Source organism: Oncorhynchus nerka, linkage group LG17 (assembly GCF_034236695.1).
Source record: "Oncorhynchus nerka isolate Pitt River linkage group LG17, Oner_Uvic_2.0, whole genome shotgun sequence".
NCBI classification, from domain to species: domain Eukaryota; kingdom Metazoa; phylum Chordata; class Actinopteri; order Salmoniformes; family Salmonidae; genus Oncorhynchus; species Oncorhynchus nerka.
In genome coordinates this window covers 21,888,089-21,960,177 of record NC_088412.1, presented here as the reverse complement: position 1 = coordinate 21,960,177, position 72,089 = coordinate 21,888,089, and the positions used below count along the sequence as shown (strand labels likewise).

Genomic DNA, 72,089 nt, shown 5'->3' with positions numbered 1-72,089 from the left:
ATGCAAGGCTCTACAGAGGATGGTGCAGTCTGCCCAACGCATCACCGGGGGGCACACTGCTTGCCCTCCAGGACACCTACAGCACCCGATGTGATAGGAAGGCCAAAAATATCATCAAGGACGTCAACCATCCGAGCCACGGCCTGTTCACCCCGCTATCATCCAGAAGGTAAGGTCAGTACAGGTGCATTAAAGCTGGGAACAAGAGACTGAAAAACAGCTTCTATCTCAAGGCCATCAGACTGTTAATTAGCCATCACTAGCCGGCTACCACCTGTTACTCAACCCTGCACCTTAGAGGCTGCTGAAATATACAAAGAATCACTGGTCACTTTAATGTTTACATACTGCTTTACACATTTCATATTTATACAGTGTATTCTCATCCTAATATTTATATATTTCTTAATTCCATTATTTTACTTTTAGATGTGTGAATTGTTAGATATTACTGCAGTTGGAGCTAGGAACACAAGCATTTCGCTACACCCGGAATAACATCTGCTAAATTTGTGTGAGACCAATACAATTTCATTTGATTTTAAATGCATGTGTCTATTACACAGTTCCCCTCAAACTACACATATTTGGTTAGTAGAGACCCTGTTGAGTGTTTTCCACCCCACTTTAGCTGAGACAGGTAGAAAAGTTCTATACAAGCCAATAAGTATTCCATGTACCATGTATTTTATGGCAATGAATGGAGTGGGTGGTGGCGTAAGGAGTCACCAGTACTCTGTATTAAACCTGTTGCCCAGCAAACGTGTATTTCTTTAAATATAGCCTACACAATAGCTTTCAACATACCATTCGTTCTCTTGGGTACGTTTTTGTGAGGATGAGTGTGGAGAATGCATAAAACATTACATTTGCGAAACACTCGCACTCCCCCTACTGTATTACCTAATGCTACACCTCCCCATTCACTCAACCTTCTTCCAGCCAGGATAATGCCAACAATAGACGAGACACAAAGCAACCATTTTACTTTATAACTATCAGCTAGCTATATTATAATCTTAATGTAGCTAACCAGAGATAAATGAAACTAATATTATGCTAGATATGTCAATTCTTTGTGGCTTTCTGGTTAGCTAACAGCAGTAGCTAGACCTATTGACGTCTGGGCTTGCGATCTACTGTACGTAGACAGATAAATATGCCAAAATGAACAGAGCATGTTTTAACGTATCAAGATAAAATATTGGTTAGGCAAGTTTATTTTCTCTCACTTCAGTTCAAATAATGTCCGCTATTGATTAAGAACTTTTGCGTCATTTTTTACATGGTTGTGTCATATTTTTTTGTATACTTTCCGTTGAAGCTTGCTTCGATGCATGCTTGAAAATATGTACAACATGAGAGGGAGTACACATGAGAAATGCCCTCTTGTGCTCCGTTTCGCATACTCCAATCCCTCAATTTGCGTGCCTCGAGCAGTAGTATGCATTTTGAAAAACACCCTGTATTATTGCTTTTAGACAACAGGTTACTATCATTACAAATGAAGATTTACCAAACCATACATTTTTCTACAAAACATGATGCTACAGTCACCGATTGTCAAGTGGCATTTTAGGCCTTCTCTGGCCATTAGTTATACACTGCTCAAAAAAATAAAGGGAACACTAAAATAACACATCCTAGATCTGAATGACTGAAATATTCCTATTAAATACTTTTTTCTTTACATAGTTGAATGTGCTGACAACAGAAATTATCAATGGAAATCAAATTGATCAACCCATGGGCCAGTCCATAGCATCAATGCCTTCCTCTTGCAGGAACTGCTGACACACTCCAGCCACATGAGGTCTAGCGTTGTCTTGCATTAGGAGGAACCCAGGTCCAACCGCACCAGCATACGGTCTCACAAGGGGTCTGAGGATCTCATCTCGGTACCCAATGGCAGTCAGGCTACCTCTGGCGAGCACATGGAGGGCTGTGCGGCCCCCCAAAGAAATGCTACCCCACACCATGACTGACCCACCGCCAAACCAGTCATGCTGGAGGACGTTGCAGGTAGCAGAACGTTCTCCAAGGCGTCTCCAGACTGTCACATGTGCTCAGTGTGAACCTGCTTTCATCTGTGAAGAGCACAGGGCGCCAGTGGCGAATTTGCCAATCTTGGTGTTCTCTGGCAAATGCCAAACGTCCTGCACGGTGTTGGGCTGTAAGCACAACCCCCACCTGTGGACGTCGGGCACTCATACGACCCTTATGGAGTCTGCTTCTGACCGTTTGAGCAGACACATGCACATTTGTGGCCTGCTGGAGGTCATTTTGCAGGGCTCCGGCAGTGCTCCTCCTTGCACAAAGGCGGAGGTAGCGGTCCTGCTGCTGGGTTGTTGCCCTCCTACGGCCTCCCCCACATCTCCTGATGTACTGGCCTGTCTCCTGGTAGCGCCTCCATGCTCTGGACACTACGCTGACAGACACAGCAAACCTTCTTGCCACAGCTTGCATTGATGTGCCATCCTGGATGAGCTGCACTACCTGAGCCACTTGTGTGGGTTGTAGACTCCGTCTCATGCTACCACTAGTGAAAGCACCACCAGCATTCAAAAGTGACCAAAACGTCAGCCAGGAAGCACAGGAACTGAGAAGTGGTCTGTGGTCCCCACCTGCAGAACCACTCCTTTATTGGGGGTGTCTTGCTAATTGCCTATAATTTCCACCTGTTGTCTATTCCATTTGCACAACAGCATGTGACATTGTCAATCAGTGTTGCTTCCTAAGTGGACAGTTTGATTTCACAGAACTGTGATTGACTTAGTTACATTGTGTTAAGTGTTCCCTTTATTTTTTTGAGCAGTCTATTCATATTGACTGCCATGTAAAACGAAACTAAAGCACTGGTTGATCATTCCAGAACCTTGGTTTAGGGGGAAGCAGTCTATGGTTCTGCAAACAGAGCATGTCTATGCATAGGAAAATAAAAAACATTTATATATAGGACAAAACACAGACACCACATAAAGAGACCGAAGACAACACATGATAGAAACACCACATGCAAATATGGTACAAATATTGGGCAGACAACAGCACAAAGGCAAGGTAGACACAATACATCACGCATAGCAACTGTCGAGTGTCCATGATTGAGATGTCAAGCTGCATGAGGCAAATGGGCCCACCAGATACTGACTTGTTTTCTAATCCACTTACCTTTTTAAAATTTTTTTTTTTTTTAAATAAAGGCATCTGAATGACAGATGCATATCGATATTCCCAGTCATGTGAAATCCATAGATTAAGGACTAATTCATTTATTTAAAGTTGACCGATATTATAGGAACTATAACTAAGCAAAATATTTCATTGTATGTTGCTTTTATATTTTTGTTCAGTGTAGTATACCAAACATTTAGGAACGTCTTCCTAATTTTTTAGTTGTGCACCCCACACCTTCAGAACACTCAATTATCAGGGAATGACTACAAGATGTGGAAAGCTCTCCACAGGGATGCTGGCCCATGTGGACTAACACTTCCAGTTGTCAAGTTGGCTGATGTCCTTTAGATGGTGGACCATTCTTGATACACACGTAACTTATGGAAAAACTCAGCAGCGCTGCAATTCTTGATAAACCAGTGCACCTGGAATTACCACACTCCTTTCAAAGGCAGTTATATATTGTCTTACCCATATCTCAAGACTTAAAATCATTCTTTAACTAGTCTTCTCCCCATTCATCTACACCAATTATTTAACCAGGCAAGTCATTTAAGAACAAATTCTTATTTACAATGACGGCCTACCCTGGCAAATTGTGCACAGCCCTATGGGACTCCCAATCACGGCCGGTTGTGATACAGCCTGGAATGGAACCAGGGTCTGTATTCATGCCTCTAGCACGGAGATGCAGTGCCTTAGACCGCTGCGCCACTTGGGAGCAGTGGATTGAAGTCGATTATTAAGTGACATCAATAAGGGATCATAGTTTTCACCTGGTCAGAGCCATGGAAAGAGTGGGTGTTCGTCATGTTTTGTATACTCAAGTGTATGAAATGTGTATATATTGATCCACCTGTGTTACCGGTAATCGCAACGGCAGTCCGCACACAAATGTCCGGTCCTTACAACCCTCTCCAAAGAATGTCGAACCAGTTTATATTTTCCATTTTTATTTAAGTTTACAATTCTTCCTAATTGTTTATCTTGATAAGGTCTTTGCTTTCCTTATGGAAAATGTTTGTGCCCATGGTGATCTGTACAGTTCTGGTCTGTGTTGGGGAATGAGAGGGTAGCCTTTTACAATTTGTCCAGGTAGTTATCCAATGCAGGAATTCCCTCCTTGAGCCCCTTGCGTTTACGTGTGTCAGCCACAATCTGGGAAATCTTGGTGGATGAGTCCTGGGGATCTCCCTGGAGGATCTGCCAGTGGTCAAACACACACTGGGGGAAGGCCTGGCCACCGGTGTTGGAACGCAGGTCTGCTGTGAAACCTTGAGAAGGAACACAGGTATTAGCATATATCAAATTTGTTTTATACAATACACATTTACTACAACTCAGGGAATTGTCTAGCCCTGATAAGTGCATATCAGATAAGGGAAAAGTGGACTGCACTTGGTGGGTCACTCACCGAAGGACTCGTTGACAGGCAGGTAAGCCTTGACGATGAACATGGGGGTCCCCATGACCTGGGACTCCTCGAAAACGTGACCGCGCTTCCTGTTCAGCACACCATAGATGCCTCCCACCACCTGCTCAGGACACTGCAGGGAGAGGGGGAAACAAGGTTAACGCCAACCTGTCCAAGAAAGCTATGCTGTTCAAGGATGTAGCATTTTTCTAGTCAACTTCCATTATCCTGGAGATGAGCTCATTTCTAGTCAAGTATCGTATTGTGTTTTATGGATTTAGCCATCACTTGTTCAGTGTGGTGCATGATTTCACATCAGACATAGTCCTTGTTGAAACCAAACATTTAAATGTCAATTGTAGGCATACCTGAATCTCCACCAGGTAGACAGGCTCCATGAGTCTTGGCTGAGCTGTAAGCTGGCATGCATACAGCACTCTGCGGGCTGTGGGAATGATCTGACCACCACCCCGGTGGATAGCATCTGTGTGGAGGGTCACATCGTGGACGTCAAAGCGGACAGCACGCATATTCTCCTCACACAGGGCACCCTGGAAACAAAATATTAATTTTTAAGTTATTGATACAAGCACTTCAGTTTGTGACAAATCTACATTCTCAGAAAACTACCCTTGGCGTATTCCCCAACACAGAATTGTGCCTCTTTGAATGATGGTATGCTTGTTTTAAAGTGATGAACAAAGTAGGAAAAATTACATCCATGAGTCTTGCTTACCTCCTTGACAGCCCACTGGAAGCCAGCCACCACGCTGTCCTTGATCTCGTTCAGGTACTGGACTCCCTTGGTCACGTCCATCAGCAGGTTGGGGCCGGTACCGTCGGGGCCGAAGCACCAGATCTTACGGGCCTCAGACACATCCCACTCGTACTTGTCGGCCAGGAAACGGGCACGGACCTTCAGTTCCTGTCTGGCACTGACGTCACCCTTTTCGATGTCCTCAGCCAGGCCGTCGGGGAAGGGACGGGCTTTCATGTACAGACGGTTGTGTTTGTTGGGGGACTTGGACAGGCACATCTGGTCAGACTCCTCAGATACAGTCTCCCTGTAGGAAACCACCGGGTCGGATTTCTATGTGGGAGAGTGGAGGGGGTGTTTAATTATTAAATACATCAGGATTAGGATAACACTGCCTGTAACGTAACACCATTGTAAACGCAGCAAAAAAAGAAACGTCCTCTCACTGTCAACAGCGTTTATTTTCAGCAAACGTGTAAATATTTGTATGATTATAAGATTCAACAACTGACAAATTGAACAAGTTCCACAGACATGTGACTAACAAATGGAATAATCAAGTCAAAACAGTCAGTATCTGGTGTGGCCACCAGCTGCATTAAGTACTGCAGTGCATCTCCTCATGGACTGCACCATATTTGCCAGTTCTTGCCGTGAGATGTTACCCCACATTTACATTACATTTAAGTCATTTAGCAGACGCTCTTATCCAGAGCGACTTACAAATTGGACTCTTCCACCAAGGCACCTGCAAGTTCCCGGACATTTCTGGGGGGGAATGGCCCTAGCCCCCACCCTCCGATCCAACAGGTCCCAGACGTGTTCAATGGGATTGAGATCCGGGCTCGTTGCTGGCCATGGCAGAACACTGACATTTCTGCCTTGCAGGAAATCACGCACAGAACAAGCAGTATGGCTGGCGGCATTGTCATGCTGGAGGGTCATGTCAGGATGAGCCTGCAGGAAGGGTACCACATGAGGGAGGAGGTAGTCTTCCCTGTAATGCATAGTGTTGCGATTGCCTGCAATGACAACAAGCTCAGTCCAATGATGTGACACACTGCCCCAGACCATGACGGACCCTCCACCTCCAAATCGATCCTGCTCCAGAGTACAGGCCTCTGTGTAACGCTCATTCCTTCAGAGATAAATGTGAATCCGATCATCATGCCTGGTGAGACAAAACCCCGACTCATCAGTGAAGAGCACTTTTTGCCAGACCTGTCTGGTCCAGCGACGGTGGGTTTGTGCCCATAGGCGACGTCTGGTTAGGACCTGCCTTACAAGCCCTCAGTCCAGCCTCTCAGCCTATTGCGGACAGTGGGAGCACTGATGGAGGGATTGTGCGTTCCTGGTGTAACTCGGGCAGTTGTTGTTGCCATCCTGTACCTGTCCCGCAGGTATGATGTTCAGATGTACCGATCCTGTGCAGATGTTGTTACATGTCTGCCACTGCGAGGACGATCAGCTGTCCATCCCGTCTCCCTGTAGCGCTGTCTTAGGCTCTCACAGTACAGACATTGCAATTTATTGCCCTGGCCACATCTGCAGTCCTCATGCCTTTTTGCAGCAAGGCTAAGGCATGTTCATGTAGATGAGCAGGGACCCTGGGTCAGTAGAAAGCCTCTTTAGTGTCCTAGGTCTTCCTAACTGTGACCTTAATTGCCTACCGTCTAAGCTGGTAGTGTCTTAACGACCGTTCCACAGTTGCATGTTCATTAAATGTTTATGGTTCGTTGAACAAGCATGGGAAAGCGTTTCACCCCTTTACAATGAAGATCTGTGAAGTTATTTGGATCATTAAAAATGCTTTGAACGACAGGGTCCTGAAAAGGGACATTTCTTTTTTTGCTGAGTTTAGAAGGGATCACGTGAAAGCCCTACATGTAACAAGGCATGGAGGACTAGTGTACCTTCAGTGGAATGCAGGCATGGTCCTCCTCCAGATCCTTGAGGCAGATCTCCAGATGCAGCTCACCGGCTCCAGCGATAATGTGCTCTCCAGACTCCTCGATGATACACTGCACCATGGGGTCAGACTTGGCTAGACGCTTCAGGCCCTCCACCAGCTTAGGTAAGTCAGCAGGGTTCTTGGCCTCCACAGCCACTCTCACCACAGGGCTGACGCTGAATTTCATCACCCTCATGTTGTGGGCCTGCTCGAAGGTAGTGATGGTCCCGGTCTTCACCAGGTACTGGTCTACTCCAACCAGACCAACAATGTTCCCGCATGGCACGTCCTCGATGGGCTCAATGTAACGTCCCATCATCAGAATGGTCCTAATGAGGAACAGGGGAGAGTCAGTCAACTGTTCAACACTGGGCAAGAGCTTATACAGCATTTAAAATGTGCTACTCCCATGCATGCGCCTTGTGCTTACTGGATGGTCACAGATTTACATGGTTTTCATGGATTGCGAGAGACAAATTACAAAGTATGGCCATTAGAAGTGTAGCGTTCCAGAGTACCAACCTCTGAATTGGTTTGAGGTAGAGGTCCTCTTTCTTTCCAGGGGTGAAGTTTGGTCCCATAATGCGCACCTTTTGGCCGGAAGACACGCAGCCAGAGAAGACTCGGCCAAAGGCGTAGAAGCGACCCTTGTCGGTGGTGGGCACCATCTTGGAGATGTACATCATCAAGGGAGCCTTGGGGTCGCAGTTCTTGATACCTTAGAGGAGACAGTTGGGTTAACAGACCGGTATATGGTACTATCCATGTTTCCAGATGAGTGCAGATGAAGGAAAGAAGAGCGGTTGTAGTCTTACCCATGGCAGCTTCATCGTCACCAGGTCCTTCATAGAGCAGCTCACAACGGTACTTCTGGGCGGTGACGGGGGAGGGCAGGTGGATGGTGATCATCTGGAGCAGGGCCTCTCCGGCTGGCAGCCAGCGACGCATCACAGCCTTCAGCAAGGGCTTGCCCTCCTTCTCCTTGTCCTCATTGTCCAGCTTGATGTCCAGCTTCTCTATCAACTTGGCTGTCTCCTCCTTCTTGAAGTTCATGATGGCGTCAAACACCTATGGCAGAAACAGCAGTTAAACATAAAATGGGTGGACCATACAATAAAATACAGATGGCTCATATGGGGAGAGGTAACTATAGAATTGCCTTTGCCATGCGTCAGACTGCAGTTTAACATCACTGGACAATCAGGTCAAAGTGAAGATGTAATAAGTCATCATTCATTGGCATGAAGCGCTAAAAGGCACAATACGAAATGCACTTTCCTGGGCAAATCTTATCGGTACATGGCTAGTATGTATCCCCTCACCTGACCTAATGCTAAACATTGTTAAAGTCATGTCTCCACTCACCTTGAAGATGGGGTCTAGGACGAGCTGAGAGAAGGTACGGGGGAGCTTCTTTCCATCAGGTCCGTTGGCAGACTTGCTGAACTTGCCAGTGGCTGGGTCGAAAAACCTGAAGGGGGAAAAAAATATCACCATTTAACCTCACTAGGGTAGGGGGAAGCATTCTGAATTTTGGATGAAAAGCGTGCCCAAAGTAAACTGCCTGCCAGTCAGGTCCAGAAGCTAGGATATGCATATAATTGGTAGATTTGGATAGAACACGCTTAAAGTTTCCAAAACTGTTAAAAATAATGTCTGAGAATTACATAACAGATATGGCAGGCGAAAACCTGAGAACTCCATCCAGGAAGTGCTATTATTTTGAAACGTCTCTTTTCCATTGAAAGCCTATGCACCATACAAAGACTTATGACGCAGTTCACGATCTCTATGCCTTCCACAACATGTGGCCCGTCTTTATGGATTGTTTCAGGCTTTAACTCTGAAAAATTGGGGATAAACAGCACTTTCAATGAGTGGACAATGGAAATTTCCAGACACGAGTCCAGCGCGTGACCGGGAGCGCGCCTTTCTTGTTTCTCCTTTTCTATTGACGAAGCTTTTGTCCGGTTGAAATATGATCGATTATTCATGACAAAAACAACACGAGGATTGATTAAACATCGTTTGACATGTTTCTACGAACTTTTATGGTACTTTATTGATTTTTCGTCTGTCTGTTGTGACCGCTCTTTGTTCCAATGTATTACTGAACAAAACACACCAACAAAACAGAGGTTTTTGAATATAAAGAGGGACTTTATCGAACAAAACAAACATTTGTGTAACATGGAGTCTTCGGAGTGCAACCATATGAAGATCAAAGTGATACACTAACGCTATTTCTGACTTTTGTTACTCCTCTTTTTGTCTGCTAACTGTTTGTAATGATTTGTCTGCTGGGCGCTGTTCTCAGATAATCGCATGGTTTGCTTTCGCCGTAAAGTCTTTTTGAAATCTGACACTGGTTGGATTAACAAGAAGTTCACCTTTAAACCCATGTATAACACTTGCATGTTTCATACATTTTTATAATGAGTATTTGTTTTTGAATTTGGCACACTGCAATTTCACTGAATGTTGGCCAGGTGGGGCGGTAGCGTCCCACACCCCCTAGAGAGGTTAACTACATTGCAAACTGACAAGGCTTGACATGTACCAGGCAATCTGGCAGGAGCTAGTTCAGGAAAATGTGGCAGATGATTACAAGGTTGACAGTGACTGGTCCCTCACCTTTCACCCCACAGCTTCTTCATCATGTCCTCCACCTTCTTGCAGCGCTCTGCAGGTCCTAGTTGTGCATCACCCTTGGCAGCAAACTTCATCACGTACATTTCAGCAAACTGCTTCAGGGTGAAGGCCCATCCGTGGAGTCCTGACCCAAAGCCAACAGTTCCAATGACCGGGTCAATCTGTAAGAGAATAGTTATTACTACTAGGGCAGGGTTGATACCAAGCCAAGAAACTAGAACTCCATTTCCAGAGAAACACTTTCAATATTCATGTAAACAGCAGTTTTGTCATTCGGTGCAAAACAGAACTGGAACAATGCCACAATTTCACAGGTGAATTGTCAACAATTTCTGACAAGGCATTGTACAGCCAACATAAGTAACTTACCATAATAGCGCCCATGGGACCACTCTCATCCTCTCCGTAAGTGGCAATGATCACGTTGACATTCTCCACGATGCGCTGGAAGGTCTGGAACAGATCTTCTGGCTCTAGCTGCAGCTCCAGCAGGGCCCGATCCATCTTGTTCATCATCAGCACGGGCTTGATACGCTCAGCAATGGCCTGCCTGAGCACGGTCTCTGTCTGCACACACACACCTGGGCAGGGACGGATAAGAGCAGATAGTGAGCTAAGAAAATGTTGAGAACAAATGGATTGGTTTGTTGACTGACTCCTACTCCTTTTTATAATATACCTCGTAATCATGGAACCTAGCATCAATATGACATCCTGTATGACATGTCTGAAAATAAAGAAATACTTGTTCACAAAAAGTATAGAACATGCCATCATTTTTACAGAAATGAAAGCATGATCGTGTCCGACATAACTAGGGCGCAAGTCGTCCTTACCTGACACGCAGTCCACAACAACCAGGGCTCCATCAGTGACACGGAGAGCGGCTGTGACCTCAGAGGAGAAGTCAACGTGGCCTGGAGAGTCAATCAGGTTGATGAGAAACCCAACGCCATCTTTGCACTGCTTGATGAAGGCCATGTCATTCTCAGAGAGTTCGTAGTACATGGAGATGGCACTGCAGTGGAAGAAAGTGTTAGTCCACTCAACTGCCAGCCAAAACCTCTGCTACTTCTGCCCAGTCAGAAGAAATGTTAATAGGCAATCGGCCAGGGGACACTCACGTTGACTTTATGGTAATGCAGCGCTCCTGCTCGTCCTTTCGTGTGTCGGTGAAACGGGTCTCTCCAGCACGGGATCCTGCGATGATACCAGCCTTCGACACTAGTGAGTCTGTCAGGGTGGACTTACCATGGTCGACGTGCGCAATCACAGACATGTTACGGATGTTGGACTTCTTGTCCATGATGGCACGGATTTGGTCTACGGTAAAGTTCACCTACAGAGAGGGGGGGGGGAGATTATTAATGTAGAGCTGTGATGATAAACTGAAAATTAGACGTCAACCATACCGATCACTTACCACAGGCATTTTGCTAATGTCGCTCATTGAGACAAGTAGACTATACTTGGGAAATGTGAAGTTTGAAATGAAATAAGTTTGCTAATACATTTGATGGCTACAACCTAGGGCCGGGCTATATAAAATTATTTCAAATGTACGTTTTACGCAATGTTCCAAATGCCTGTATCACAAAAGTCAAAGGTTCATTTCTCTCTCCGTTTTTATGAGTGTTTCTTTTGTCTCGTCCCCTTTAACAAGCAGTTTCAACACACTATTTACATTTGAGGTTTGATCCAACATAAAAATCAGTCATTTGGACACCAAAATAGTATTTTACTGTAATAGAGATATTAACCTTTGTAACAATACCCTTTTAATATCTCAACTCCCAAAATGTTGATCAGAGCAGACCCTACTAAGAGGAGTATCATTGGACAGGATTGTGGAAAATATATGCTCAGTTTCTGCTGCACGCAGCAGGCCTACCGTAATAGGCCTGGTAGTCGAGTAGTGCACACTGTGTTGTAGTGGGTACTGTGTTGTGAAAGAGTTATGAAAATGTAATGGCATGTAATATTTAACTGAATAACTGCCTGAACTTCGTCGGGCTAGGGGGCAGTATTTGGAAGTTTGGATGACTGAGGTGCCCAAAGTAAACTGCCTGGTACTCAGGCCCAGAAGCTAGGATATGTATATAATTGGTAGTATTGGATAGAAAACATTCTAAAGTTACCAAACTGTTAATATAATGTCTGAGTATAACAGAACTGATATGGCAGGCGAAAACCCAAGGAGAATCCATACGGAAAATATACATTTTTTGAACTCACTCATTGAAATGGCTGTCTATGGGAATATCAACGGAATACCTCCCAGATTGCAGTTCCTAGGGCTTCCAGTAGATGTCAGTCTTTAGAAAGAGTTTCCGGTTAGTTTTTTTTTAAATGAGCCAGAATTTGTAGTTTTTCCTAAGTGGCTCCCATTTTGGCTGTAGTATTGTGGCGTGCGTGGATGACAGTGCGCACTTAGTTATTTATCTCCGGTAATGAACATACTATTCTCCGTCTTAAATTTGATGGTTTATTTACATATCAGGGTACCTGTGGAACGATTTGAAATGTTGTTTGACTTGTTTGGACGAAGTCTATTGGTAACTTTCAGGATTCATTTGTATGCATTTTGAACAAGGGAAACCAGTGGATTACTGAGTCAAGCGCGCCAACTAAACTGACTTTTTTGGGATATAAAGGACTTTATCAAACAAAAGGACCGTTTGTTATGTAGCTGGGACACTTGGGATTGCAAACAGGAAGAGCTTCAAAGTTAAGGGATTTATTTTATCGTCATTTCTGACTTTCGTGACGCCTCTGCTTGTTTGGAAAATGTTTGTAATGCTATTGTATGCGGGGTGCGGTCTTAAAAAATCGCATGGTATGCCTTCGCCGTAAAGCCTTTTTGAAATCTGACAAAGCGGCTGGATTAACAAGAAGTTAAGCTTTTAAACGATGCAAGACACTTGTATTTTCATGAATGTTTAAAACCTCTTGGCTCTACCCATCCCGGAGCATGGTCATCAACTACATTAATTAGCATAACGCAACGGACAAAAAAATCTTTCCTAGAAAATATTCATGAAATACAGTGAAACACAGTTTAGCCTTTTGTTAATCACCTTGTCATCTCCGATTTTTAAATTATGCTTTACAGCCAAAGCAAGACAAGTATTTGTGGAAGTTTATCGATAGCCTAGCATAGCATTATGCCTAGCTAGCAGCAGGCAACCTGGTCACGAAAATCAGAAAAGCAATCAAATGAAATAGTTTACCTTTGAAGAGCTTCGGATGTTTTCACTCACGAGACACCTAGTTAGATAGCAAATGTTCCCTTCTTCCCAAAATATGTATTTTTGTAGCCGAAATAACTCCGTTAGTTCTTCACGTTTAGCTGAGAATTCGACCGGAAATTGCGGTCACGACATCGCCGAAAAATATTCAAAATTAGTTCCATAATATCGACAGAAACATGGCAAACGTGGTTTATAATCAACCCTCAAGGTGTTTTTCAAATATCTATTCGATAATATATCAACCGGGACAGCTGTATTTTCAGTAAGACCGGGAGGAAAAATAGCTACCCCTGTCTATTACGCAAGAATTACTCTGAGAGCCCTCAGCCGGACACCTACGCAATGTAGTCGCTTACACTCATTCTTCAACATAAAGGCGCGAAACTACGTCAAAATGCTGTAGACACCTTGGGGAATACGTAGAAAAAGGAATCTGGTTGATAGCCCATTCACTGCTCAATAGGGACGCAGAGCTTTCAAAACACTTGTCACTTCCTGATTTGATTTCTCAGGCTTTCGCCTGCAATATCAGTTCAGAAAAGCTAGTCAACACAGCTAACAATACTTCAAACAATCTGGAAAGAGTGCAAACTAGCACTTCATTTCATTTTATGTTTTTACATTTAGTTGTATATTTCCATAAAAATGATGACAGCTGATTCGTGATTTCGACTGGCTGGGAAACGCTGCCTGCCTGTCTCATCCCGACACGTTCATTACTATGGGACACCTGGAGATCAAATTTGAATACAGGTTTATACAAATTTCCGGAGTTGAAAACAATGTTAGTCTAAAAGAAATGTGAGAATGTCTAGATGCTTTTTATAGTGGAGATCATGTTTATAAATTGCCTGGCTGGGCTGATATGGAACAGTAAATAGGCCTTTTTAAAGTCATTGATTTAGCAGGTGGTAACTTGTGGAATAGACACCGGCTGCAAGGTGGTTTTAACCAATCAGCATTCAGGATTAGACCCACCCATTGTATAAACCCATTATGTAGGGAGGTCTAACAAAAGATATGAGAATGGCTGATTCTGCATGGCGGCAGGGTAGCCTAGTGGTTAGTGTTGGACTAGTAACCGGAAGGTTGCAAGTTCAAACCCCCGAGCTGACAAGGTACAAATCTGTCGTTCTGCCCCTGAACAGGCAGTTAAGCCACTGTTCCTAGGCAGTCATTGAAAATAAGAATTTGTTCTTCACCGACTTGCCTAGTTAAATAAAGGTAAAAAAATAAAATAATAATAAACTGTTGAATGCAGTACCATTAGAACAGATATGACGCACTGAAAGCTGATGCACTGGGGCCTGCAGACAGTAACGAGTATACTTGCTGGTTAGCTGACAGAGCTTTATTGGCCAACTTCATGCTTTAAAACATTCAATGCTAGGCAACCAAAAACAGTAAACTGCCGTAAATGGTGCGTATAGGTTGGCAAGGTGCACCGGGTGGAAAATTTGACTAGCCATCACAAAAGTTGGCTCTCGAGTGTGCTACTAAGTTAATTAAGCAATTAGGCCTGAGGTGGTGTAGTATATGGCCAATATACCACAGCTATGGGCTGTTTGTTATGCATGACAAAACATGGACACAGCCCATGGCCATATCACAATACAGTGGTGTAAAGTACCTAAGTAAAAATGCTTTAAAGAACTACTTAAGTCGTTTTTTGGGGTATCTGTACTTTACCATTTATATTTTGGACTACTTTAACTTCACTACATTCCTAAAGTAAATTATGTACTTTTTACTCCATACATTTTACCTGACAGCAAAAAGTACTAGTCACAATTTGAATGCTTAGCAGTACAGGAAAAAGGCCAAATTCATACACGTATCAAGATGTCCCTGGTCATCCCTACTGCCTCAGATCTGGTGGACTCACTAAACAGAAATGCTGCCTTTATAAATTATGTGTGTTGAGTGTGCCCCTGGTTTGCTAAATATAAGCACATTTTTGTATAGCGTTTACTTTCCCTCAAGTATGACAATTTAGTATTTCTTCCACCACTGCACTTAGGTACATTCAAAATCTGATACCTTTAGACTTTCTCAAGTAGTATTTTACTGGGTTAATTTCACTTTAGTAATTTTATATAAGGTATCTTTACTTTCACACAAGTATCACAATTGAGTACCCCACCCAATCTGTTGATATACCGCGTCTGTCAGCCAATCAGCATTCAGGGCTCGACGACCCAGTTTATACCTTAGAAATCTACGTAACCGGTGAACGATCAGACAAAAGTAGGCCTCGATGCAATCGGCAGAAAAATATAAACGTCGGCTTATTACACCTGGCTGCCATTTAATACCAACAAGTAGCGGAATAGCGAGTCATAGACAAAACACCAGCTGTTTCTGAATAGTAAACCGAACAGATTTAAACTTGAGCATAGCCATTAAGGGTAGACCGTCATTGTAAATAAGAATGTGTTCTTAAACTGACTTGCCTAGTTAAATAAAGGTTATAAAAAAACAAGACATGAATTATTGCCAAGAGACGACGCTATGACAGCGCAGCCTGAATAGGCCACGTATACACACAGCTAGCTTTTATGACATGCCGGCATCCTGAATATAGGTTAATAAACGAACGCTTGGCCAGTTAACAAGCAAACCCCGGACAAACAATTTGTAAACATAACACATACAGCGTTAGCTCTTAACGTTTGCGTCACTGGATATGGGACCAATAATAGAAGTGCAAGACATGACAATCGACCGCTAAGGGATCAAAGCCACTGACCGGCACTTCAACACTTAGATTCATGCTAGAACCTCATTTTAAAGGACATTACAGGTAAAGGTGGCCTCTGGCATGGGGCATCATCAAACAGGGGGAAAACTGGCATAGTCGGGACCATTTGGGTGTCTGCACTACTGTGCAGAAAGAGGTCTGTTCACACAAATTGGGTGCCATTTTGTTCAAAGCCCAAGTAACCACATACCATCTATCTCCTTAGTGTCAGACATTTTACACTTTAATGTTATGACTGAAGTAGCAGAACACATGATTCTACTATTCCCAAAACGAAAATACTTATCCAACTCACCATTTTAACGGATGGTTAAGGATTCTCTTCGTGGAAAAAGAGTCACGAAATTGTACACTGCCCACCTCTCGAGGGCATAGGCAGGGAAGAGAGTGTTTACGTCAACAGGCACGGTTTTATACTGCTCACGTGCTGCGTAAGGACGCAAAGTCTTGACGCGCAGTCTACTGAGACAGAGACGTGCGTTGTTTTGGCATTTTGTGACAGCATTTTACACTGGTGGGCAATGGCCTACAAGCATTGACGAATAATTATACTTCTACGAAATTAGGCTGAATTAACGTCAAACAGTCATCGCTAGAGGTTTCCTTACGCGCCACACCCAGGTACAACAATAGACGTTTCACTGCACACATCTTCCCTCGCCCTACCTGACTAGACCAACCAGCCGTTTATGACGTGAAACGAATAACAGTGCCATCTGACGGATGGTTGGTCTACGTCCTGACCTGACCTTGTAGTCAGAACTTCAGAAATGGTTGAACTACAGTTACTTTAGCAATATATAATTGAGTAGTTCGGCAGTATCTTATAGGTGTAGTGGAATCTCAAGTATGTTTATCCATGTAAATTATACCCAAAGAAAATGCACTTCTATTTGTTTTGACCTCAATCACAAACAAAAATATTTAGATTGGATTTTAAATCAAATATCTTTCCCATTCATTTTGCATTGAGGCCAGCATGTTAGGGTAGCTCTAATGCAGATAAAAGGGAAGCGATAGATTAGAGTACACAATTTGAATTTGATGAAATATCCCATGTAAAGTGAAAGCTATGGAAAAATGTCGTAGCTTTAATTCAAACAATGTCTTGTTATTATTGCACTCCCACTGTCAAGGTCTGCCAGTTGTTACGTTAATTGGTCAAGTCATCCAGCAGGTGGTGCCTCTTTGCTGAGTTCAGACCTCATTCTGCATCACTAGCGAGTTCCAACTACATTCTAACTCTCAACCTGAAGTGCCACACAACAGTGTGTGAAAGCTATGGAAAAATGGCTTTGCTTTAATTCAAACAATGTCTTGTTAATATTGCACTCCCACAGTGAAGGTCGGCCAGTTGCCACGTCACTTGTTCAAGTCATCCAGCAGGTGGTGCCTCTGTGCTGAGTTCAGACCTCCTGCATCACTAGTGAGTTGAGATTGAGATGGTTTGGGATGAGTTGCAAGGCAGAATGAAGGAAAAGCAGCCAACAAGCCAACAAGTGCTCAGCATAAAGCATTCCAGGTGACTACCTCATGAAGCTGGTTGAGAGAATGCCAAGAGTGTGCAAAGCTGTCATCAAGGCAAAGGGTGGCTACTTTGAAGAATCTCAAATATAAAATATATTTGAAATTGTTTAACACCTTTTTGTTTATTACATGATTCCATATCTGTTTTTTCATGGTTTCACTCTTATTCTATAATGTAAAAAATGGTTTATTTTATTTTAAAACAGCCTAAATCCAGACAAACTTTTGAATACTTTTAGATTTACTTTCACTGAGCTGGAGACATCTGGTCAATATGATGAGGCGTGCATCACGCTGATATTCAAAACATTGTATGTGATTGAAATTCCACATTGTGTATTGGACAAGACGCAGGCCTCCTAACTGTCCCTAGAATTTCTAAGCAAACAGCTGGAGGCAGGGCTTTCTCCTATAGAGCTCCATTTTTATGGAATTGTCTGCCTACCCATGTGAGAGACGCAGACTCGGTCTCAACTTTTAAGTCTTTATTGAAGACTAATCTCTTCAGTGGGTCCTATGATTAAGTGTAGTCTGGCCCAGGAGTGTGAAGGTGAACGGAAAGGCACTGGAGTAACGAACTGCCCTTGCTGCCTCTGCCTGGCCGGTTCCCCTCTCTCCACTGGGATTCTCTGCCTCTAACCCTATTTCAGGGGCTGAGTCACTGGCGTACTGGTGCTCTTCCATGCCGTCCCTAGGAGGGGTGTGTCACTTGGGTGGGTTGAGTCACTGACGTGATCTTCCTGTTTGGGTTGCCCCCCCCCCCCCCTCCCCTTGGGTTGCTATACTCGGCCTTGTCTCAGGATGGTAAGTTGGTGGTTGAAGATATCCCTCTAGTGGTGTGGGGGGCTGTCCTTTGGCAAAGTGGGTGGGGTTATATCCTGCCTGTTTGGCCCTGTCCGGGGGTATCGTCGGATGGGGCCACAGTATCTCCCGACCCCTCCTGTCTCAGGCTCCAGTATTTATGCTGCAGTAGTTTATGTGTTGGGGGGCTAGTGTCAGTCTGTTATACTTGGAGTATTTCTCCTGTCTTATCCGGTGTCCTGTGTGAATATAAGTGTGCTCTCTCTAATTCTTTCTTTCTCTCTCTCGGAGGACCTAGGACCATGCCTCAGGACTACCTGGCCTGATGACTCCTTGCTGTCCTCAGTCCACCTGCTTGTGCTGCTGCTCCAGTTTCAACTATTCTGCCTGCGGCTATGGAACCCTGACCTGTTCACCGGATGTGCTACCTGTCCCAGACCTGCTGTTTTCAACTCTCTAGAGACAGCAGGAGCGGTAGAGATACTCTGAATGATCAGCTATGAAAAGCTAAATTACATTTACTCCTGAGGTGCTGACCTGTTGCACCCTCGACAACCACTGTGATTATTATTATTTGACCCTGCTGGTCATCTATGAACATCTTGACCATGTTCTGTTATAATCTCCACCTGGCACAGCCAGAAGAAGACTGGCCACCCCTCATAGCCTGGTTCCTCTTTAGGTTCCTTCTGGCCTTTCTAGGGAGTTTTTCCTTGCCACAGTGCTTCTACACCTGCATTGCTTTCTGTTTGGGGTTTTAGGCTGGGTTTCTGTACAGCACTTTGAGATATCAGCTGATGTACGAAGGGCTTTATAAATACATTTGATTTGATTTGACTTCTGCTGATTGGGCGAGAAGTTGAACGCAGACTGATTATTATTGTGCATAGACCAAGACTGTTCAAAACCATTCAGAGTGACCAAGAGAATAACCAGTAATCTGCTCTGACTCAGTCTGTAAAGTGCATCTCTTTTTTTTCAAGTATCATTCGGACCAAACAGATGCTCAACGTTCATTTTCTTGATCTCCATTTATGCTCATTAACAGTGTCGTTCGGTCCTTTACATCCAGCCAATTTAACATCCACTTGCTTTTGACTCACACTCACAGTTGCTTTTGACTCAGTTACTTGTCTTCATTTTATTGTAGCAATTGGATGAATGCTTTAAACAAACAACACGTGAACGTTTGCTTGTAGCTTGTAGGAGCAATGACCGGTTACGTCAGGTTATATTCATGAGGGTAATCCCAAAGCCCCAGAGTCTGAGAGTAGTCATAGCTATATTGCTTTTCAGATGTTGTAACAATGTACAAGTGGAACTTGCAGGCTAAGAACAGGGTTTTAACCTTTGGACCCATTCCCCATCAGATAGAGGAGCAATAATGATTATGTAATGCTGCCACAATATGAAGACCATCATGGTTATTGGCAGTGATCTAATTGCAAATTGAAGACACAGCTCGCAGGACAGTGACAGACGAAAGGAAAGAGTGACAGATATTGTAAGTGATACAGTGAGTAAGGAGAGATTGGACATAATAGAAAATGAAGACGTTGACAGCTCACATGAGACGGAAGAGAAATAGTGTCTGATAGGAGAACAATTAAATGTAATCTGTTTTATGAGAAATATGAATAAATGGTGCATAGCTTCTCTACTGTATGTGCTTTATTAGCATATAGACGTTGGAGAAATAGCTCTGTCACTATCGAAATGTTCAGACTAATAGCTTTGCCAAAATAATCTACCATCAACTTTTTAATGACATTCATAAGGCCTTCTGATATATATTTTGAGAACAGAAACAGACAAATCAGTTTTGGAATTTGACAAAGTGATATTTTAATAGATTGTCTTGCACATTAAAACACTGAGAGTGTCAGTTCATTCCTTTTTCTATTTTCCATGCAGAGCCACCATTCCAGTCTGGGATCTTTGCATCTGTCTTTATTGCAACTAAAATGGGAACACGTTTGAATGTATTTTAGAAATGAGGACACATCAAAATATCCCCATAGGTTGTTTGTTATTGATTTATGCCTATGCTGCAGTCCTAGGACTTAGTCATAAGCCCAACTGAATCCCAGTAATAACAACAGGTGGAGCCTTCCAAATGCAGAAAGAACAACTTCATGGAGATCTACATATTTTTGGGGGGGGTAACTTTGAGTTTTTTTTCTGGTCAGACTTGAATGAATTGATCGATTTAAATCAGTTATCTGTATGAACAAATAATGATTAGATTATTAAAGCAGTATTTCATTTTCATGGGGAATGTTTAAAATGGATACATCTTATCATATAGTGCATTGATTACTTTTATGAGCTCAGAACTGTTTGCTAATGAAGGATGTTAGAGCCGATTTGGACATATTTGTATAAAAGACTGAACATACTGAAATATTAGGTACGTACCTTTATGATTTATATTTACCTGATTGAGATATATTAATTTGTTAGTGTAATTCAGTTTTTGGCCCCCTCTTGCCCATTCATTGTATTGTGGTAAGTGTGTTAGGATAAAGGCAGGAAATTGGGCCTTCGGGGGAGGGAATCCTTGCTAGATGCGGGAACGGTATAGTTTTTTGAACATACATACAGACAGGTCATGTTATGTATTTTCCATATCAAGTATTCTATGCTTTAAGTTGATTGGAGAATCATTTCTTTGTTAGATATAAGAAGAATAAAAACAATTGTTGCACCATATCCCTGGATGTCATTGAATGTTTGGCCGTTTGGAAACCTTGAGTGTGGACTGTATGCGTACCAAACAACCCCGCTTCAGGCTTGGGCAGTGGCTATGGTAAAGAGGAAAGGAAGCCACTACAAGGATGTTCAATCAAGCTCTCATTGACAGGCCATAAAGAGCATCTCTATACCGTATGAATTAACTAACATCACACAGAAACTGTGTCAAAGGGTACCCTCATTCCCTGTCAATCTGCTATCAAACACAGCAAGAGGATAGGAAAGTATAAACTCTGATCTATTCATCCATTCATCCATGACGGTTCTTGTCTAGGCAGACAGACTTTCCTTAGTTGTCAGTCTTTCCCTGGCAATCAAATCTTTACAAACTGGCCAATGGGATGACAGCCCTGGAGTTGATTACTGGGTGTGCTGTGTTGGAGTTTAAACTTTGGACCTCAGAACAAGAGCAGGGAGATACAGTAGAGACATGGTAATCTGGAACAGAGCTCCTTCACAACAAAGGAAACAGAACACTTAACTGGATTTGTCTTATTTTGGGGAGTTCTGTCCTGTGCCACCCTAGTGCTGAAATTATGGACCACTATGCAGACCAGGTAACAGGGCCCATGTCTTAGTTTCTGTGTTTTTAGTGTCTCCTGGTTAATTTGTTTAGTAATTTATGTTATTAGGGCAGCCAAGGTTATATGTATCATCAAACAAGTTCAGAGGAGGTAACACACTGTATCTACGTGCCAGTGAATGGGTGTGGGTGCTTTGTGTAGTCTACAAAGGAATATGGGTGCTTGTGTAGTCTACAAAAGAATATGGGTGCGTTGTGTAGCCTACAAAAGGAATATGGGTGCTTGTGTAGTCTACAAAAGGAATATGGGTGCTTGTGTAGTCTACAAAAGAATATGGGTGCGTTGTGTAGCCTACAAAGGAATGTGGGTGCGTTGTGTAGCCTACAAAGGAATGTGGGTGCGTCGTGTAGCCTACAAAGGAATGTGGGTGCGTTGTGTAGCCTACAAAGGAATGTGGGTGCGTCGTGTAGTCTACAAAGGAATGTGGGTGCGTCGTGTAGCCTACAAAGGAATGTGGGTGCGTTGTGTAGTCTACAAAATGAATATGGGTGCTTGTGTAGTCTACAAAATAATATGGATGCATTGTGTAGCCTACCAAGGAATATGGGTGCGTTGTGTAGTCTACAAAGGAATGTGGGTGCGTCGTGTAGCCTACAAAGGAATGTGGGTGTGTTGTGTAGCCTACAAAGGAATGTGGGTGCGTCGTGTAGCCTACAAAGGAATATGGGTGCGTTGTGTAGCCTACAAAGGAATATGGGTGTGTCGTGTAGTCTACAAAAGGAATATGGGTGCTTGTGTAGTCTACAAAATAATATGGGTGCGTTGTGTAGCCTACAAAGGAATATGGGTACGTCGTGTAGTCTACAAAAGGAATATGGGTGCTTGTGTAGTCTACAAAAGAATATGGGTGCGTTGTGTAGCCTACAAAAGGAATATGGGTGCTTGTGTAGTCTACAAAAGGAATATGGGTGCGTTGTGTAGTCTACAAAAGAATATGGGTGCGTTGTGTAGCCTACAAAAGGAATATAGGTGCTTGTGTAGTCTACAAAAGAATATGGGTGCGTTGTGTAGCCTACAAAGGAATATGGGTGCGTTGTGTAGCCTACAAAGGAATGTGGGTGCGTCGTATAGCCTACAAAGGAATGTGGGTGCTGCGTCGTGTAGCCTACAAAGGAATGTGGGTGCGTTGTGTAGCCTACAAAGGAATGCGGGTGCGTCGTGTAGTCTACAAAGGAATATGGGTGCGTTGTGTAGCCTACAAAGGAATAGTCTTATACTTTTCTCCTTTCAAATGAATCAGAACTAGATCAACTTAATTTAACTCACGCATTGAAAGGCATAGTCAAATTGATATTTTTTTTTAGATAGGAGTGCCATGAGATAATGGTAATAAAAAGCATTAGTCCTGGGTATTATTGCTTTTACAGCCATCCTGTAAGGCTCTTTGTATGTTGTCTCTCAGTTGTAAATGTAGAGCAACATGTCATTAAGTGGCCTGTTCTGTTCCAGGGTTGCGACGGGATTGAGCTGCTTGATTTGCTGTTTGATCAAAACAATGGCATCCTCCGTCACGAGGAGATGGGACACCATGACAACCATGCCTGGCCAATCCACGAGCCAAACGTGAGTGGAGTGAAATATCTAACTCTGTGATTTTTATCCTGCAGTGTTTTTAAAATGTCCCCTTACCTGTGTCTACTACGTGATTCACATGTCTAGCCTGCCATTCTCAACCACTCTCTCCAGTTTGGCTGTACAATACTTATCACATTTGGTATGTCATTTGGCAGGTGTGTCCAGCAGAGCAACAAAGCGAGGACTTCCTGAATGCCCTCCTGAGTGGCAGTGGCTCAGTGTCGGGGTCCCCCCTGTGGTCTCCCTCTCCTAGTGACAGTGGCATCAGTGAGGACCCGCACTCGGATCAGATGGATAGCCCCCAGCGCCCTGAGAGCCCTCCCATGGAGCCCCACTGCATCCCCCCTCAGCCACAAACCAAGGTCACCCTGGATGCCAACTTCTTCATTGATATCAGTAAGACAAAGCTGGCACAAATTACTAAGCACAGAAAGTATAACAAAAACTTGGTTTAAAGTTTCATGGTAAAAAGAAGCAACAGAGGCAGTTACATTATTACATCATGCAGAATATGTGATTAAGTATTGCAATTTGTTAATGTCAAACATTGGAACAGAAGTTCATCCTTTGAAAGCAACACAGTCTCTGTTCTTATGCTCTATGTATTCATTAGGCAAAGGCCTACATTGTCTCAGTATCAACACATACACAGACAAATGATGGCACTTCTGTCTGGTCCCATCACGTCTCTCTGTGTGGTTACAGATGGCTGGGACTCAGACTTCTACCCAGGCAGGACTGGGGGGACAGAGTGTTCCTCTGATTCACACACAACCCAGCTGTCTTCTGGCTTCCCCCTCACTGTCAAGGACCTACTGCTCTCTGGCACATCTGATCCGGTGAGTGATGATGAAGGGTGTGTTTGTGTGCGCTTGGGGGGAGTGTGTCTGTAATTGTTTGTATATAGGTGAGTGAGTGTGTTGGAGTAGAGAGAAATGGGTTAGAGGGGTAAAGTCATTCTATAAAAATCAGGCAATGTAATTGGCATGAGCAATGCATGAAATGAGAGGGATCGAGGGCTATGCTGTCTGCCGTGTAACTCTGCACTCCCTCCATTCACTCTGAAAAACCCATTGCAGCTGGCCACTGGTTGTGATGCTGTACGTATGACTTACTGTATTAACATTTTCATCTCACTTCCAGCCCCCACAGCATTCCCAACAGTCCTTCCAAGAGTTGATTCTTAATGAGGATGAGAAAAAACTGCTGGCCAAGGAGGGGGTGACTCTGCCTAGCCAACTACCTCTCACAAAGGTCAAACTTTTTTGAACACTTTTCAACTTCACAGAACAACTTATGGCTCTTGAGTATTACCAAAGTGTGTAAACACATTAAATATGTACTTCCTTTGTCTGTTTCTATTAGTATGAGGAGAGGATTCTGAAGAAAATTCGCAGAAAGATCCGGAATAAGCAGTCGGCTCAGGAGAGCAGGAAGAAGAAAAAGGAATATATTGATGGTCTGGAGAGCAGGTACTGGCAATAGGCACTAAATAAATGGATAAGGCAGGGACTCACAGACCTCAATTCAAAGTAGACATGATCAATTCTGACTAGAACTGCCTAAAATCGATAAAGCACTTCTACAAACTAACAAGATATTTGGAACATATCACAGGGTGCTGAGCACAATAAGTTCAAATCAAAGGTCCAATGCAGCCATTTTTATCTCAATATCAAATAATTTATAGATAACAATTAAGTACCTTTCTGTGATTGTTTTCAATTAAAATGGTAAAAAATAAAGACATAACTTCTTAGCAAAGAGCAATTTCTGAGTGTGGAGGGGAAAACTAAAAACAAGCTGTTATTGGCAGAAAGGTTTGGAAGTCACGTTCTTATTCTTCAGGCTAGGGTCTATTTTTCTCCACTTCCTGTCTGACTGACATGCCCAAGTAAACTACCTGTTGCTTAGGCCCTGAAACCAGGATATGCATATAATTGGTATCATTGGAAAGAACACACTCTGAAGTTTGTAGAAATGTTAAACTAATGTAGGAGACTATAACACAACACATATGGTAGGAGAAAATCCAAAGAAAAACCAACCTGATTTTTTGTTGTTGAGAGAGCCCATGCTTTTACAATGGAAAGTATATGGGCATATCCAAATCCAACTCCCAGATTGCAATTCCTATGGCTTCCACTAGATGTCAACAGTCTTTATTCAAGGTTTCAGGCTTGATTCTTCCAAAATGACAAAGAATAATGAGTTTTAGTACTGGGATGCAGACTTGGAAATTTGTGTATGCGCGTGCGACAAAGAGGATGCACACCTGCTAATATCGGTTTCCTATTGAACATATTTCTTTCTGTATGAAATATTATAGTTTAATTACATTTTAGGGTATCTGAGGATTATTTAGAAATGTGTTTTGACTTGCTTTAACAAAGTTTAGCAGTAGCTTTTTAGATTCCTTTCTCTGCATGTTGACGAGTGGATTACTCAAATCGATGGCGCCAACCAAACAGACTTTTTGGGATATAAAGAAGGATTTTATCTAACAAAATGACACCACATGTTTTAGCTGGGACCCTTTGGATGACAAATCAGAGGAAGATTTTCAAAAAGTAAGTGAATATTTAATCGCTATTTGTGAATTTATGAAACCTGTGCTGGTGGATAAATATTTTGATGTGGGGCGCCGTCCTCAAACAATCGTATGGCATGCTTTCGCTGTAAAGCCTATTGTAAATCGGACAGTGGAGTTAGATTAACAAGAATTTAAGCTTTTAACCGATATAAGACAGTTGTATGTACCTAAATGTTTAATATCCATCATTTTTATGATTATTTATTTGAATTGCGTGCCCTCCAATTTTACCGGAAGTTAGCGGGACACCTAGCCCTAAGAAGTTCTAACTAATTTACAACCTTGCAGGTGAAAACTGCATCCCACCAAAACAGTCAGAAATTTAAGCCAATCTTTTCAAACAGTTCTTACACTAAAACAGTACTATCATAATTTTCACAATTTCACAGTATTATTACAACCTCATAGTGTGGAAATATATATAAAACACAGGAAAATTACATTTTTATTTATTGACCTTTTTATAATACACTGCTCAAAAAAATAAAGGGAACACTAAAATAACACATCCTAGATCTGAATGAATGAAATATTCTTATTAAATACTTTTTTCTTTACATAGTCGAATGTGCTGACAACAAAATCACACAAAAATTATCAATGGAAATCATATTTATCAACATGATGTCCCAGATGTGCTCAATTGGATTCAGGTCTGGGGAACGGGCGGGCCAGTCCATAGCATCAATGCCTTCCTCTTGCAGGAACTGCTGACACACTCCAGCCACATGAGGTCTAGCATTGTCTTGCATTAGGAGGAACCTAGGGCCAACCGCACCAGCATATGGTCTCACAAGTGGTCTGAGGATCTAATCTCGGTACCTAATGGCAGTCAGGCTACCTCTGGCGCGCACATGGAGGGCTGTGCGGCCCCCCAAAGAAATGCCACCTCACACCATGACTGACCCACCGCCAAACCGGTCATGCTGGAGGACGTTGCAGGCAGCAGAACGTTCTCCAGTGTGTGTTGGCTTTGGGGATGACCTGTGAGATATATCTGATGGAGCGTGTGCTACGGGTGGGTGTTGTTATGGTGACCAGTGAGCTGAGATAAGGCAGAGCTTTACCTAGCAAAGACTTATAGATGGAGCCAGTGGGTCTGGCGACAAATATGTAGCGAGGGCCAGCTGACGAGAGCATAAAGGTTGCAGTGGTGGGTGACAAAACGGATGGCACTGTGATAGACTGCATCCAGTTTGCTGAGTAGAGTGTTGGAGGCTATTTTGTAAATGACATCGCCGAAGTCGAGGATCAGTAGAATAGTCAGTTTTACAAGGGTATGTTTGGCAGCGTGAGTGAAGGAGGCTTCTGTTACGAAATAGGAAGCCGATTCTAGATTTAATTTTGGATTGGAGATGCTTAATATGAGTCTGGAAGGAGAGTTTACAGTCTAGCCAGACACCTAGGTATTTGTAGTTGTCCACATATTCTAAGTCAGAACCGTCCAGAGCAGTGATGCTAGTCAGGCGGGCGGGTGCGTGCAGCAATCGGTTGAAGAGCATGCACTTAGTTTTACTAGCGTTTAAGAGCAGTTGGAGGCCACGGAAGCAGTGCTGTATGACATTGAAGCTTGTTTGGAGGTTTGTTAACACAGTGTCCAAAGAAGGGCCAGATGTATACAGAATGGTGCCGTCTGCGTAGAGGTGGATCGAGGAATCACCCGCAGCAAGAGCAACATCATTGATATATACAGAGAAAAGAGTCGGCCTGAGAATTGAACCCTGTGGTGCCCCCATAGAGACTGCCAGAGTTCTGGACAACAGGCCCTCCACTTTGACACACAGAACTTTATCTGAGAAATAGTTGGTGAACCAGGTGAGGCAGTCATTTGAGAAACCAAGGCTGTTGAGTCTGCCAATAAGAATACGGTGATTGACATAGTTGAAAGCCTTGGCCAGGTTGATGAAGATGGCTGCACAGTATTGTCTTTTATCGATGGCGGTTATGATATCGTTTAGTACCTTGAGCTTGGCTGAGGTGCACCTGTGACCAGCTGAGAAACCGGATTGCACAGAAGAGAAGGTACAGTGGGATTTGAAATGGTCTATCTGATGGATATAGGTCTGTAACAGTTTGGGTCTAGAGTGTCTCCCCCTTTGAAGAGGGGGATGACCGCGGCAGCTTTCCAATCTTCAGGAATCTCTGACGATACAAAAGGGACGTTCAACAGACAGTAATAGGGGTTGCAACAATGGCGGCGGATAAGTTTAGAAAGAGAGGGTCCAGATTGTCTAGCCCAGCTGATTTGTACGGGTCCAGGTTTTGCAGCTCTTTCAGAACATCTGCTATCTGGATTTGGGTGAAGGAGATGCTGGGGAGGCTTGGGCAAGAAGCTGTGGGGGGGTGCGGAGCTGTTGGCCAGGGTTGGGGTAGCCAGGAGGAAAGCATGGCCAGCCGTAGAGAGATGCTTGTTGAAATTCTCATTTATCGTGGATTTATCGGTGGTGACAGTGTTTCCTAGCCTCAGTGCAGAGGGCAGCTGGGAGGAGGTGCTCTTGTTCTCCATGGACTTTACAGTGTTCCATAACTTTTTGGAGTTAGAGCTACAAGATGCAAATTTCTGTTTGAAAAATCTATCCTTTGCTTTCCTAACTGACTGTGTGTATTGGTTCCTGACTTCCCTGAAAATTTGCAAATCGCGGGGACGATTCGATGCTAGTGCAGTACGCCACAGGATGTTTTTGTGCTGGTCGAGGGAAGTCAGGTCTGGAGTGCACCAAGGGCTATATCTATTCTTAGTTCTACATTTTTTGAAAGGGGCATGCTTATTTAAGATGGAGAGGAAATTACTTTTAAAGAACAACCAGGCATCCTCAACTGACGGGATGAGGTCAATATCCTTCCAGGATACCCGGGCCAGGTCGATTAGAAAGGCCTGCTTGCAGAAGTGTTTTAGGGAGCGTTTGCCAGTGATGAGGGGACTAGACCCATAATGAATGCAGGGAATGAGGCAGTGATTGCTGAGATCCTGATTGAAAACAGCAGTGGTGTATTTGGAGGGCAAGTTGGTCAGGATAATATCCTTGAGGGTGCCCATGTTTACGGATTTATGGTTGTACCTGGTGGGTTCCTTGATAATTTGTGTGAGATTGAGGGCATCTTGCTTAGATTGTATGGCGGACGGGGTGTTAAGCATATCCCAGTTTAGGTCACCTAACAGAATGAACTCTGAAGATAGATTGGGGGCAATCAATTCACATAGGGTGTCTAGGGCACAGCTGGGAGCTGAGGGGGGTCTATAATAACAGGTGGCAACAGTGAGAGACATATTTCTGGAGAGATTCATTTTAAAAATTAGAAGCTCAAACCGTTTGGGCATAGACCTGAAAAGTATAACAGAACTGCAGTAGATTGCAACTCCTCCCCCTTTGGCAGTTCTATCTTGATGGAAAATGTTGTAGCAGGGAAGGAAATCTCAGAATTTTTGGTGGCCTTCCTAAGCCAGGATTCTGACACGGCAAGGACATCAGGTTTGGCGGAGTGTGCTAAAACAGTGAGTAAAACAATCTTAGGGAGGAGGCTTCTGATGTTAACATGCATGAAACCAAGGCTTTTACGGTTACAGAAGTCAACAAATGAGAGCGCCTGGGGACACACAGGGCCTGGGTTAACCTCTACATCACCCGAGGAACAGAGGAGTAGGATGAGTGTACGGCTAAAGGCTATCAAAACTGGTCGTCTACTGCGTTGGGGACAGAGAATAAAAGGAGCAGATTTCTGGGCGTGGTAGAATAGATTCAGGGCATAATGTACAGTGGAGTTAAACCAAGGCATTGAGTGACGATAAGAGAGGTTGCATCTCTGGAGGCACTAGTTATGCTAGGTGAGGTCACCCCATGTGTGGGAGGTAGGACAAAAGAGGTATCTGAGGCATGTTGAGTGGGGCTAGGGGCTCTGCAGTAAAATAAAACAATGATGACTACCCTAAACAACAGTATACAAGGCATATTGACATTAGAGAGATACATAAAGCAAGGCATAAAGCAATCACAGTTGTTAATTGGGAAAGCTAGCTAAGACAACGGGTAAGACAGCAACAGCTAATCAGCTAAGACAACAACAAGTAAAATGGTGATGAATGGGCAGAGAAGGTCAGTTAACTACACACAGGGCCTGAGTTCGAGGCTGGGGCAGACAGATAAACAAAACAAACAAAATGGAGTCCCGTGATTAATGAGCAGTCCAGCAGGCATCCGCTATGTAGCCAGGTGATCATAGGGTCCAGTGAACAGCAATAGATGAAACAGGGAAGTCATTATTACGCTGGCAAGCAGGAGACACGACAAGGGTGCGTTCTGAGCCCTCTCCTGTACTCCCTGTTCACCCACGACTGCGTGGCCACGCACGCCTCCAACTCAATCATCAAGTTTGCGGACGACACAACAGTGGTAGGCTTGATTACCAACAACAACGAGACGGCCTACAGGGAGGAGGTGAGGGCCCTCGGAGTGTGGTGTCAGGAAAATAACCTCACACTCAACGTCAACAAAACTAAGGAGATGATTGTGGACTTCAGGAAACAGCAGAGGGAGCACCCCCCTATCCACATCGATGGGACAGTAGTGGAGAGGGTAGTAAGTTTTAAGTTCCTCGGCGTACACATCACAGACAAACTGAATTGGTCCACCCACACAGACAGCATCGTGAAGAAGGCGCAGCAGCGCCTCTTCAACCTCAGGAGGCTGAAGAAATCCGGCTTGTCACCATGAACACTCACAAACTTCTACAGATGCACAATCGAGAGCCTCCTGTCGGGCTGTATCACCGCCTGGTACGGCAACTACCCCGCCCACAACCGTAAGGCTCTCCAGAGGGTAGTGAGGTCTGCACAACGCATCACCAAACTACCTGCCCTCCAGGACACCTACACCACCCGATGTCACAGGAAGGCCATAAAGATCATCAAGGACAACAACCACCCGAGCCACTGCCTGTTAACCCCGCTATCATCCAGAAGGCGAGGTCGGTACAGGTGCATCAAAGCTGGGACCGAGAGACTGAAAAACAGCTTCTATCTCAAGGCCATCAGACTGTTAAACAGCCACCACTAACATTGAGTGGCTGCTGCCAACACACTGACTCAACTCCAGCCACTTTAATAATGGAAATTGATGTAAAATATATCACTAGCCACTTTAAACAATGCTACTTAATATAATGTTTACATACCCTACATTATTCATCTCATATGTATATGTATATACTGTACTCTATCATCTACTGCATCTTTATGTAATACATGTATCACTAGCCACTTTAAACTATGCCACTTTGTTTGCATACCCTACATTACTCATCTCATATGTATTTACTGTACTCGATACCATCTACTGCATCTTGCCTATGCCGTTCTGTACCATCACTCATTCATATATCTTTATGTACATATTCTTTATCCCTTTACACTTGTGTGTATAAGGTAGTAGTTTTGGAATTGTTAGGTTAGATTACTCGTTGGTTATTACTGCATTGTCGGAACTAGAAGCACAAGCATTTCGCTACACTCGCATTAACATCTGCTAACCATGTGTATGTGACAAATAAATTTGATTTGATTTTCCAGGGTAAAAGCGACTAGTGTCTGAGGTAAAAGCCGCTAGCAGTGGCTAACAATGACTAAATAGCTAGCAGCTAATTAGCTGGTTAGCATCTGATGGCTAGCTTCTGATGGAGTTTCTAGCTATAAGGTCTACAAATAGCGGATCCGTATCACATTGGGTAAGACGTGTTGCCGGAAGGTATTTTTAATTTAAAAATGGAAAAAGAAACAGTGTGTGAAAGCTCAGACACACTGGTAGGATCGTCAAACGTTTGTCGGCTGAGCCGGAAAGTAGAGCATTGCAGTAGTCTAACCTAGAAGTGACAAAAGCATGGATTAATTTTTCTGCATAATTTTTGGACAGAAAGTTTCTGATTTTTGCAATGTTACCTAAATGGAAAAAAGCTGTCATTGAAATGGTCTTGATATGTTCTTCAAAAGAGAGATCAGGGTCCAGAGTAACGCCGATGTCCTTCACAGTTTTATTTGAGACGACTGTACAACCATTAAGATTAATTGTCAGATTCAACAGAAGATCTCTTTGTTTCTTGGGACCTAGAACAAGCATCTCTGTTTTGTCCGAATTTAAAAGTAGAACGTTTGCAGCCATCCACTTCCTTATGTCTGAAACACATGCTTCTAGCAAGGGCAATTTTGGGGCTTCACCATGTTTCATTGAAATGTACAGCTGTGTGTCATCCGCATAGCAGTGAAAGTTAACATTATGTTTTCGAATGACATCCCCAAGAGGTAAAATATATAGTGAAAACAATAGTGGTCCTAAAACGGAACCTTGAGGAACACCGAAATGTACAGTTGATTTGTCAGAGGACAAACCATTCACAGAGACAAACTGATATGTTCCCGACAGATAAGATCTAAACCAGGCCAGAACTTGTCCATGTAGACCAATTTGGGTTTCCAATCTCTCCAAAAGAATGTGGTGATCGATGGTATCAAAAGCAGCACTAAGGTCTAGGAGCACGAGGACAGCTGCAGAGCCTCGGTCCGATGCCATTAAAATGTCATTTACCACCTTCACAAGTGCCGTCTCAGTGCTATGATGGGGTCTAAAACCAGACTGAAGCATACATATACAACAATATACATTGTTTGTCTTCAGGAAGGCAGTGAGTTGCTGCGCAACAGCCTTTTCTAAAATTTTTGAGAGGAATGGAAGATTCGATATAGGCCGATAGTTTTTTATATTTTCTGGATCAAGGTTTGGCTTTTTCAAGAGAGGCTTTAATACTGCCACTTTTAGTGAGTTTGGTACACATCCGGTGGATAGAGAGCCGTTTATTATGTTCAACATAGGAGGGCCAAGCACAGGAAGCAGCTCTTTCAGTAGTTTAGTTGGAATAGGGTCCAGTATGCAGCTTGAAGGTTTAGAGGCCATGATTATTTTCATCATTGTGTCAAGAGATATAGTACTAAAACACTTGAGCGTCTCTCTTGATCCTAGGTCCTGGCAGAGTTGTGCAGACTCAGGACAACTGAGCTTTGAAGGAATACGCAGATTTAAAGAGGAGTCCGTAATTTGCTTTCTAATAATCATAATCTTTTCCTCAAAGAAGTTCATGAATTTATCACTGCTAAAGTGAAAGCCATTCTCTCTTGGGGAATGCTGCTTTTTAGTTAGCTTTGCGACAGTATCAAAAAGGAATTTCGGATTGTTCTTATTTTCCTCAATTAAGTTAGAAAAATAGGATGATCGAGCAGCAGTAAGGGCTCTTCAGTACTGCACAATACTGTCTTTCCAAGCTAGTCAGAAGACTTCCAGTTTGGTGTGGCGCCATTTCCGTTCCAATTTTCTGGAAGCTTGATTCAGAGCTCGGGTATTTTCTGTGTACCAGGGAGCTAGTTTCTTATGAGAAATGTTTTTAGTTTTTAGGGGTGCAACTGCATCTAGGGTATTGCGCAAGGTTAAATTGAGTTCCTCGGTTAGGTGGTTAACTGATTTTTGTCCTCTGGCGTCCTTGGGTAGACAGAGGGAATCTGGAAGGACATCAAGGAATCTTTGTGTTGTCTGTGAATTTATAGCACGACTTTTGATGTTCCTTGGTTGGGGTCTGAGCAGATTATTTGTTGCAATTGCAAACGTAATAAAATGGTGGTCCGATAGTCCAGGATTATGAGAAAAAAACATTAAGATCCACAACATTTATTCCATGGGACAAAACTAGGTCCAGAGTATGACTGTGACAGTGAGTGGGTCCAGAGACATGTTGGACAAAACCCACTGAGTCGATGATGGCTCCGAAAGCCTTTTGGAGTGGGTCTGTGGACTTTTCCATGTGAATATTAAAGTCACCAAAGATTAGAATATTATCTACTATGACTACAAGGTCCGATAGGAATTCAGGGAACTCAATGAGGAACGCTGTATATGGCCCAGGAGGCCTGTAAACAGTAGCTATAAAAAGTGATTGAGTAGGCTGCATAGATTTCATGACTAGAAGCTCAAAAGACGAAAACGTAATTTTCTTTTTGTAAATTGAAATTTGCTATCGTAAATGTTAGCAACACCTCCGCCTTTGAGGGATGCACGGGAGATATGGTCAGTAGTGTAGCCAGGAGGTGAGGCCTCATTTAACACAGTCAATTCATCAGGCTTAAGCCATGTTTCAGTCAGGCCAATCACATCAAGATTATGATCAGTGATTAGTTCATTGACTATAATTGCCTTTGAAGCACATTTACATTACATTTAAGTCATTTAGCAGACGCTCTTATCCAGAGCGACTTACAAATTGGTGCTTTCACCTTATGACATCCAGTGGAACAGCCACTTTACAATAGTGCATCTAAATCTTTTAAGGGGGGTGAGAAGGATTACTTTATCCTATCCTAGGTATTCCTTAAAGAGGTGGGGTTTCAGGTGTCTCCGGAAGGTGGTGATTGACTCCGCTGTCCTGGCGTCGTGAGGGAGTTTGTTCCACCATTGGGGGGCCAGAGCAGCGAACAGTTTTGACTGGGCTGAGCGGGAACTGTACTTCCTCAGTGGTAGGGAGGCGAGCAGGCCAGAGGTGGATGAACGCAGTGCCCTTGTTTGGGTGTAGGGCCTGATCAGAGCCTGGAGGTACTGAGGTGCCGTTCCCTCACAGCTCCGTAGGCAAGCACCATGGTCTTGTAGCGGATGCGAGCTTCAACTGGAAGCCAGTGGAGAGAGCGGAGGAGCGGGGTGACGTGAGAGAACTTGGGAAGGTTGAACACCAGACGGGCTGCGGCGTTCTGGATGAGTTGTAGGGGTTTAATGGCACAGGCAGGGAGCCCAGCCAACAGCGAGTTGCAGTAATCCAGACGGGAGATGACAAGTGCCTGGATTAGGACCTGCGCCGCTTCCTGTGTGAGGCAGGGTCGTACTCTGCGGATGTTGTAGAGCATGAACCTACAGGAACGGGCCACCGCCTTGATGTTAGTTGAGAACGACAGGGTGTTGTCCAGGATCACGCCAAGGTTCTTAGCGCTCTGGGAGGAGGACACGATGGAGTTGTCAACCGTGATGGCGAGATCATGGAACGGGCAGTCCTTCCCCGGGAGGAAGAGCAGCTCCTTCTTGCCGAGGTTCAGCTTGAGGTGGTGATCCGTCATCCACACTGATATGTCTGCCAGACATGCAGAGATGTGATTCGCCACCTGGTCATCAGAGGGGGAAAGGAGAAGATGAATTGTGTGTCGTCTGCATAGCAATGATAGGAGAGACCATGTGAGGTTATGACAGAGCCAAGTGACTTGGTGTATAGCGAGAATAGGAGAGGGCCTAGAACAGAGCCCTGGGGGACACCAGTGGTGAGAGCGCGTGGTGAGGAGACAGATTCTCGCCACGCCACCTGGTAGGAGCGACCTGTCAGGTAGGACGCAATCCAAGCATGGGCCGCGCCGGAGATGCCCAACTCGGAGAGGGTGGAGAGGAGGATCTGATGGTTCACAGTATCGAAGGCAGCCGATAGGTCTAGAAGGATGAGAGCAGAGGAGAGAGAGTTAGCTTTAGCAGTGCGGAGTGCCTCCGTGATACAGAGAAGAGCAGTCTCAGTTGAATGACTAGTCTTGAAACCTGACTGATTTGGATCAAGAAGGTCATTCTGAGAGAGATAGCGGGAGAGCTGGCCAAGGACGGCACGTTCAAGAGTTTTGGAGAGAAAAGAAAGAAGGGATACTGGTCTGTAGTTGTTGACATCGGAGGGATCGAGTGTAGGTTTTTTCAGAAGGGGTGCAACTCTCGCTCTCTTGAAGACGGGAGGGACGTAGCCAGCGGTCAGGGATGAGTTGATGAGCGAGGTGAGGTAAGGGAGAAGGTCACCGGAAATGGTCTGGAGAAGAGAGGAGGGGATAGGGTCAAGCGGGCAGGTTGTTGGGCGGCCGGCCGTCACAAGACGCGAGATGTCATCTGGAGAGAGAGGGGAGAAAGAGGTCAGAGCACAGGGCAGGGCAGTGTGAGCAGAACCAGCGGTGTCGTTTGACTTAGCAAACGAGGATCGGATGTCGTCGACCTTCTTTTCAAAATGGTTGACGAAGTCATCTGCAGAGAGGGAGGAGGGGGAGGGGGAGGAGGATTCAGGAGGGAGGAGAAGGTGGCAAAGAGCTTCCTAGGGTTAGAGGCAGATGCTTGGAATTTAGAGTGGTAGAAAGTGGCTTTAGCAGCAGAGACAGAGGAGGAAAATGTAGAGAGGAGGGAGTGAAAGGATGCCAGGTCCGCAGGGAGGCGAGTTTTCCTCCATTTCCGCTCGGCTGCCCGGAGCCCTGTTCTGTGAGCTCGCAATGAGTCGTCGAGCCACGGAGCGGGAGGGGAGGACCGAGCCGGCCTGGAGGATAGGGGACATAGAGAGTCAAAGGATGCAGAAAGGGAGGAGAGGAGGGTTGAGGAGGCAGAATCAGGAGATAGGTTGGAGAAGGTTTGAGCAGAGGGAAGAGATGATAGGATGGAAGAGGAGAGAGTAGCGGGGGAGAGAGAGCGAAGGTTGGGACGGCACGATACCATCCGAGTATGGGCAGTGTGGGAAGTGTTGGATGAGAGCGAGAGGGAAAAGGATACAAGGTAGTGGTCGGAGACTTGGAGGGGAGTTGCAATGAGGTTAGTGGAAGAACAGCATCTAGTAAAGATGAGGTCGAGCGTATTGCCTGCCTTGTGAGTAGGGGGAAGGTGAGAGGGTGAGGTCAAAAGAGGAGAGGAGTGGAAAGAAGGAGGCAGAGAGGAATGAGTCAAAGGTAGACGTGGGGAGGTTAAAGTCGCCCAGAACTGTGAGAGGTGAGCCGTCCTCAGGAAAGGAGCTTATCAAGGCATCAAGCTCATTGATGAACTCTCCGAGGGAACCTGGAGGGCGATAAATGATAAGGATGTTAAGCTTGAAAGGGCTGGTAACTGTGACAGCATGGAATTCAAAGGAGGCGATAGACAGATGGGTAAGGGGAGAAAGAGAGAATGACCACATGGGAGAGATGAGGATCCCGGTGCCACCACCCCGCTGACCAGAAGCTCTCGGGGAGTGCGAGAACACGTGGGCGGACGAAGAGAGAGCAGTAGGAGTAGCGGTGTTGTCTGTGGTGATCCATGTTTCCGTCAGTATCAAGAAGTCGAGGGACTGGAGGGAGGCATAGGCTGAGATGAACTCTGCCTTGTTGGCCGCAGATCGGCAGTTCCAGAGGCTACCGGAGACCTGGAACTCCACGTGGGTCGTGCGCGCTGGGACCACCAGATTAGGGTGGCCGCGGCCACGCGGTGTGGAGCGTTTGTATGGTCTGTGCAGAGAGGAGAGAACAGGGATAGACAGACACATAGTTGACAGGCTAGAGAAGAGGCTACGCTAATGCAAAGGAGATTGGAATGACAAGTGGACTACACGTCTCGAATGTTCAGAAAGTTAAGCTTACGTAGCAAGAATCTAATTGACTAAAATGATTAAAATGATACAGTACTGCTGAGGTAGGCTAGCTGGCAGTGGCTGCGTTGTTGACTTTGTAGGCTAGCTGGCAGTGGCTGCGTTGTTGACACTACACTAATCAAGTCGTTCCGTTGAGTGTAAAGTTTCTACAATGCTGCTATTCGGGGGCTAGCTGGCTAGCTAGCAGTGTTGTTTACGTTACGTTGCGTTAAAAGAACGACAATAGCTGGCTAGCTAACCTAGAAAATCGCTCTAGACTACACAATTATCTTTGAAACAAAGACGGCTCTGTAGCTAGCTATGTAGCTAGCTACGATCAAACAAATCACACCGTTGGGACTGTAATGAAATGAAATGAAAATGTGATACTACCTGTGGAGCGAAGCGGAATGCGACCGGAATGCGAAAGTTCTATTCAGTAGACGTTGGCTAGCTGTTGGCTAGCTAGGAGTGACTCCTACGTTAAGGACGACAAATAGCTGGCTAGCTAACCTCGGTAAATTAAGATAATCGCTCTAAGACTACACACTCTAAACTACACAATTATCTTGGATACGAAGACAGCAAAGACAACTATGTAGCTAGCTAACACTACACTAATCAAGTCGTTCAGTTGAGTGTGATAGTTACTACAGTGCTACAGTAGACGGTGAACGTTAGCTAGCTGGCTAGCTGCTGGGCAGATAGGAGGACGACGAAATACGATAATTACGCAATTATCTTTGATACAAAGACGGCTATGTAGCTAGCTAAGAAGAAATTGCTAAGATTAGACAAATCAAACCGTTGTACTATAATGAAATGTAATGGATCTAACATTAAGTAGCCCTATTTTGAGATGTGAGGTATCATGATCTCTTTCAATAATGACAGGAATGGAGGTGGTCTTTATCCTAGTGAGATTGCTAAGGCGAACACCGCCATGTTTAGGTTTTCCCAACCTAGGTCGAGGCACAGACACGGTCTCAATGGTGATAGCTGAGCTGACTACACTGACTGGGCTAACAGCCTGCTGCCTGGCCTGCACCCTATTTCATTGTGGAGCTAGAGGAGTTAGAGCCCTGTCTATGTTGGTAGATAAGATGAGAGCACACTCCTCAGCAGGTCAGGCTTGGTCCTGTTTGTGGGTGAGTCCCAGAAAGAGGGCCAATTATCTACAAATTCTATCTTTTGGGAGGGGCAGAAAACAGTTTTCAACCAGCGATTGAGTTGTGAGACTCTGCTGTAGAGCTCATCACTCCCCCTAACTGGGAGGGGGCCAGAGACAATTACTCGATGCCGACACATCTTTCTAGCTGATTTACACGCAGAAGCTATGTTGCGCTTGGTGATCTCTGACTGCTTCATCCTAACATCGTTGGTGCCGACGTGGATAACAATATCTCTATACTCTCTACACTCGCCAGTTTTAGCTTTAGCCATCACCATCTTCAGATTAGCCTTAACGTCGGTAGCCCTGCCCCCTGGTAAACAGTGTATGATCGCTGGATGATTCGTTTTAAGTCTAATACTGCTGGTAATGGAGTCGCCAATGACTAGAGTTTTCAATTTGTCAGAGCTAATGGTGGGAAGCTTCGGCGTCTCAGACCCTAGTATGTTTGTTGGACTGATCAAGCAGCAGCAGCTCGTCAGTCTCATCTGGGAAATTCCCTTGTTGTTTGTCTTCCAGGATGGCTGCCTGCAACACACACAACCAGGAGCTACAGAGGAAAGTGTTCCAGCTGGAGAAATGCAATACGTGAGGGACCTCCACACTAATCTGCTCTCCCTGCTCTGTTTCTGCCTCCGTAAACCCGGTCGCAACATTTGCTAATTGAACCTTTGTGTCTCCCAGGTCTCTGATGGGGCAGCTGCACAGGCTGCAGACTCTGGTCATGGGCGGCTCCAAAAAGACCGCCCAGACTGGGACTTGTGTCCTGGTAAGGAGAAGTGTCACTTTAAGAAACAGTTTTACTAGATCAGGCCAAACACCATGTGAAATTAGAGAGAGACCGACAGGTGGAGTGAGAGAAAGATGTATGCCAGATATACAGATGTAAATACAGACACAGATACACTCCAGAGAGGCAAACCATTGATTCCCTTGTCTACAACATAATTGGACAGAACAAAAATCACATCACATCAGTGCAAGCAGTAATTAGACTTGTAAATCCACTATGAATATGAATGAGTTTGTATCTCTTCTAATGCCTTTCGGAAAAGGCAAACATTTGAATTATAAGGATAGTGTGTTCAAGCCTTGTGACTTTGATGCCCATGTACTGGGATGAGCTGAAGAGTTCTAAACAACAGTTTGTGAAAAAGTGAGTCTTCCACTCTGGAACTCCACCGGGGAGTGGAAGCTCTCCCTAATGGCTAAACCGTATTAACTTTGGCAAAGAGCAAATTGTGATTTTTACCCTTCTCTTTTTCCCCAGGTACTGCTCCTGTCCTTCTCCATCATCCTCTTCCCCAGCCTGAACCCATTTGCCAAGGTCAGCCAAGGAGGGGACTTCAGCCCAGTGAGGGGTGAGTCATTCTCCTGCACTGTCTGGCCAAACCTCGCCCTGCCACCCCATACCCCCTGCCTCAAATCACAGCTGGAGAGCTGAATAGACTAGAGCTCCTCTCACTCCTACTGCCAGATGCTGCTACGACGCCACTGTTAAAACAACTCTGCAGAGCAAGGCAGCCCACCAATTCACATCAAAGAGCTGAGCTGGCAACCCTCAGCACAGAAACCATGTATTATTGAGCACTCTTCTCATCAGCCTGTCTGACTGTAAAATTCCTCTCAACAGTTGGAGGAACTGTTGGATAAAATATGAAATGGACTTCAAAGATATCTAATGGTCTCATCAATGGTTTAAGATTGTGAATTACTTAAATGTAATTTGTCATCTTAACCGACTGTTTGTTAGCTCTATGAATATAATACATTCCTAGTTGTCTTTAGGTAATTGTACAACTGAAGACCAAGGTACAAGATTGTTGAGGGTGGCTTACAGTTAACGACTTAAAGTTGGACTGGGGATGTATGTACTGTCACACATACATCAACATTTAATGACTGGAATACATACTCACCTGTAACCTGTGTCCCTCTCGCCCCTGCAGTCCAGTCACGGTCCCTGCACAACCTCCAGTCCTCCAGAGTGCTACATGTGATTGACCAGCTGTACCAAACTGCAGACGACAAGGCCAAGCCTCCAGACAACCATGTCCTGGGAGACCAGGGTGTGGATGCGATTATGTCTCTGCTGGGAAAACTGGGCACTGGTCACGGCAGCCAAGGACCGCCCAATTTTGACCCCATGTCTCAAAATAATAGCATGGATGAGCAAGTCCATTTCCAGGGAGACCCCATTACTGGCCATATAGCTACAGTGACTTGGAATCCACACCGCAGAGCCACACTACGCCCACATGCTGATGACATGTGATTTGGAGAGAATATTCCCAGCAGGATTTCTCTGTTCTGCTCCCATCTCCAGACACTTCATATCATGAAACAGAGCAGCACTAGCCTAAGGCTCTTGTTTACACTATGAGTTGGGGAATAATAAATACATTCTTTTGCCTGTTATATTATATACTGTGTGTGTGTGTGTGTGTGTGTGTGTGTGTGTGTGTGTGTGTGTGTGTGTGTGTGTGTGTGTGTGTGTGTGTGTGTGTGTGTGTGTGTGTGTATATCCTTTTTTTTCTTGTTTGTTATTCTGTTTTGTATTGTTTTAAATGTGGAAGACACATTTCAGTTGCACAACTGACTAGGTATCCCCCTTTCCCTTATTTGACCAAGTTGACTTGAATGACTTGTGTGTGTGTGTGCATGTCTGCAGACGCACACCCCAACGATTGTTTGTGTCAATTGTTATCTGCCGTGGTGCCTCTCATCTCTCAGCCTTTAATCATGGGGAGAGTAGCTCAGCGACCAGCATTTTTAATCAGCTTCTCTGTGACCCACTTTGATTGTCCATCTTCCACCAGCATAGTGGGATATGACCCGTGGTAGGAGAACTCTAAGTCAGACCCTGAGAGAGGGACAAAAAAAAGGACACAGTCAAAGAGATGTCCTTGTTTTCACTTGTTTAAAGGGGCAATCCAGGATTGAAGCATACATTTTTGGACTTTTAAATGAACATTACCATTTATTATTTCAGAATTGAATTTATAAATGCTTCACGAGATTATTTAAACTCTCTTAACCCATCAGGACCCAAAATATAAGCTTGTTTTACATCATTCAAACACTGTGTAGATTCTCATGGATGGTCAGTCCATGCATCAATAGCTCCTTGCATCAATAGTTCTGTCTATGAATTGGTGAGTGGTTACATTACTCCAGCCCTATCCCTCAGCTGTTTACCAAAACAAGTGGCAAATCCCAGATTGCCCCTTTAATCCTGCAAATTGCTTTTCTGTTTTAAAGTGCATTGCTGAACCAGATAAACGCAGTGCTTGTATTAAACTCCATGAACAGCTATTGAGTGGTTTAAACTTTATTTTTGCTTATTTATTTTTGAATGAGAGTCACATGGGTAAATGAAACCAAACCAAACATGATTAATACCTCCTTTCACTTTGGTGGAGTGGAGTAAAATGTAATTGCCTCCATCAGGAAAGGGACAACAGAAAGAAAAGTTCCATTTGTGATTTCATGCCAAGTTGTGGTTCTGTTCACTTTTGTTTGAGGTGTATGGTATGATTCAACAAATATTACAGATGCAAAAATGTATATAAGATAGCTAGCTAATCACTGAATGGACGGTCCGAGATATGCAATAAAGAGATTCAAGTCTACAGGTTTATCGAACTTCACAGGTGTGCTCATCTTGGTGTTTGATAGAATTAACCTGTGCCGTGGCCTTAGTGTCTATGTGATGTTACAGCTTGACTATCCTCTGTCTACTGACATAATGCTTTACAAAATGTCAATATCTGGCCATCTGTGCTATACTATAGGCTGTGCAAATGCCAAACACTAGCTACTGGCTCTCTCTTCCCGGAAGTTCCTACCTTGGGATCTGACATGAAACATGTCCTAATTAGCTTTCGACAGGATAATAACATCCATTTTAGTTTCATTCATTTGAATTGATACATTTGACAATAGCATACTGACTCTGCAAGGCTCACTAGAAGGCGGACTCAGAAAAAAGTGACTATTACTGTGCCATGATATTCAGATCCAAGAACAGCACTTTAAAGCAATGCCAACCCCACTGTGAATCACTACGACCTGTGTCTAACCCAGGCAGCAGCACACAAGATAAACACCATGCTTTACTGACCGTCTCTAGGACACACACCACTCTAGTTCACAAACCACTCTAGGTCCACCTTACTAGAGGCCACACGCCACTCTAGGTCACATACCACTCTAGGTCCACCTTACTAGAGGCCACACGCCACTCTAGTTCACAAACCACTCTAGGTCCACCTTACTAGAGGCCACACACCACTCTAGGTCACACACCACTCTAGGTCACACTCTAGGTCACACACCACTCTAGGTCACACACTAGGTCACACACCACTCTAGGTCACACACCAGTGTAGATCACACCACACAACTGGCATTTCTCCAGTACTGTAAAAAGAAACATTATAGGAAGGAAGAGATCAGCGCCATTGTTAATCATAATGTGTTTGGGAAACCCCGTTCCCGACGACTTTTATCATGGAAGATTTGAATATGTTTGATTGCTCTGTATCCCCCCATTGGAATACTCATTATTTACAATGAATGTATTAGTTTCTAATAGACAAGCTCTCTTCTGACCCTGTTGCTTCGGACTTCAACCATGCTGTGCCGGAAAGATGGTCCTAATTTTACTTTGGCTGTCTTTAACAGTCTAGATCCTCTTAAGGTTTCTTCCTATAGCCAGGAGTTTGTTTATACTGTTACAAACACAATGGTTACTTCACTGAATAGATTATTGATAAAATATTGGATATTTAACAGTCTACTGGTTGTCATTGGTTGTATATCTATCAGCTTTTAGTTGAAAAAATTTAAATGAAATCACTTATTTATTCTCAGAATGTATCCACAGTTTCACTCATGATGACCACTTTCATCTCTACCTTCTGAAACATCCTGATCTCAGAGCATTGTGTATTATTCTGTACGTAAATCTGAGACACTCCATTTAGTATAATACAATATGTTACGTTTCTTATGGTATGTATTAATTTGTGGATGTCCATCATCCATTTCGTACGATATGTTACGAATTTGCTAAACGTACAATATGCTACAAATGAGCAAAACGTACAATATGTTAAGAATATGCTAAATGAATGATTTGTTATGAATTGCAATTTGTTGTGGCTAACATTAGCTAAGTGGCTAACGTTAGCTAGGCTAGGGGTTAGGGTTAAGTTTAGGAGTTAGGTTAAAGGGTTAGTGTTAGATAAACGGGTTAAGGTTAGTGTTAGGGGAAGGGTTAGATAACTTGTTAAGTAGTTGCAATGTCACGCCCTGGTCTAAGTATTTTGTGTTTATCTTTATGTATTGGGTCAGGCCAGGGTGTGGCATGGGGTTTTTGTATTGTGGTGTGTTTTGTCTGGGGGTTTTGGTGTGTATGTATTGGGATTGTAGCTAGTGGGGTTATCTAGCAAAGTCTATGGCTGTCTGGAGTGGTTCTCAATCAGAGGCAGGTGTTTATCTTTGTCTCTGATTGGGAACCATATTTAGGCAGCCATATTCGTTGAATTTGTTGTGGGTGATTGTCCTTAGTGTCTTTGTTCCTGTCGCTGTGGTAGTTGACAAGCATAGGCTGTTTCGGTTTTCGTTACGTTTATTGTTTTGTAGTGTTTTGTGTTATTTCGTGTTTACGTTTGTTTAAATAAACATGGATCGCAATCGACACGCTGCAGTTTGGTCCGACTCTCCTTCACCACACCTAGAAAGCAGTTACATGCAAAGTAGCTAAAATGTAGTAAGTAGTTGAAAAGTGGATAATTAGCTCAAATGCTAAAGTTGGCCCTGAAATTCAAACATGCAACCTTTGGGTTGCCAGATGTTCACATTATACGCCCACCCACCCTGACCAACCACCCTCCTTTCGTTTTTGCCTTAAGTAACCTTCTGTCTTTATGTAACCATGTCAAAAGTAACATATCATACTCATTTGAGAAACTGGATTTACATGTATTCTCTTACGTCTAGTCTATGAGACCTGTCTGAAACCACTGGGGAGAATCTGCAAAGGTGCCCCAGGAAAACATTTCAGATGAAATAATATGACAGCTTTATCCTTCTAAACACCTGCTATTAATCCCTAGTCCCATGACTGTCTGATTTCTAAGTGTAACGAAAGTGGTTAAGCGAACCATGCTCATGAGACCTGAAAACTTGTGTTAGCTCCCCAAGCTAATGTAATGCCTAGGCTTTAGGTCAGCAGGCTAATGCAGTCTTGTGGCACACAGACGACCTGGGTTAAAACCCAGTCAATCACATTCGTGCCTAGACTCGGTCAATTGATGCTTATCAGCTGCAAGGGTTGTTGTGGATAGGGGGTTAAAGAACAGGTAATTCTGTAAAAGCATGCTCTTTTGATGATTAACCTTGCCTGAGAGTTAAAGAATTGAGTCAGTTGGAAACAATATTGGTATTTTTGCTGTTGTTGCCCTTTGTAAAACAACCATAAAGAGCTGGTAAATGATTATTTTTTAATTGGTTAGATCTGTTAATTTTCCCATTGTCCAATTTGATCCCAGAGGTAATAACTTGAGCAGTAGGCTAACAGTGTGCCGCCTATTTTCTCTCCCCATACTCTCTGTTCCAACACATTTCAAGCGCTGAGAAAAAGAGAAGTAGAAGTTAAAATACCTTGAGTCAAGGCTGATCATATCTCTGTTTATTCTGAGGATGAGAGGCCAGTTCAGGTGAATAAATGTGTTGTTTGTTTGTTTTGTTTAATCCCAAATGAATTCAATAACGCCACGGAGCTCACCCCATGACACATTTACTCACACCAACCAAATTGAAGACACACAGCAAACAAGATTTAAATTCAAATGTCAGAACGTATTGAGATGTATTTATGATGAATTGCAGGACGACCATGGCATTATCTGGGTTGTTTCTAACGGAGACAGGCGAGAAGCTGCGGTGGGGATTACGAGCCTGAACCTTGCGCGCGCCTGCGGAATCTATAAAAGAATGAGAAGTGCTTCCACCGAGCTCAGTGAAGTGAGCTCAGTGAAGTGAATGAGAGACGATACGTGTTGCAGAGGACAGACCTATACAGTGGAGAACAACTTGGATTCAGCAAAACGACAGCTCCACAGAGAAAATGAATAGGACAGGTACGTTCTAAGTCACATGTAGGTTGCTTTTTTCCCCCTCATCATGAATGTGGCATCTTCTACCAAGTTCTACTCCTGAGCATAAGAGGTCTCCAACATGCCATGCTGAGTGATTTGTGAATGAATAAGTTAGCCATGCAACCAAATGACAGTGCGCAGACCCTGGTACCAGAGGTGTGTGAGCAAGTACTGGAGGATAATGCAGGACTGGGTTACGGTGGCTCTACTGGCAACCTGTCGCTGCGCTGCTGGCTACACTTCTTAAGCAAGGAATCTATACTGGAGCTACAGGGAGATGGTTCCAGCATCACAGTGCGTGTAATGATAGCTCTGGTGTACTCTGTCGTGTGTGCACTGGGGCTAGTGGGGAACTCTCTGGCACTCTACCTGCTTCACTCACGCCACAGTCAGACGCAGTCCTCAATCAACTGCTTTGTAATGGGCTTGGCTCTCACCGACCTGCAGTTTGTTCTCACGCTCCCCTTTTGGGCTATTGACACGGCTCTGGACTTCCGCTGGCCCTTCGGCAAAGTAATGTGTAAGATCATCAGCTCCGTGACCATCATGAACATGTACGCCAGCGTCTTCTTCCTGACTGCCATGAGTGTGGCGCGATACTACGCAGTGACCTCAGCCCTCAAGATGCACAGCAGGCGGACGGCGGCAGCCAGCGCCAAGTGGATCAGCCTGGGCATCTGGGTAGTGTCGCTGCTAGCCACCCTGCCCCACGCCATCTACTCCACCAGTGCCCAGCTATACGACGAGGAACTGTGTTTGGTGCGATTCCCTGAGTCAGGCAGCTGGGACCCTCAGCTGCTCCTGGGGCTGTACCAGCTACAGAAAGTACTGCTGGGCTTTGTTATTCCCTTGGTGGTCATCACTGTGTGCTATCTGCTGCTGCTGCGCTTTGTGCTGAGCCAACGCATTAGTGGAGCGGCCAGCTCAGAGGGCTCGGAAGGCCGCCACAAGCGCCGGTCCAAAGTAACCAAGTCGGTGGCCATCGTGGTTCTGTCCTTTTTCTTGTGTTGGATGCCCAACCAGGCTCTGACGCTGTGGGGCGCGCTGATTAAGTTTGACCTGGTGCACTTCAGCAACGCATATTACAACGTCCAGAACTACACCTTCCCGCTGACTGTGTGTCTGGCTCACACCAACAGCTGCCTCAACCCTGTGCTCTACTGCATAATCCGCCGTGAGTACCGCGCGGGCCTCAAAGAGCTGCTGCACGCCACACCCTCCTTCAGGAGCCTGGCCAACCTGCTACCCCGCAAGACCAAGGTGGCAGAGGCTCCCCCTGTCATGACGCTGGTCCAGATGGATGTCTAAAGGTGGGCGTCTCAGCGTCTCTAGTAGACAGTGAGCAACAACAAGGAATGCACTCAGCTCTCCAAAATACCAGTTTCATGGAATTTGTTTGTTGTAGTTGATGGAGCAGCATCACAAGGCAAGCCCATTGGGATGTGTGCGGTGGAAATTAAATAATAATGACATACTATACTGTTTAATTAGTCATACTATGCTGTTTTACTTGGAGAATTGTCTGTTGTTATATGTTAGTATTTTGCTGATACAGGTTCGTCTTGTGTGACATAGTCATGGGTCAGGGCCTACAGATAAGAGCCATTTGGGTGTGACTGTAGTATGTGGCAATCTACAGGAACTTAGATGTGTGGAAACATGCAGGAAGGAACGGTCAATGGTGGCAACGTAAGCTATCTTAATCTGCACAGACAAGCTAAATCAGCATTTACACACCATGTTCCGTCCCTGTTTCCACCCATCTGCTAAACTGCCACGTCGACAAAATAGGTTGTTCTTTTTCTATAAGAGGAGAGAGACAACTCTTTTCATTGAGCTTTCCTAACGATGCACTGTTGAGTGGTTGTTATTGATTGCTTCATTTTGGCAAATCTTATAAATAGTTGTTTTGAAGAATACAGTCTCTCCCTTTGGTTAGAAATACCACAACATGTGCCCCAGTTTTCTCCCCCTACTCAGATTCTCTTTGCCAGATGTGCTTCTCCTCTCTCTTCCGCTGCTTCCCTGCTAGCTAGAGATACATTTAGCAAGCTAACGTTAGATAGCTATCATGATGGTAGCTCGGCTACATAAGGTTACATAGCATTCAGATATGTCGCGGGGCAGTCATTGAACTTTATTTCCCGAACTCACATCTTCTTTGTCACTAGAAGCCAACTCCTCGAACATATCTAAACAAAAGTATGTGGACACCCCGTCAAATTAATGGATTTGGCTATTTCAGCCACAACCGTTGCTGACAGGTGTATAAAATTGAGCACACAGCCATTCAATCTCCATAGACAAACATTGGCAGTAGAATGGCCTTACTGAAGAGCTCAGTGATTTTCAATGTGGCACCATCATAGGATGCCACCTTTCCAACAAGTCAGCTCGTCAAATGTATGCCCTGCTAAAGCTGCCCCGGTCAACTGTAAGTGCTGTTATTGTGAAGGGTAAAAGTCTAAGAGCTCTGGGGCAGTAGAAACGCATTCTCTGGATTGATGAATCATGCTTCACCATCTGGCAGTCCGACGGACCAATCTGGGTTTGGCGGATGCCAGGAGAATGCTACCTGCCCAATGCATATTGCCAAGTTTGGTGGAGGAGGAATAATGGTCTGGGGCTGTTTTTCATGGTTTGGGCTAGGCCCCTTAGTTTCAGTGAAGGGAAATCTTAACGCTACAGTATACAATGACATTCTAGACATTTGTGTGCTTCAAACATTTTGAGGAAGGCACTTTACTGTTTCAGCATGACAATTCCCCTGTTCACAAAGTGAGGTCCGTACAGAAATGGTTTGTTGAGATCGTTGTGGAAGAACTTGACAGGCCTGCACAGAGCCCTAACCTCAACCCCATCAAACACCTTTGGGCTTAATTGGAATGCAGACTGCGAGCCAGACCTAATCGCCCAACATCAGTGCTGACCTCATTATTGCTCGTGGCTGAATGGAAGCAAGTCCCCACAGCAATGTTCCAACATCTAGTGGAAAGCCTTCCAGATGAGTGGAGGCTGTTATAGCAGCAAAGGGGGGACCAACTCCATATTAATGCCCATGATTTTGGAATGAGTTGTTCGTCGAGCAGGTCCACATACTTTTGGTCATGTAGTGTATATGGTTGGATTTGTTGGAATTCTCTCTCCAGATCTTCCTATAGGGAAGCAAATCTTCCTTGCGATGTAGTTAGACACAAAGCTGCTCTCGCTGTCAGAGACGTCTGTGTAGCCCATTGTTCAAACGGTGATGTGTGTGTGTTTTTGACCGAGCTAGTATAAGCCAGCATAGTACATGCCCACTTATGCAACATAATGCCTGCCCTTCGACCTTACGCCTGCGAAAGTTCAAGTAAATCACATGATAAATGAAGTGAAAAGGAGACTGGAGGCCGTCTTTAATAACTTGTGCTGCCTTCTCATAATTTATCATAAATATGTAACACGTAGCACTCATGTGAGGGAGCTGTACTGCTTCACTCTCCACTTTGTACCTGCGAGATAAATACAGATCGTCAATCCCCCCATGATCTCCATTATGGAGGAAATAAATTATCAATTTGTCTTCACTCATTTGAATCAGTGAACTTACTCTCTATAGAAAATACTCTTAGCAGCTTATTCTATTCATGAGATGTTGAATTGATGAGAGACTGTTCGTAGGATGCAGGAGTTCATTCAGATAGCACACTAACATGATGTCTGTGTAGGGTGTTATTGTCATGCAATTCAATACCTTGTTATTATTAAAATTGGTCATGTCCTCCTGTGCTATAACTGTCCTTAGTGGGTAGATCATTTAATTCATCAAATAAAACAAACTTAATTATGGCCTCATTGTATATTGTTTTGATTCAATTTACGTGGTGAGCTGTTATTACCAGAGCCTTGTACACATGTATGTATATATATATGGCACTGTTTATTACTCATAAGATAACCACTGATGAAGGGAAAAAGAGGAGGTCTTCATGAAATTACCTCTGCTTTGGGGTCAGGTGTTGAATAGAAGCCCATAAAGCCATTTCTTCAAGCTTTCTGGACAAATGTCTCGCTTCAGGAAGCTTTGTTGTGTGTGCAAGCAACAGATTAGTAGTTGGAGTATTGTTTTACTCCAATGAACATAGAAACATTTAGTGTGGTGGGAACATACTGTATATGTGAATGAGGTAAGGAATGTACCAGAGGAACATACCAGAAAGCAAGTGGTAGGTCATAAGCTGATCATAAAAGGAAAACATTTCTCCAAAGTGTTAACTACAGTTGTATGCAAGGTCAGGGTCTCTTTGTTTGTGCACTAGAATGTAAGAAAACACTTATATTTGAAGGAATGGAGAAATTGCATTGCAACAAAAATACAACCTTGCTTTCATTGTTACGGACAGAGAGCTGCTCTCTCTCTCTCTCTCTCTCTCTCTCACGCACACAGGCACACACAGGCACACACACACAGGCACGCACCCAGACTGAGTCACTGCTTGCTTTAAGAGATACAAAGTGAATGTCTTATTGGATATCATCCTCCTACCCATTCATACATCTGTATTCAGAAATCAGTTTGAAGGAAATGTATTCAAATATTGAAATAGTCTAAACTTTCAATGGGATGTGAATAAAAAAAACACAAGACTGTGAAATCATGTACTGTAAAGATTATACTGCAAAAGCTCTACAGTATTACTACTGTGAATCAACATTCTCTGTCATTTTGTTGCCTAGGTATATCGTCATATAAACAGTTTTTCTAAGTAATTATGAAAATTACAAGTGAATACATGATCCGCATTATGTAAGACTAATAAATAAACCACTCAACTTGAACATTCTCTTTTGATGAATTGGGCCGTGTTAGAACTCAGCGCATGCTGATGGGAATGTGTTATCTATTGTTTATCTGACTGGCTGGCCGCTGAGGGTCCCAGTGATGAAGTGGCTCTAATTATGCTGTTAAATCCTTGACATTCTCAGCATGTAGACAGGAATGTGGCTCTCCTCTTCCTTCTCACGTAGCGTTCATTCTGGGTTCACCAGGCTATTCTTCTCCTGCACTGAAATACCAATTCTGGTGTTCAAATCGGTCAAACCATACCAAACTTTCAGCCTGAGAAATGATGAGGATTCTTTCTTTTGTCAACCTGTAACAAATCAAATGCTTTGACACCAGCTGGCCATCAAGGGCTGCTGTGTCGGCTTAAGGAGCTCCTTTCCTAGGCACTGTGATTTATTAATTAGTCGTTGATGAACCAGGGTCCACTGCATATCCATAGAAAATGTATTTGGTATCACCTTCCACTTGACTTTTAGCACTTTTTCTACTTAGCCTGACATTGCCTTATAGCAATGCTTAGCTAAACTTTCAGATTCATGATGAGCAAAGAATTTGCAAACCATCTAATAAATCTAGAATTGGTCACGTTGTGGTTGAAAGTGCAAAATCATCAGATGACAAGTAAATTAGCTGACGATAGTCTCGACGTGTGCAATCAAATCAAATCAAATCAAATCAAATCAAATCTCTCCAATAATGATATTACATATTTAGGCTGATGAATAACACAGGAAGCCCTACTCAAAAAATCCTATAGGATTCCAAGAAAACAAATCTAATAGAAAATCCTATCAGATTTTGGGACCTAGCCTATATTTATTTATTAATTTCACCTTTATTTAACCAGGTAGGCTAGTTGAGAACAAGTTCTCATTTACAACTGTGACCTGTCCAAGATAAAGCAAAGCAGTTCGACACATACAACAACACAGAGTTACAAATGGAATAAACAAACATACAGTCAATAGTACAGTAGAAAAAGTCTATATACAATGTGTGCAGATGAGGTAGGATAAGGGAGGTAAGGCAATAAACAGGCCATGGTGATTTTAGGCTATATGAATAGGCTATATGATTTTAGCTCATAGAATATAATCCTATAGGAGTACAATAGGACTGGTTCCAAAATCTGATAGGATCTTTCTATTGTATTCTTGTATTGGAATCCTATAGGATCATATAAGAAAATCCTGGTTCCAAAATCTGATAGGATCTTTCTATTGTATTCTTGTATTGGAATCCTATAGGATCATATAAGAAAATCCTGGTTCCAAAATCTAATTTAAATTTTCTATTGGTCATGTTGCAAATGAACTTGTCTGGAATCACTCTTAATATTGCAATGGTGCGTTGAAGAGGTTGAGAAGCTCAGGGAATTATCGCTGGTGTGACTGGGCAAAGATAAAGTATGTGCTCAGGAGATGTGTGAGAGAGGCTGTTCCTCAGTCTTTAATCTTGATTGCAGTTTAACAATTTTTTAAAAGTTCGGCATTGAAATTGTCCAATAAAGCTGTATTTATTCAAATGTAGTGTTCATACAATGTGGTCTGAAATAACAATGAATAGAATAATATCAGTACTATGGCTTGACAGGTTATAATACAGTATGTAGGCAGGGTGATTGTCAGTGTGGGAGATCTTTCTAGAGCGCCCGGTTAAATTGTGCATAAGAGCATTTAGTAAATGTAAATGGATAAACTAGTGAGAAATACTGTATGTGTACACTATCATCATACATTGAAATGTTAATTTATTTGTACATATTATATTATTTCATATTGTGCTAATTTCCTGTATGTGGACAAGTACAGTAACAGTCAAAAGTTTGCACCTACTTACTAATTCAAGGGTTTTTCTTTATTTGTACTATTTTCTACATTGTAGAATAATAGTGAAGACATCAAAACTATGAAATAACACAAAAGGAATAATGTATTAACCAAAAAAGTGTTAAACAAATCAAAATATATTTTATATTTGAGATTCTTCAAAGTAGCCACCCTTTACCTTGATGACAGCTTTGCACACTCTTGGCATTCTCTCAACCAGCTTCATGAGGTAGTCACCTGGAATGCATTTCAATTAACAGGTGTGCCATGTTAAAAGTTCATTTGTGGAATTTCTTTCCTTCTTAATGCGTTTGAGACAATCAGTTGTGTTGTGACAAGGTAGGGGTGGTATACAGAAGATAGCCCTATTTGGTAAAAGACCAAGTCCATATTATGGCTAGAACAGCTCAAAAAAGCTAAGGAAACGACAGTCCATTATTACTTTGAAGGTCAGTCAATACAGAACATTTCAATAACTTTAAAGGTATCTTCAAGTGCAGTCGCAAAAACCGTCAAGGGCTATGATGACACTGGCTCTCATGAGGACCACCACACAGGAAAGGAAGACCCAGAGTTACCTATGCTGCAGAGGACAGGTTCATTAGAGTTAACTGCACCTCAGATTGCAGCCCAAATAAATGCTTCACAAGTTCAAGTAACATACACATCTCAACATCAACTGTTCAGAGGAGAATGCGTGAATCAGGCCTTCATGGTTGAATTGCTGCAAAGAAAGCACTTCCAAAGGACACCAATAATAAGAAGAGACTTGCTTAGGCCAAGAAACACTAGCAATGGACATTAGATTGTTTTTTATTCCAACCGCCGTGGCTTTGTGAGACGCAGAGTAGGTGAACGGATGATCTCCGCATGTGTGGTTCCCACAGTGAAGCATGGAGGAGGAGGTGTGATAGTGTGGGAGTGCTTTGCTGATGACACTGTCTGTGATTTATTTAGAATTAAATTCACACTTAACCAGCATGGCTACCACAGCATTCTTCAGCGATACACCATCCCATCTGGTTTGCGCTTAGTGGGAATATCATTTGTTTTTCGACAGGACAATGACCCAAAACACACATCCAAGCTGTGTAAGGGCTATTTGACCAAGGAGAGTGATGGAATGCTGTATCAGTTGCACCAGGAAGCCTAGTGGTCAGAGCATTGGGCCAGTAACCAAAAGGTTGCTGGATTGATTCCCAGAGCTGACAAGGTAAAAATCTGTTGTTCTGCCCCCAAACAAGGCAGTTAACCCACTGCTCCTAGGCTGTCATTGTAAATAAGAATTTGTTCTTAACTGACTTGCCTAGTTAAATAAATAAAATATCAGATGACCAGGCCTCCACAATCACCCGACCTCAACCCAATTGAGATGGTTTGGGAGGAGTTGGACCGCAGAGTGAAGGAAAACCAGCCAACAAGTGCTCAGCATATGTGGGAACTCCTTCAAGACTGTTGGAAAAGCATTCCTCATGAAGCTGGTTGAGAGAATGCCAAGAGTGTGCAAAGCTATCATCAAGGCAAAGGGTGGCTACTTTCAAGAATCTAAAATATTTTGTTATTTCATAGTTTTAATGTCTTCACTATTATTCTACAATGTATAAAGTAGAAAAAATTAAGAAAAACCCTTGAATGAGTAGGTATGACCAAACCTTTGACTGGTACTATATGTGTTACTCACATTTTGACCACATCGGTTGAGTGTAATTGCACATCCTTTTTTACCTTAGATTAGTGATATAAGAATAAAAGTTTATGCTAATCACCATGACACAAAATTGCTTGAAACAGATCAATATCATTGGTTTTGTACAGTTGATTTAGTTATATGCGCTGGCTGTCTTAGGACTTCTACTGTCATCAAACTCAAATGGTAAGGAAAATGTGTGATGCGCTCTGTATAATAGTTCCCGGCCACGCACCTATACATGGATTTGAGCGTCAAACTATCATTCAAATAACAGCTGTTACGGATACCAGCATCCTGTGTGTGTATCCTGTGTGTGTGTGTATCCTGTGTTCTTTTCTCTCCTTCTCCCCTCACAGGTGAAAATCATCACTCCCCAATCAGTCACCAATCCAATCATCAATCAGAAGACACACCTCCTCCTGTTTCCTACCCTATCACAGTTCCTTTCCCTTGGTTTAAAAACCCTGTCAGTAGTTTGCTCTAGAGCTCAATCTCTCTGTAAATGCCATGTCTGTAGGGCTCTCTGTTTCACTCTCTCTTTGTGTATTGACTTCTCTTTTGTTTGAGCACCTCCATAGCACTTTGTCATCACCTGTGAGTATTGTTTTTGGTTATGGTGTTTGTTTACTGGTGGGAAAAGGGGGAAACAAGACAAGTCGCCCATGGGCATACACTACCCGTAGGTAGACTTTGTTAAATACACTAGTTTGAACTGGGCGGACCACCCACTGTATTTTTGGTTAGTTAGTTAGCTGTTGTTAAAGTAGGCTAGTCTAGTTTAGGGGTGTTTTTGAATACTTATTGTTTCTTTCTTTGGGTCCAGCTCAGCCCCTTTTTCCTGCTCCACCCCATTACCATGTGTTTTCAAATAAACCTTGAGTTTGACGGTAGATTTCAGTTGTCCTGGTTATTTCGTTCACACTTTTACTTTGTCACAATTATAATTTGCATGAGTTATGTTACGGGTCTCATTACCATCCCCTCCCTAGACTGTCGGGCCAAAAGGGATTCGTAACCACAGCCAACCCTTGTCACTGTTGATATGTTATGTCGGGTCGTGATTCGTTAGAGTTAAATAATAAAGCAACTGATTTGTTTCCTTTCCCGTTTTGACAGCCTGCCAAAACTTCCATCCGACATTCTAGAATTTAAATGACTGCGTTCAGCAAATTCTCTTCTAACCAGTGTTTTGAAAATTGTTCTCATATTCAGTGTGGCCTTTGAATAGTGTTAGTTTAAACAGTGCATGCACCCCAAATGTTGGCCCCTGCTCTATTGATTTCAAATTGATATGCGTTGTTTGCCTTTGCGCGTTGGTGACCCAGTTGAAAGCAAAATACAATCCAAAATGTTGCTGGCTGTCTTCTACAAGTTGTCCTCTAACCAGTGAGATACATATTATTCCGTATTTTTTTTAGTAAGGCTAGTTTGAACAGGACCTGCATCCCGGCCCCTCTCTCATTCTATTGATTTCAATGTGATATCAATATGAGTGACTGACAAATAAGTTATGTTTCTGTTTTGGCAACCACCAAATCAAAATGCATCCCTCCAAAATGTAGCCGGTTGTCTTCAGCTGGTTGTCCTCTAACAAGTGATGTAAACAATATAAGTTTCCATGTGGTTTTTGAGTTGTTAGTTTCAACAGCACATACAACTGGATTTCCCCACTAATCAATATGAGTGATTAATTACAACTTCAAAACAACTGTTTTTGGTGCATATGCAAGGGGCTTGTTTAAAAAAAGAATAAAGTAATATGATTACTATTGTGGCACATGTATGTGTAAGTAGTACATTTTATGTTTAGGTTTTCAATATCACAAACTGTTTGATTTATCAAATTATTGTGAATGGGAAGCAGTGACAGCATAATTTTCAACTTATGTTTTAGGAATATAAATGGAAGTTACAACATTCATTTCTAATAGTACTCAATTAGGTAAAAACTGCTGAATGATTCCAAAAACATTATGTAATTTATTTATTTTGATCTACCAGAAATCATGAAAACGGGGTAGACTCGCCTATAAGGCACATATATTTAGCAATAACAAACAATTTTTTTTAAATCATCGGCTATAAAAATACAGTGACTTAAAAACAACATACAAATTGGTACAATTTAGCTAGCTAGCTAGTCAGCTGACAGGCAAATGTGCCTAACAGTAACGTTAGTTTCTTAGCTAGCATAAAATACTGTACAATGACAAATATTACTAAAACATTGACAACTTCATCAGGAAACAAACACTGTAATCACAGTTCCTGCATTCTCGCACATTGAAGGACAAAACCGAATAATAATGTTAGACAACCAGAGATTCTCTGCACAGCCACAGGTGGTGGGTGAGCTGACCTAGAGAGTTAGGTTAATTAACAAGGCAAGCTTCTGCTAGCTGTGAGTTCATCAGTCACTCTTAAAGGGACAGGCTTTCTTATAGGTGAATATAGAAATGAATATAGGTCTGCTGTTTCAGATCAATGGAAATGTAATTAATGTTGTTGTATTGTACTTGACCTAATGACAACAAACTATAATTTAATGGGTTCAATTAAGAAAAAAAAGTTCTAATCGGATTCTGATTGGGGAGATACAAAATCCTATAGGATTGCTCGAAAAATATATGGTCAATATGATTATTGGAAGATTTGATGCCCCGTTCTCCAGGTGAGAGGCCGCCCGGAAGCTAATCCAGCTTTGGCAGGACTCCTGCAGTGTAGCTAATTATGTGGTTGATTTCCGCACATTGGCAGCGGAGAGTGCTTGGAATCAAGAGGCACTGTTCGATATGTTCCTGCACAGTGTCTCGGAGAAGGTCAAGGATGAGCTTGCAGCCTGGGAGTTACCTACGGAGATCGATTCCCTCATCGCTTTTACCATCTGTATCGATGGGCGATTACGGGAATGACGGAGGGAGAGGAAATTGCCCAGGAATCCCATCTTGCCATCAAGTCATCCCGGAAGCTCCCAACGGTCTCATTGCCGAGAGAACCCAAGGCTTCCCAACCTGCCCCGAGGGCTGCCGAAGAAGGCCTGTCACCACTTCCTGAGCCTATGCCACTAGGCAGAGCTGGGCTGTTGCCAGCATTTTGTGTCCTCTTGTCCTTTAAAAAAAACAGGCTCACCGGCAGGAGCGAGTACTCTGGTGGGCCATATGGAGAACGTTCCTGCTTCCCCTGTTCACACCCCTTTTCATGCCATTTTGCTGTCGGGAGACCAGTCCAAATCTCTTCAGGTTCCTATTGACTCTGGGGCCGACGCGCTATTTGAATGCTACCCTGGTGTCCGAGCTGAACATCCCCCTCTCCATTCCCATGGATGTTAGAGTGCTGGAGGGGCGCACTATAGGCAGAGTCGCCCACAACACCACTCCCATCAACCTACATGTGTCAGTGAACCACAGCGAGGCTAACAAGTTCCTGCTCATCAAGTCCCCTCAGATTCCCATGGTATTGAGTTTCTCCTGGCTCCAGCGACACAATCTCCTCATTAACTGGTCTACTGGTATCATCATGGGCTGGAGCCCGTTCTGGTTCTGCCACGCCCATTGCCTGAAGTCGGCACAACCCGTCCCGGGACGTCTTCCCGGGGCTCGGAGGGTGCCCCGGACCTCTCCGCCATTCCCGCGGAGTACCAGGACCTCCGCGAGGTGTTCATCAAGGCCCGGGCCACTTTTCTCCCGCCGCACCGACTTTATGCCTGCAGGATTGACCTTCTCCCTAGCACGACTCCACCCCGGGGATGACTGTACTCTATTGGGACCAAGGCAATGGAGATCTACATCGGGGACTCCCTTGCTGCAGTATTCATCCGTCCTTCTTCTTCTCCCGCCCGTGCATCGACTACATAATGGTGAAGAACCGCTTCCTGCTACCACTCATCTCCTCAGTCTTAGAGCCACTCCAGGGGGCCACCGTGTTTTTCAAGTTGGATTAATGGAATGCCTACCACCTGGTGCGGATATGGAAGGGGACGAGTCGATGACTGCCTTCATCACGGCCAGTGGTCACTACGAGTATCTGGTCATGCCATTTGGCCTTACCAATGACCCTGCTGTGTTCCAGGCTCTGGTCAATGATGTTCTCTGCGACATGTTGAACTGGTTCATCTTTGTACACCTAGATGACATCCTCATCTTCTCCCGTTCCACCCAAGAACGTGTGCTCCATATCCGACAGGTTCTCCAATACCTCCTGGAGAACCAACTGTTTGTAAATGCAGAGAAGTGTGAGTTCCATCGTTCCACCATCCCTTTTCTGGGTTTCATCGGTGCAGGTAGTGTGCAAATGGATCCCGGGAAGGTGAGAGTGGTTGTGGGTTGGCCCCAGCCTACTTCCAGGGTGCAGCTACAACGCTTCCTGGGGTTCACCAACTTCTATCACTGCTTTATCCACAGCACCCAGGCTTCCCCCTGTCTGCACTCACCTCGCCCACGGTTCCATTCACGTGGTCTCTAACTGCTGACCGGGCATTCCGGCAACTCAAACATTGCTTCACCACAGCTCCCATCTTGGTTAATCCGGACCATTCCTGTCAGTTTGTGGTGGAGAGATGCTTCTGATGTCGGAGTGGGGGCTGTCCTGTCCCAGTGGTCTGCCCTGGACCTCAAGCTACATCCCTGCGTCTTCTTTTCCCACCGCCTCAACGCCATGGAAAATAACTACGATGTGGGGAATCGTGAGCTTCTCGCAGTGAAGATGGTGTTGGAGGAATGGAGGCACTCAACTGGGGTATAGGGAAACTGGTCCGGGAGGCGCAGTGGTCCCAGCCGAAACCTGGGGGGGTCCTGATAATCGGATGTTTGTGCCTGACGCTGTCCGCTCTGCGGTCCTGGAGTGGGCCCATTCTTCTATGCTTGCCTGCCACCCGGGCTTCCGTCGGACCCTGGCCTTTATGCCACCAACTCTTTTGGTGGCCTATGATGGTTTTATCCAACTAAGTATTAAATCACTACAGTTTTCTAAATGCAAACTTCAGGCACACTTTTCGTGCTCACGCAGATTCATGACAAGGTGTGTCCGGGGCAGAGATGCTCCCCTTTGACATCAAAGTCACTTTGACGTGACTCAAAAGTACATGGCAGCTCTCAAATTGAAAATCTCAGAGGGGAACGTTGACATTTCTTTTCAAATTCCACCCCTGCTGGTACTTACAGATGACATTATTTCATGTCTGTAACTTGAAATATGATTTTCGGAAAGTAGATTTGAACCCAACATGGCTCCCAGTTGTAATATCTGGACTTGCTATGGTAAAGGCCTGCTTCTGTTAAAGTAATAATGAGCAGGTCAAATATGCCAACCCAAGTGCAGCACATTACGACCAGGTCACCTATATTTAAACCTCCTAAGAGCAGTGATATGAGAGCTCTAATGCCTCTTACAGGATGTCATAATGGACACGTGATCAGTTTAACAAACAAATATCTCCTGGAAGTCACAAGTGGAGTCAGACAGAACCAGTCTGATAGCCTTTCAGCTCCCGAGGCAATTCAGCACTAGACAGCAGCTTTTTAAAGTGGAACTGACAGTGTTTTAGCAACATAAAATCACTTTTTTTTGAGAAGCAAGCACTTGGATATGGTCATTATCCCATTTTCATACTTTTATAGAATGTTTGGGAATTACGTAGAGTAAGGTATTTTGTGAAAATTCTATAGTAATATAGAGTTCGAAAGCGGCCGTCGATTGGACAATTTTATAGATACTGCAGTCGATAAAACGTAATAAAAACGTGTCAGTCTTGTCTAGGACCAGACTCTACACAGACCGGTGCGCCATAGCCAATCAGAGCTACAGTAGGTCTATATGCAATTAAGCCATTTTCCACACGGGCCTGCCATCATTCATGTTGAACTGGACTGTTTGTTTACAGGCAGAACCAACAGTGCGACTTTAGATCAGTAGAACGCATTCGCCAAAAGCCACAAAATACACCTGATGTAACGACGGGTGAGTGAAATGAGTGAGGAGTCAGATGCAGAGAGCGAAATGAACGGGAAAACGCTTTAATGTCCTTCAAATCGTAACAGGTCCAAAACATGGGTGAATGCCCAAAACACTGGCGCTAAACCAACCCAAAAACCTAGACACACACTGGACAGTGAAAAACCCAAAACTAAAACACGATACATCACCAAACGTAACAACCAACAAGCCAGCACAAACACCAGCGGGCAAGACGAACTTAAATAACACCCATCCCAAAATCCCAACAAGGAACAGGTGAAAACAATTAGACAAAAACAAACTAAAAGGAAAAAGGGATCGGTGGCAGCTAATAGACCCGCGAGCGCCACCCGAGCAGGAAGGGGAGGCAAATATATAAATACCACAGGAGTCGTCTTACATTTGGGAACTTTACAGTCCTATTGATTTAAACAAGCATGAACAGGTAGGCTATCTCTCCGTCAGTTGCCTATGCACAACAACAACCGCAAGATCAACAACTAATGTTAGCCAGAGCTAGATGAGCTAAAATCTAATGAGGGAACAGTAGATAAACCCTCAAACTTTTTCAGCTTGTAGTTGGCCGTCAAAACTACTCTGATTAACAATGGGTAGTACTGTAAGCTAACACATCGTGCTGTAACGTACAATTGACCTTTATTTTAGCGCCCAAAAAACAATTTTTCCAGATCAACTGTAATATGAATACCATTGTATTCAAGCATGTATACGCACAATTTCTCCCCTTTCCATCAAAATCAATGACGAGACCGTCATGCTGCCCATCTCTGCATGATTGAAGAAGGCAATAAGCTCGGTTGGGTCTTTTTAAAACTGACGTGTGGGGAAGCGAAACCTACTGCGTGATATGGAAAGGGGGAGATAAGCCGTGTGGGGAAACAGCTTTTTTCACCCGATCTGTCCAACTTATCACCTCTAAAATGTAAATGTAAATAAAACACTAAAATGTAAATGTAAATAAAACACTATAAAGAGGACTGTTTCGGTTTTCCCTCTGTTTTTTTGTTCGAGTGTTTTGAGTATTAAATGTATCCGTCAGTAATGTGCAAGGTGTCTCCAGTGCGCATTCATAGCCCAGTGCGCTCTATTCCAACTCCCCGCATTGCCCCCGCAATGTGTCTCTGGTGCGTCTCTACAGCCCAGTGCATTCTGTGCCAGAGCCCCCCATATACAGGGAGAAAATAAACATCCAGCCAGAATGGGTTGTGCCAGCTCTACTGGCTTGGGTTGTGCAGAGCTTCCGGCGACGGGCCGCGGTCCGGAGCTTCCGGCGACTGGAGTTCGCACCTTTGGCCATAGAGAGGTTTTTATTCTCTCTTTTGGTTAGGCCACGGTGTGACTAGGGTGGGCATTCTAGTTTCTTTATTTCTACGTTGGTGTGGTTCCCAATCAGAGGCAGCTGTCTAGCGTTGTCTCTGATTGGGGATCATATATAGTTGTCCTTTTTCGTTTGGGTTTTATGGGTAGTTTTCTGTTTAGTGTCTACACCTGACAGCACTGTTTTGGTTTTCCATCTTTGTTATTTTGTTTGAGTGTTTTGAGTATTACATTTATCATGAAGACTTACCACGCTGTGTGTTGGTCCACTACTTCATACGACGATCGTTACAATATGTAACATATATACGCCAACCCATCCACCCCGACCAAACAACCTCCTTTCTTTTTTGCATTAAGCGACCTTCTATCTTATGTATCCATACCAAACTTAACATATCATACTAATTTGAGTGTCCCGGATTTACATTTACTATGTTATGTCTAGTAGTCTGAGACCAGTCATCATAAACTGGGAATTTTATATTTTTCACAGATATTATGATTGTCTGTTTGTTTCATTTCTGCAAAGTAGTTCAAATGCTGTCAGTTCCACTTTAAAGCCATACAGAGTGCAACGACCCATGAAAAAAAGCTTAAGAGATGAGATGACTCGTTTGTAATTGCATGAATGCTAAATGTTCGGCTCATATGTAACCTACAGTGCTTTCAGAAAGTATTCTACCCCTTGACTTATTCCACATTTTGTTGTTACAGCCTGAATAAAACATTTATTAAATAGATTTTTTTCTCTCACCCATCTATACACAATACCCCGTAATGACAAAGTGAAAACATGTTTTTAGAACTTGTAGTAACTTGACAAGGAATGCCCACACACATTTCAATATGACTTTCCTTTACTTTCAACCTAAAAAATAAAAGGTGTACAGCCATGTACAAACGGTACAAATACAGCAAAACGATACAGCCCATTCAACAGGTGGTAGAGTCACATTGTGCAGATCCTCAAAGGGGAAAGGCCAATGCCAATAATAACCATATACACATGAATAGTAAACATACTATACTGCAGGTAAGTACAATACATATTCCATGTAATTATTTATATAGTGTCCACACTAACAGAACTTTAAGTAAATTAAATACAGAAATAAGTCTTTACACCCTTTGAGTCAAATATATGTTAGAATTAGCTTTGGCAGCGATTACAGCTGTATGTCTTTCAGGGTAAGTCTGTAAGGTTATTGTCCTGCAGAAAGGTACATTTGTCTTCCAGTGTCTGTTGGAAAGCAGACTGAACCAGGTTTTCCTCTAGAATTTTACTTCTTAGCTCTATTCCGTTTCCTTTTATCCCTAATCCTTGCCGATGACAAGCATACCCATAACATGATACAGCGACCACCATGCTTGAAAATATGAAGTTGTACTCAGTGATGTGTAGTGTTGGATTTGCCTCAAACATGACGCTTTGTATTCAAAACATAAAGTTAATTTCTTTGCCATTTTTTTTGCAGTTTTACTTTAGCTTGTTATTGCAAACAGGATGTATGTCTTGGAATATTTTTATTCTGTACAGGCTTCCTTTTCACTCTGTCAATTAGATCAGTATTATGTAGGAACGACGATGTTGTTTATCCGTAACTGTTTTTAAGACACCATTGGCCTAGTTGTGAAATCCCTTAGTGGTTTTCTTCCTCTCCAGCAACTGAGTTCGGAAGGACGCCTGTATCTTTGTAATGACTGGGTGTATTGATACACCACCCAAAGTGTAATTAGTAACTTCAACTTTTCTCAAAGGGATATTCAGTGTCTGCTTTAAAAAAAAATGTAGGTGCCCTTTTTTTTACCAATAGGTGCCCTTAAATGTGAGGCATTGGAAAATCTCCCTGGTCTTTGTGGTTGAATTTGTGTTTGAAATTCAATGCTCGACTGAGGGACCCTACAGATAATTTAATGTTTGGGATACAGAGATGAGGTAGTCATTCAGAAGTCATGTTAAATACTATTATCGAACACAGTAAGTCCATGCAACTTGTGACTTGTTAAAGAACATTTTTACTCCTGAACTTATTTAGGCTTGCCATAACAAAGGTGTTGAATAATACTTATTGACTCAATACTTTTCAGCTTTTAATTTCTAATTCATCTGTAAACATTTCTGAAAACATAATTGCATTTTGACATTTGTGTGTAAGCCAGTGACAAAATCAAAATGTAATCCATTTTAAATTCAGGCTGTAACACAGCAAAATGTGGAAAAGTCAAGGGGTTCTAATACTTTTTGAAGGCACTGTATGTAATGAATATGACAGAGCGCTAGTCATCCCGTAACTGCGTGATAATAATTGGGATCTTGGGGTATGGCCTTGTTGCTGCAGTTTGATGGTGACCTTTGCCAGCTGCTCCGGCTTTGATAATGATCGTGTCCAGCTTGGGGACAATAGAGCAGCTGAAATACCAGCCCAGTCAGTGTTTCAAGCCTTATCGCTCTGTCACATTGTAATAAACCTCTTTCTCTCTCCCTCTGCACCAGCCAGCATCAGGGGAGGCTTAGCAGATGCTTTCAGCCTGTTCCTTGCCATCATTATCACCTGCGTCAGGACAAGCAACGGAGACAAAACAACTTTACAAGCTCAATCCAGATGTGCTGTCAAGGCCCATAAAGGTTGATTTGTGACATTGTGTCAACTTGACCTTATGTTTTATAGCTTGATGATATTTGAACCTATAAACTACACATGACAAGTGTTAGAAAGTGATCACATTAAAGTACACAGTTTGGTATTTATACTGTATACACCTAGGCTACCCAAAAGTTGAAAGTAATTAGAAATTAATAGAAAACCTCTCATCTAGTAAAAATAATTGATTCATTAACTGATTGGGTTTAAATTGAGCTTTTCCTGATGCCTAGGGGATGGGGAGTAATCAAAAACACACTTTACTTAAAGCTTTGAGAATATCATTGTTGAGTGTACGCAGGCAGGTAATACGTATCATTGTTGAGTGTAACGCAAGAAGGTAGCACCAGTAATACGTATCATTGTTGAGTGTACGCAGGCAGGTAATACGTATCATTCCATCCAAGTCATATTTCCGGATGATGACATTTAGTATGCGGAATTATGGATGATTCAATGGTTTAGCTGTGCCTTGTGAGTCATGTGGTGGCTTGTTTGTTACTTGACCAATGTATTTCCATTAGTACTATAACTAAAGTTCTGTCACATTGACCAACTCTGTTACCACACAAAGATTATCAGCAGGGTTTCTCTGCTGTTTAAGTCACTTCTATTTAAATCACATTAATCCAGCTATTTTTGACGTGAGTTCACCCACGGATATTTCTAGGAATCAGTGATTGAGTGACGTCTGTGACAACACCTCCTTCAAAACCAGGGCAGGCAGCTTCACAGGATGTTCAGTTTAAATTATAGCAATAACTTCTCTGTGAAATGATTTGACTTCTGAGCAAAATGAGCATGTCGTCCAGCTTCTCACTGTGGCTCAGCAAAGGCAACATTTGTCCTATTTTCAAAAGAGCTTTTTCTGTTTCTCAAAAATTGCTGTAGCCTATATCTGTGAATGGGTCCCCCTGAGCAGGAATTAACTTTTTTCTTGCAGAGTATTTTGTTAAAGTTCTCAAGGGGAAAAAATGACCTTCATTCATTAAAACTCATTCACTTGCCAGTTTGAATAGTTGTGAAGACGTTTGAATAGTTGTGAAGACATCTAAGAAAAAAATAAAGCAAGTAAAGTTAATTGGTAATCGCTGAAGAATGTAAAGTAATGCAAAGCTATGTGTGAATTCCAGGGACATGAGTCCCCCTGTCTCTAAATAATTCTAATTGAGCCATTATCCTACTTGTTTAAAATGCAATTTGCACTGCTACAGCGGTCAATATGAAAATGAAAACGTATTCCAAATTAAACTAACACACCCACCTCTGTGTCCAAAAAATGTATCCCCATGTGGCTGCACTTGTCATTCTGGGACAGCCCCGCCTCTCAGCCCCTTTTCAGGTTTCCCAACTTTTCTTTCCACAAAAAATGTCCTTTTGTCAACAACTTACATGATAAAATACCACAATTTAATATATAGTACTTCCTATATAATTATATAGTTAACTGGAGTTTAATGTAGAATACTATACAACACTTTATAAACTAGGTAGTTCGAGCCCTGAATGCTGATTGGCCGACGGTCGTGGTATATCAGACCGTATACCACGGGTATGACAAAGCATTTATTTTTACTGCTCGAACTACATTGTTAACCAGTTTATAATAGTAATAAGGCAACTCAGGGGTTTGTGGTATATGGCCAATATACCACAGCTAAGGGCTGTATCCAGGCACTCTGTGTTGCGTTGTGCATAAGAACAGTTCTTAGCCGTGGTATATTGGCCATATACCACACCTCTTGCCTTATTGCTTAATTATAGTATCCCTCAATCAGGAGTAGTACTTACTATAGAATGTAGTAGAATACTATAGTAAATGCTACAGTATTATCCACAGAAAGACACTGTAGTAAATACTACAGTATACTAGTCTGCAAAAATACTACTAACTACTACAGTATACTAAAGTCCACAAAAACAAATAATATAATATATACTACAGTTCTGTTACTACAGTATTTATACTATAGCTAACTGTAAATACTACAGTATACTAAAGTAAATACAAAATGATTCACTGTAGTGTTTTTGCTTTGACTTTAGTCTGCAAAATACTACAGTGAATACTATATAGTATTATAGTATTGTTTTGTAACCAATATCTCTTTCCATTCATCAAATGGCTTGAGTGCACAGTGCACTGTTTGGATGCTGACATTATTTTGGAGTGGATGAACATTCGCAGGTAAGCCTACTTTTTGAAGTATTTTGTTTGACAATAAGATGACAACATCAGGACCGGATGTGTTCATGCCAAATTAAAAGGTAGTAAAACATTTTTTACCATTCAATTCAGAAAATAAATGACTGGCATGGTCAAACGCGTGCACACATAGGAGGTCTGTGACAAGAATGTTACGGTATACTTTTCACTCTGATGCGAAACAATTGGAAACTAAATGTGCACCTCAAGGTTGCTTTACCGTGGAAACAAACTGAATGCCTCTGAAGCTAACTCATTCTGACATTGTGTGCAAGTCAAAAAGAAACCTCAAGATCATTTTTGCCTTTTGAGGAAAGTAGAAAACTGGAACGGCATACATATGAAGTAGCGTTTGCTTCCTGGAAAGATGTCCGTTTTTTAATGTTAAAATAAACATGTAACCCTTTGCTGTTGTTTGCACACCATGTTGTGACAGGCTGTGGCCTAGATTCCTAATGTGGGATCAGATTCATGTGAATTTAGGACATGCAAATCATTCAACGTTTTCAGATGCATAATTCATTAACCCTAAAAGCACCATCCTATTTTTCGCTTAAAAGCATCCAAATGTCAGACAAAAAGCAAACCGTGTTTGTTGTTTGAAGTAATGTCTTTGTTGTAATGTCGCAAACGAACATGGCAGTTTCACAGCTACAAATTCCAACTTTTAAAAAATCATGGTAAATTATGCTGTTTTTTTGTTGTCAGTAACTAGCTGCTTGACAAAGTCCTAACATTTCAATATGATTTAAAAAAGGGTTTGGAAATGATGGTTTATTATGGTGGATTGAAAAATAACTGAATGTACAACTGATGTAGATTGACATTTGCCAGCAGCAGTTCCAGTGTCAACTCAATTCTCAATCCAATTATGTGGTAGAGCCACTGTTCGAATCTGCTCTCAAATGGTCCAAGAGATGAACACGAGTTAAAGGCCCAGTACAGTCAAAAACATGACTGTTTTCAACCTGTCCTCATGTGTTTTATTACATTTCAGCCTGTTTTTGTGGGATGGAGTTTTGGCCTTCCATGCAATACATTTGTTAATAGACCAATAAAGAAAGAGTTGCAAATCTCTCTGCCAATAACAGCTAATTTTAAATTTTCCCCTCCCCACTCAGACAGCAAAATTCTGGCTTAAGAAAATGCCCTTTGTTAAGAAGCTATTTTTGTTTATTTTTGACCATTTTAATTAAACAATCACAGGAAGGTACTTCATTGTAACCCAGAAACTATTTGATATTGAGATAAAAACGGCTGCATTGGACCTTTAACATTAACATCTATCAGTGGACAATGTTCCAGTACTTAGCTTTCAGTGCAGTGTACTACTTTCATTCAATTATTTTGTGTGTACTGGATTGCTGATTGACCATTACCAAGAAAATACATCTTATTCCAAAATCATGGGCATTAAAATGGAGTTGGTCCCCACTGTGCTTCTATAAGAGCCTCCACTCCTCTGGGAAGGCTTTCCACTAGATGTTGGAACATTGCTGTTGTGACTTGCTTCCATTCAGCCACAAGAGCATTAGTGAGGTTGAGCACTGATGTTGGGCGATTAGGCCTGGCTTGCAGTCAGCGTTCCAGTTCATCCCATAGGTGTTCGACGGGGTTGAAGTCAGGGCTATGTGCAGGCCATGCAAGTTCTTCCACACCTATCTTGATAAACTTCCCCAAACTGTTGCCACAAAGTTGGAAGCACAGAATCGTCTAGAATGTCATTGCATGCTGTAGCATTAAGATTTCCCTTCACTGGAACTAAGGGGCCTAGCCAGAACTAAGAAAAACAGCCCCAGACCATTATTCCTCCTCCACCAAACTTTACCGTTGACATTATGCATTTGGGCAAGTAGTGTTCTCCTGGCATCGGCCAAACCCAGATTAGTCCGTCGGACTGCTAGATGGTGAAGCGTCATTCATCATGCCAAAGAATGTGTTTCCACTTCTCCAGAGTCCAATGGCGGCAAACTTTACACCACTCCAGCCGACACTTAGCATTGCGCTTGGTGATCTTAGGCTTGTGCACATGGTGGTCCTGTTCTGTGAGCTTGTGTGGCCTACCACGTAGCGGCTGAGCCGTTGTTGTTCCTAGATGTTTCCACTTCACAACAACAGCAATTACAGTTGACCTGGGCAGCTCTAGCAGGGCAGAAATTTGACAAACTGACTTGTTGGAAAGGTGTCATCCTATGACGGTGCCATGTTAAAAGTTACTGAGCTCTTCAGTAAGCCCATTCTCTGCCAATGTATTACCATGGAGATTGCATGGCTGTGTGCTCTATTTTATACACCTGTCAGCAACGGGTGGGGCTGAAATAGCCAAATCTACTGATTTGAAGGAGTGTCCACACACTTTTGTTTTTATATATATATATATATATATATGTATTTTCCAGGTATAACATGGGGCTGAGAGCTTTTATCATTTAGGTCAAATATTTACTACTGTAACCACAGAGCCTCCACAAATCATTGCATTCAAACCCTGTATTGAATAACTAAATGTATTATATTCAGTTATTTATTTATAGACACTCAATTATTTTAAGGTTGAGTAAGTAAGAATTTTGTCTACAAATTTACCGACATTTTTATTACATGTAAGTAGTTTAGGATTAGTGAATGCCATAATGTAGTTATTTTGCTACATACTCTACATCTCCCTATTAGCTGAAATCATATTTTTTCAAAGCAATTTTAGCTGTTGTGCAAGCTATTCTGTCTGAACAGTCACAAATCATGGGAATTTGTTGTGTAATGCAGACCTTGACTACCTCCGAGGTAGGAGTTGCTAGGCAATCTTCCTGCACTTGCTTGTGCAGGCTTGCTCCCTCAGTGGCTAAAGCCAGTGTGAGAAATGTGCTAACAAATGTTTGTGCGAAGAAACTAAATAAATACTGCACTCTGACCCACATAATGTATTTGCTAGTTTCATTATAGTGTTATTAGACTCAGCAAGTGAACTTCAAAACGTTGTTTTATTGGAATTGGCAGCCGAACTGATTCTGCTTCTGACATGACTTACTGCATCTTTAATATATTCAAGAGGAGACATCTTTCCTCAAAATCAAGGTTTGTAAGCAGACCTCAAAGGGTGTACTGTTTAGATGAGTTCATGTCACACCATCTGATATGTAGATCCAGCTACACTCCCCTCCATATGCATTTGGACAGTGAAGCTAAAATGCTGAATTATTTGAGTAGATAAGATATTTTTGAACACTATTCAATTAATTCTGATAATGCAATGATTAAGAAAAATCATGAATAATGATGAGTAAAAAGGTCCTAGAGACTACAGCATACCATGCTAACCATTACCAATATTTTTTTTAAATAAAAATGACTCAAATGTAATAGTACATTATTCACCATTCAGTTCATATTGGGCAAAATATAATCCAAAACACAACCAAAAAAACTCACAATCCTGATGTAATCATTGAGTGCAAGGAATATGGGACCAAATACTAAACTTGACTACTTTATTGCTAAAAAGTGAATTTGTGCAAATACTTCTTCAAAGGATAGGACTAGGTGTATAGTGTTTTAATTTCTAAATGGTAAAACATACCGTACCAGTCAAAAGTTTGGACACACCTACTCATTCATGGGTTTATCTTTATTTTCACAATTTTAAACATTGTAGAATAATAGTGAAGACATCAACACTATGAAATAACACATGGAATCATGTAGTAACCCCAAAAAGTCTTAAATACAAATATATCTTATATTTGAGATTCTTCAAAGTAGCCACCCTTTGCCTTGATGACAGCTGTGCACACTCTTGGCATTCTCTCAAACAGCTTCATGAGGTAGTCACCTGGAATGCATTTCAATGAACAGGTGTGCCTTGTTAAAAGTTCATTTGTGGAATTGCTTTCCTTCTTAATGTGTTTGAGCCTATCAGTTGTGTTGTGACAAGGTAGGGGGGTATACAGAAGATAGCCCTATTTGGTAAAAGACCAAGTCCATATTATGTCAAGAACAGCTCAAATAAGCAAAGAGAAACAACAGGCCATCATTACTTTAAGACACAAGAACTTCAAAAGGGCAGTCGCAAAAAAAATCAGGCGATTATGATGAAACTGGCTCTCATGAGGACTGCCAGAGGAAAGGAAAACATAATTACCTATGCTGCAGAGGAAAGGTTCATTAGAGTTAACTGCACCTCCAGATTGCAGCCCAAATAAATGCTTCACAGAGTTCAAGTAACATCTCAACATCAACTGTTCAGAGGAGACTGCATGAATCAGGCCTTCATGGTCGAATTGGTGCAAAGAAACCACTACTGAAGGTCACAAATAAGAAGAAACTTGCTTGGGCCAAGAAACTGTGACGTGATGAGGTTGGACCCAGGTGCAGAGAAGAGACCAGATGAGGAATCAGTGGTTAATGACAAACATAATACTTTACTGGGAAACGGTAGCCACAGGATCACAGTACACTTGAAAAACAACAAACACTAAGTCTCCAAAAACCCACTCAGGAAACGCACGCACAGAAAATAATTCAAGCTTCTGCAAAGGACAGCAGAAAACACATCTCTTTTAACAAGGAAATCATAATGAATAACACACCTGGAAATCTGTCCTTTGGTCTGATGAGTCCAAAATTGAGATTTTTGGTTCCAACCACCATGTCTTTGTGAGACGCAGAGTTGGTGAATGGATGACCTCTGCATGTGTGGTTCCCACCGTGAAGCATTGAGGAGGTGTGATGGTGTTGGGGTGCTTTGCTGGTGACACTGTCAATGATTTATGTGGAATTCAAGGCACATTTAACCACCCTGGCTACCACAGCATTCTCCAGCGATACGCCATCCCATCTGGTTTGCAATTAGTAGGACTATCATTTGTTTTTCAACAGGACAATGACCCAAAACACACCTCCAAATCAAATCAAATGTATTTATAAAGCCCTCCTTACATCAGCTGATATCTCAAAGTGCTGTACAGAAACCCAGCCTAAAACCCCAAATAACAAGCAATGCAGGTGTAGAAGCACAGTGGCTAGGAAAAACTTCTAGAAAGGCCAAAACCTAGGATGAAATCTAGAGAGGAACCAGGCTATGATGGGTGGCCAGTCCTCTTCTGGCTGTGCCGGGTGGAGATTATTTTAAAATGTTGTCTTTATTTAACTAGGCAAGTCAGTTAAGAACAAATTCTTATTTTCAATGACGGCCTAGGAACAGTGGGTTAACTTCCTGTTTAGGGGCAGAACGACAGATGTGTACCTTGTCAGCTCGGGGGATTGAACTAGGCAAGTCAGTTATTGCAACCTTCCGGTTATGAGTCCAAAGCTCTAACCACTAGGCTACCCTGCCGCCCCATTATAACAGAACATGGCCAAGATTTTCAAATGTTCATAGATGATCAGCAGGGTCAAATAATAATAAACTGGAGCAGCAGCACAGCAGGCTGTGTAAGGGCTATTTGACCAAGAAGGAGAGTTATGGAGTGCTGCATCAGATGACCTGGCCTCCAAAACCACCCAACCTCAACCCAATTGAGATGGTTTGGGATGAGTTGGTCCGCAGAGTGAAGGAAAAGCAGCCAACAAGTGCTCAGCATATGTGGGAACTTAGCTTCACTAACCTTGACCTGCGGAACGCATACCATCTTGTGCGGGTCAGACACGGCGACGAGTGGAAGACCGCTTTCAACAACCCTACTGGTCACTACGAATACTGTGTTCCAAGCACTCATAAACGATGTGCTTAGGGATATGCTTAACATCTTCGTGTTCATTTACTTGGATGACATCCTCATCTTTTCGAGTTCCCTTCAAGAACACACAAAGAATGTCAGACAAGTACTCAAACGCCTCCTAGACAGCCATTTGTACGTTAAGCCGGAAATGCCCAGCCGGAAGACAAGAAGCTCCACCCTTGCGCCTTCTTCTCACACCGGCTTACCCCGGCCGAGAGGAACTACGATGTGGGGGTTCGTGAACTCCTAGCGGTTAAGATGGCATTGAAGGAATGGAGACACTGGCTCGAGGGGACTTCTCAACCGTTTTAAGTGCTTACGGACCACAAAAATCTGGAGTATATCCAGCAGTT

At 43.1% G+C, this 72,089-nt stretch overlaps 3 protein-coding genes across 4 annotated transcripts; 2 read left to right on the top strand and 1 right to left on the bottom strand.

Annotated features, from left to right (window-relative positions):
- Positions 1-4,113: 4,113 nt before the first annotated feature.
- LOC115144880 (elongation factor 2b) lies at positions 4,114-16,361 on the bottom strand. Of its 2 annotated transcripts, XM_029685980.1 has the most exons (13): positions 16,259-16,361; positions 11,076-11,290; positions 10,788-10,969; positions 10,321-10,532; positions 9,934-10,112; positions 8,665-8,770; positions 8,115-8,367; positions 7,822-8,017; positions 7,262-7,628; positions 5,328-5,681; positions 4,960-5,142; positions 4,592-4,724; positions 4,114-4,451 (listed from the first exon to the last, which is right to left on the bottom strand). In XM_029685980.1, the coding sequence occupies exons 1-13, from the start codon at positions 16,259-16,261 to the stop codon at positions 4,258-4,260; spliced, it is 2,577 nt and encodes an 858-aa protein (XP_029541840.1). In that variant the 5' UTR covers positions 16,262-16,361; the 3' UTR covers positions 4,114-4,257. The 2 variants fall into 2 exon arrangements, with proteins under 2 accessions (XP_029541840.1, XP_029541841.1); XM_029685981.2 differs by lacking the exons at positions 11,076-11,290; positions 16,259-16,361 and adding an exon at positions 10,631-10,678 and having other exon boundaries at positions 10,788-10,879.
- Positions 16,362-21,448: 5,087 nt separating this feature from the next.
- LOC115145452 (cyclic AMP-responsive element-binding protein 3-like protein 3-B) lies at positions 21,449-44,072 on the top strand. Its single transcript, XM_029686984.2, has 10 exons — positions 21,449-21,602; positions 23,079-23,192; positions 23,360-23,600; positions 23,910-24,043; positions 24,348-24,458; positions 24,570-24,676; positions 38,888-38,956; positions 39,053-39,137; positions 39,639-39,729; positions 40,318-44,072. The coding sequence occupies exons 1-10, from the start codon at positions 21,582-21,584 to the stop codon at positions 40,641-40,643; spliced, it is 1,299 nt and encodes a 432-aa protein (XP_029542844.2). The 5' UTR covers positions 21,449-21,581; the 3' UTR covers positions 40,644-44,072.
- Positions 44,073-45,428: 1,356 nt separating this feature from the next.
- Positions 45,429-49,343, top strand: LOC115145451 (relaxin-3 receptor 1-like). The gene has a single exon (XM_029686983.2). The coding sequence runs from the start codon at positions 45,637-45,639 to the stop codon at positions 46,840-46,842; it is 1,206 nt and encodes a 401-aa protein (XP_029542843.1). The 5' UTR covers positions 45,429-45,636; the 3' UTR covers positions 46,843-49,343.
- The last annotated feature ends 22,746 nt before the right edge of the window (positions 49,344-72,089 follow it).

Excerpts from the sequence above, each read along its gene's own strand:
- LOC115145452 (XM_029686984.2), top strand. The coding sequence starts at position 21,582 with ATGGACCACTATGCAGACCAG. Across the intron at positions 23,601-23,909 it reads CAACTTCTTCATTGATATCA|ATGGCTGGGACTCAGACTTC; the intron begins GTAAGACAAAGC and ends GTGTGGTTACAG. Across the intron at positions 39,730-40,317 it reads GGACTTCAGCCCAGTGAGGG|TCCAGTCACGGTCCCTGCAC; the intron begins GTGAGTCATTCT and ends TCGCCCCTGCAG.
- LOC115145451 (XM_029686983.2), top strand. The coding sequence starts at position 45,637 with ATGAATAAGTTAGCCATGCAACCAAATGACAGTGCGCAGACCCTGGTA.
- LOC115144880 (XM_029685980.1), bottom strand. Across the intron at positions 8,368-8,664 it reads TCCTAGACCCCATCTTCAAG|GTGTTTGACGCCATCATGAA; the intron begins GTGAGTGGAGAC and ends TTTCTGCCATAG. Across the intron at positions 5,143-5,327 it reads TCCAGTGGGCTGTCAAGGAG|GGTGCCCTGTGTGAGGAGAA; the intron begins GTAAGCAAGACT and ends TTTTGTTTCCAG.